The sequence below is a fragment of the Salvelinus fontinalis genome, chromosome 28 (assembly GCF_029448725.1).
Source record: "Salvelinus fontinalis isolate EN_2023a chromosome 28, ASM2944872v1, whole genome shotgun sequence".
Classification (NCBI taxonomy): Eukaryota; Metazoa; Chordata; class Actinopteri; order Salmoniformes; family Salmonidae; genus Salvelinus; species Salvelinus fontinalis.
Genome location: NC_074692.1, coordinates 5,284,175 through 5,350,690, shown reverse-complemented (window position 1 = coordinate 5,350,690; position 66,516 = coordinate 5,284,175). Strand labels below are relative to the sequence as shown.

At 42.1% G+C, this 66,516-nt stretch overlaps 1 protein-coding gene and 1 non-coding gene across 3 annotated transcripts; both read right to left on the bottom strand.

The window, feature by feature from the left end:
• Positions 1–6,157: 6,157 nt before the first annotated feature.
• LOC129825981 (noelin-like) lies at positions 6,158–19,711 on the bottom strand. 2 transcript variants are annotated; one of them, XM_055886194.1, is made up of 6 exons: positions 19,241–19,711; positions 15,213–15,362; positions 13,496–13,651; positions 12,238–12,457; positions 10,107–10,213; positions 6,158–9,116 (listed from the first exon to the last, which is right to left on the bottom strand). In XM_055886194.1, exons 1-6 carry the CDS (start codon positions 19,304–19,306, stop codon positions 8,439–8,441), a joined length of 1,377 nt encoding a protein of 458 aa, XP_055742169.1. In that variant the 5' UTR covers positions 19,307–19,711; the 3' UTR covers positions 6,158–8,438. The 2 variants fall into 2 exon arrangements, with proteins under 2 accessions (XP_055742169.1, XP_055742168.1); XM_055886193.1 differs by lacking the exon at positions 19,241–19,711 and adding an exon at positions 16,808–17,234.
• A 3,573-nt stretch (positions 19,712–23,284) lies between these two features.
• trnaa-ugc (transfer RNA alanine (anticodon UGC)) lies at positions 23,285–23,360 on the bottom strand. The gene has a single exon. It is a non-coding gene; the product is annotated as a tRNA-Ala (tRNA).
• Positions 23,361–66,516: the final 43,156 nt, after the last annotated feature.

Here is a 66,516-nt window from a genome sequence, read left to right as displayed (position 1 = left end):
GGAAGCGGGGATTGATTATGGTGGGGTGGGAACCACGCCCGGAGCCTAAGCCACCACCGTGGTCAGATGCCCACCCAGACCCTCCCCTGGACTTTTTGGTGATGCGTTCGGAGTACGCATCTTGAGGGGGGGGTTATGTCATGTTCCTGACCTGTTTTCTGTTTAGTTTTGTGTGTTAGTTGGTCAGGACGTGAGTTTGGGTGGGCATTCTATGTTGTCTGTTTCTATGTTGGTTTAGGGTTGCCTGGTATGGCTCTCAATTGGAGGCAGGTGTTTGGCGTTCCTCTAATTGAGAGTCATATTTAGGTAGGCGGTTCACAGTGTTTGTTTGTGGGTGGTTGTCTCCTGTGTCCGTGTCAATGTTTGCACCATACGGGACTGTATACGGTTTGTTCATTTCATGTAGTCTGTTCCTGTTCATTTCGTTCTTTACGTTGTATGTAAGTTCGTCATTCAGGACTGTCTACTTTCGTTTTGTTATTTTGTTAGTTTATAGTGAAGTTCGTGTTTTCGTCTTGTCTTTAATAAATCATTATGTCTTCACAATCCGCTGCGCCTTGGTTCAATCCCTGCTCCTCCTCATCTGATGAAGAGGAGGAGGATTATCGTTACAATATGCATGCACCACTTTTCCATTTTTAATTTTTGGTATTTTTTTTGAACAAGTATATTTTTTCATTTCACTTCACCAATTTTGACTATTTTGTGTATGTCCATTACATGAAATCCAAATAAAAATCTATTTAAATTACAGGTTGTAATGCAACAAAATAGGAAAAATGCCAATTTTGCAAGGCACTGCATGTCGTGTGGGGAAACTGCATTTTTACCCAATATATCCAACTTATCACCTCTAAAATGTAAATAAAACACTATGAAGAGTTTATATAGTGTCTCATGACATACCTATTTGAAGGTTTGTGTTGAATTTAAATTGGGTTTTTATGGTGGCGCTAAATTTATCTTCACAATGAAACTGCGGCTGTCAGGGTTTTCGAAAGTCATGATGGCTCGCAGTGATTACGCAATTTTTTTAAAGACCTGGCAACGCTCCATTACTTTCTTAAATCATGTAGAGATGGGCAGTATGAAGGTCTCGTAATTGATTTTGCTGGAAAGTGGAGAAATTGTGCATTTACAATGGTATTTATATTACAGTTGACCTGGAAGTATTACGTTTTTGGGGCGTTAAAATAAGGTCAAATGTACGGAACAGCGCACTGTGCTAAAGTGCATTAGCTATCGTTATTTGCCCCTTTTTCACTGCACTGTATTCTGAGTGAACATTGTGGCGAAAGACAGATAAGATTTTACGATTATATTGTAGTACCTAAACCTTTTCATTGTTTGAAACTTGGAAACTTTGTTGCTATTTTTCTGGCACATTAGCTCAGTGGAAATCCTGGTGGAAGGGCCTACCTTATATAAAAGTGTAAAAACACACTTGAATGGAATAGTGTGAAAATAATCTCAACCGGCAGTTTTTATAACAATATTTGATATTACTTAACCCCATATTTTAGCAGCATAGATAGGCAGAACATACGGTACAACACTTTGTTTGGATAGTCTACAGACTATCAGTAACATTTTAACTATCTACTAACCATAACCCTAGCCCTAACCTTAACCCTTTTCCTAACCCTAAACTTAACCCTAACCCTAGCCTTAACTCTAACTTTAACCCTAACCCTTATTCTAAACCTAATTCTAACTATAGCCTTAGCAAGCAGTTTCTCATCAACAGATAATGTGTTAAAAGTATGACCATATGTAGATTTTTTTTCTTCCTTTTGTACATTTTTCCTTTTTCATCCTATTACTCACCAGTGATACAGAGTGCCAACCAGCACATACCACAGGACTTGAGTCTCTGACATATGGCATTTGAAGTGCAGGGACCATCTGGGCCTTAGCCTTTATATGGCACACTGCCCTGCTCCTCGCCTAAGCGAGGCAAATACTGGATCTCATCCAGAATGTCATCCAAAAGCCCCACCAAATGAGAAAGCATGAGCAGACTTTGGCCAAATCAAAAATACTGCATCGCCTGTTTGTATCGCCTGTTTGTAATACTCAGTATTCATCATATTTGTATATTTTGGAGGGGACCACATTTTGCATCTGGACCAACTGGGTCCATTTGGTCGGTCCAAGCTTTAATTGTGTATTATGAGATGAGTTGAGCTCCTGAGTCAAACAGCTCAATTGTAGAGTCCTAAATTCCATCCTCTTCGGTCTAACCATTCTCGCGTTATCTACATACCACATTACCACTTTGATGTTGTTTGTGATACATTCCCCCCCCCCCCCCCCCCCCCCACACACACACATTAGAGAAAGATAAGCTCATCAAACATCTCACTTTCACTGAAAACTCTTTATTCTCCTTCATTTGTCTCACAGTGTAAATATTTGCAAGGTGCAGCACATTTATTGTCCTTGAGCTATTGTAATGTCATTACTAAGCTGGCTATTTACCTGATTAGAATATCCCTATATGCATTTTAATAAAGTATTTCCCCAAACTCCTGATAAAGATACAGGACAGATGTTTATCCAATGTTTCAGTGTCTAATTCATGTTTGTTTAATTAGTTCATTTCCATTCATGTTATGCTCTTGGGGGTTTCTAAATGGCCTCGTCAATGGAGAGGCAATGGGGAGGTGTAATGACTTACTGCTGTCTTGTTTCCTGTCGCTGTGCAGACGTGGCCTGCCAAAATGTTGCATAGTCATAAATAGAGCACAACTCCCTGTTGATATGGTCTATAATGTTGAAGATCAAACAGGACGTACACCTAAGGTATAACACGTCAGCTGTCACTTTTATTGAGCATCCTAATGCCACTGTAAAGGCCACTGTCATAAAGATTTTACTTTTACCATGCTTTTGTTGTTTACCTGCGTGACCAAAAGCCGGTGGTATTGATAAATGGCAGTGAATGACGCAATCGTGGCATAGTTTTGCTCTTAGTGTGGAGAAAAGATTGCATACTGTATATTGTAGGCAACAAACATAAATATGCATTGGGTTGTCTTATTTTAGAAAATGAATGATTTGTATGTGACTGCTAATTAAAGATGCATGCCAACATTTAGTGCAGCCAAATACCAACATTTGTTACTTCAGTGTCTGAAGTCCCATGTCACTTATTGCATGATGTTTCCACATACAAAGAGCAAAGAGTTTAAAAGAGAAACATTCTTCAGATGCCAACTCCATGTCTAGAATCCCAAGAGACGTGGTGGCCTACAGAGGTATATGTTCTCCATTGTCACGCACGACATTTGTCACATGTTGCTGCAGGAGCTTTCACGGCTATTAAGAAGATTAAGCGCCGGCTTCAGCAGCTCATACAGTACTTCTCCTACGAGAATCCTTAGCGTCTTGCCTGCGTCGGCATGTCTTTGGAGTCTTTGTGCTTTGACTCGCAAGACATCAACAGCGCAGCTCTTTACCGTACTGTACATCATCATTGGAACTTTCTTGAGATTTTCACTCCAAACCCTTATAGATATCATACGAGCACAGACATTGTCACATGTACAGTAAAAGCCTGAACAGGAGATTGCCTAGGCGTTTCATTCCTCACACTGTGTTGGAAATATAACATCAATGTGACACCCACAAAGTCTGCATAAGACACAATCCCCCCCTGTTTTGCATCACACACACACCCCAAGCAGTTATAATAATATGTTATGGTCTTTCAGGGAAGCCATGACATTGACTGTGAATTCCGTGGGAATTTGCTTGGAGCTCCATTGTTAGTGGCTAGAGGACTTACTTCTTGTTTTGTTCTTGTCTCTTGGAGCAGGTTTAGCCCCCCCCCCCCCCCCCCCTTCAAAGCCAGCACAGGGGGATTTGTGGACGAGGTAAAAATAGACAGAGCAGATGCTCTTTTTTTCTGGAAGCCATTATCAGTAGTATCTGAGGTGTGGCTCTGGAGACTGGCACAGAGATATGGTTTAACACTTTACCACATTGACAAAGAGCAAGGTGATAGCTGAAGGATGACTGAAGTGTTGGAGAAAGTACACACGAGGCAGAATATAGTTGAGAAATAAAAGCAGGAGAACATTTCAACTGAACTAGTGTGCATAACTTAAAATGGAATGTTTCAGATTACACATACAGTATATATCCATTTATAAGTTATACGTAAATTGTTATGAATTTAACATTTAGTATATTAGACTTTGAAATTCTGGGTAGATATTCACTCTGTATTACAGATTTATGGTTTGTGCTGACCTTCTTCTCTGGGTAACTCTTTCAAATACACCATATTGTAGAATAGAATAGGATATGTCATCTCCAAACAACAGTAACCCTTTACTTGAAGGGGATATACTGTACATCAGGCATTGATAACATCTTTGTATTGTATGTCATCTCTATTCACACATACGTAGTGTTGCAGGAGAACGTTCTTGCAATGCAGGACATTTAAAACTTGTGGTGTATTTTAAGTTAAAAAGGCTTCTGAAGTTTGTAATTTCCACTTTGAAATTTCAGACTTGATTTTCCCTTGCGAGAAATGTATCAGCCCCTACAAAAATGTGCATTAATTGTAATCCACATAATAGTTAACAGTTCCTGTCGCTGCAGGATTATTTTCCTGCTGTAGCAAACCGGCTCAAATTAAGATCCTACATCTGTCACATCTTTACTGATTATATGAACGCCTAATGTAGATGTTTATTTACACTGTGGACAATCTGACAATCGGACATGTCGACAGCAGAATCTATTTCAAATTGAATTCTAGAAATTCACAGATGCAAGACTTAATCCTGTTGACAAATATTTTACATTGGATTGGGATTGATTTGAAGCCTAGAGAAGGATGAATGGTTTTCTTTTGTATAATCACAAGTGACTGGACTACAGAATACAACGTTTTACGTTTCTGTCTCTGAATTGAAATACCTTTGTAGGCCTGCTGTGGTGATTGTGAATGCACCACCTGTGCTGATGGAATTACTCAGAACTAAATGACTAGAACACTGTCAATAGGACACTCACAAGGTGTAAGGATATCCCTTTAAAATCCATGTGTAACAGGGGGACCAAATGTTGGGTAGATTGTACCATATTAGGAAACAGTGATTGATGATTTGTTTCCATCTTAAATATTGGTTCATTGCGTTAAACTGTGCATACAACACCTTTACAGGCATAAAAGGGATGTGAGAGATATCTGAGAAAGTAATCCGTCAAAAAATCGACTGAGAATCGGATTGATTCTCTCTGTGGGGAAGCGTCAAATTCAAGTGCATCCCACACCACACTCTGCACTATGTTATTAAATCATAACTGCTACCACAGGATAGGATATGTAGTGGACACAAGCCAGAATATGAGGATGTGGTATAGTACAGTACTGTACAGTCCAGCAAATTTAGAATAGCCTGTTGGAGTTCAATCAGCATGCAGTAGCTAAAGAATGAGTACAATGATTATATTCAGAAGGATTATAGCATCACAGTATTCCTCCTAGAGAAAGAGATGATTGCACTGAATTCATGGAGCATCAGGAATAATACTGTACTAACCACAGTGGGCTGCCTCCGTCAAGATTAACATCTTACATCAGATTCTTCATTCCCATACGGTGTGCAACAACTTGGAGCTGGAGATTCTGGTATGTGATGTCTTCTTTTATAGGCCTTGTTGCTTCTGCATTGTTCATCATCATTATTGTCAGAGCGAAACCAATCATTTTCTCAGCGTTGGGAGAAGTGTAGAGAGCTAATTAAGTGTGTTGTGTTCGGTGGCTGAAGCTCAGTCAGTGATGTACGGCGCCGTATCCAGACCAGCTGTTCCGTGCTGCCAGAGGGAAGAGGTTATTACAGTGTACCTCTGTTGCCATGGAGAGGGAATGGTGGATCCAGATGAGCAACAATAGCGAAATGACTTTAATGTGCTTTCTTTCCTCTCCTTTCATGTTCTGGGTTGTACTGCGTTTTCGTGTCCTATGCTCCATTGACCAAACAGTTGCATACGTCGTTTGGATAATGCGATGAGATTTGAAGCACTTATTTCAAAATTTGTGAGACAAAAAAAATCTGCATTTTACAGATGCATTGCAGAAATGGGTTTGATTGAGGAAAGTCATCTTATTCAGAAGATTATTTTCTAGGACAAAGAGTCAATTGTAGAACAAAGCTCATGTTTATTAATATGAATGTTATTGCAGATACACATGCAAGCTCAACAGAACAAGATGTCACAATTTATCACTCTAAGAAACAGACAGTAGATTTGTGATGTCAAATAAAAAGAAATTGCCAATGGATACTTCACTGACTCATAGATACATTGTTTGCACATTCTCGTGATCGTTACAGTGTCGTTTTTTTTTTGCCTGACAAATATACGAGCTGGTCAAATTCTTTCGATACAATACAATCTACAAAGACAGGCTATCACAGCAAATATCAATACCAACAATAATAACATACTGTATATCAACCCCAATGACAATAAGAAAGTAAAAAGCCTGCCTCCTAGCAATGCTAAACTAGTCTCCTGTACAACAGCGTCATAATATTGCAAAATACATCCAGAGAAGGGAACCATTTCGGTTGGTAAAAATGCCCATGCAAAAAGAAGATAGAAAAGAGAAAATACACATCACAAAGAAACATTAACGAAACAGGATGCTTCCAACAGTCTTTGCCTTAACTGTCTGTAGTCGGTGTTCCCAGATATACGGTATTGTCATTGACTAGATTCTTTACACTGCTCCATTGGGCCTCATTTATCAATCATACTCAGACCCTACAATGTACGTACAGGTGATCCCATGCAAATTAGTGGTTGTGTTGTATTGGTTCCTGAGAGGACGTATTGCACAGGAAAGACAGAATACTTTGAGGTGTGTTATGAGGTGTCATTACACCTGTCCCAAATAGATATTTTGCTACCAACACATGGGGATACCAATACGGGTTAATATTGATATAAATAAGAAACATGGCTCTGCGTTACGATGATCACTACAGTCGTCTCCACCTTTAAAAATGCAGGAATCGAGTTCCATGGGAATGGCTGCTACATTTGACAATCTTTACTCTCTGATCCAGTAATTATAATTACTGAATTAATTCACTCTAGTACATACATGTATTGTTACATAGAGCTTTTCCAGATGTTTAGCGCACTTCAGAATGTAAAGGGGGGGGGGGGGGGGAACGTGACCACAGCCACCACCAATGAGTAGCACCCACCTGGGGAAAGTGGTCATGATTGTGTGTTGTGTCCCACAGTTTGGTTTAATATAGGTCGATAAACAAGGCTCAGGATTTCATATCCCTTCAGCTTCTAGAGTAATTCAATTCTATACTACGATACAGTTGGCTGCACTATTTCTCTGTGATGAAAGAAGTCAAGAGTGGGTAATTCCATAAAAACACAATCATTCTAAGTCATCTAAATAAAAAAAAAGGCATTACCTTTTCGGTACCTGTTCTTACAATCTGTTTCTATACCTTCTACACATTATATATATCATGATGTACTTTATATCTTGTTACTGAGTAACATACAGGATACGTCTCTACTTCCACAGTACTCTACCCTGCACCTTAGAGACTACAGCCCCTATGTACATACAGTCATTGAACACTGGTCACTTTAATAATGTTTACATACTGTTCAACCCACTTTATATGTATATACCGTATTCTAGTCATGGCTCATCCTATATAACTACTGCTGTACACACTTTTTCTAATCATATACTGCCCGTACTGTCTTTAGACACCATTATATGTATATATATTTATATTCCAATCTCTGACATTGCTCGTTCTAATGTTTCTTAATTTCTTAATGTATTTAAATGTTTCTGGATTATGTGTGTATTTATTTTTTTATTGCTAAGTATTACTACACTGTTGGCGTTACACAGCGTTTCCCAAACTCAAGTCCTCTGGACTCCAAGAGGTGCACGTTTAGTTTTTTTCCCTAACACCACACAGCTGATTCAAATGATCAAATCTGATGATTAGTTGATTATTCTAATCAGTTTTGTAGTGCTAGGACAAAAATCAAAATGTGTACCCCTTGGGGTCCCGAGGACCTAGTTTGTGAAACCCTGAGCTAGAAGCACTTATTATTTCGCTGCACCTGCGATTACGTCTGCAAATCTGCGTACATTTCCAATAAACTTTTGATTTGAGTTACATATCTCCCCTACTTTGAAAAATCTGTGGACCAGACCTGTGTTCAAATTCAGTTGATCTAGCCAAGGTTGATTGAGCTTGCCTGGTGCAATGGAACCAATATAACTGTTGCAAAACTACAAACCCCGTCCATCTTGCACTCCAAGCAGGCTAAAGCAAATGCAGAAAATATTTGAACGTTATCAAATAGTATTTGAACCTAGGTCTGCCGTAGAATGAGAAGGTCACAGCATGGCTAGCTATCTACTGCTCCTGCTCTGAGCGAATGACGTGGAACAAAGTGACATTGTACAGCACCTGGTGACCATTATTCCACGCGTACAGCGCTCTGTCTTTAGGGTTATAGTCCAGCATGGAGATGTGAGAGTACTTATTCTGGAACGGTATGTCAATGTACTCGTAGGTGGACGAGTTGGTGCTGAAGGCATAGTACACCTTGGTCCCACCGGAGTAGCCATTGGTGACATACAGCGTACCACAGATCATGAAGGCCTCTCCTGCGCTCCTCTTGGGGTGATTGGTGGTCCAGCTCTTGACGATCTGCAGGGTGTTGGGGTTCAGCTTGCTGATGACAATGTTCCCCGCGTTCTGATTGGTGGCATAGACGGCCCAGAGCCCGCCTTCGTCCACCATGAGGTCGATGTCCGAGTGGCCTCCCCAGGAGTAGTGGTACATGTTGTTGTAGCCGGCGTAGTCCAGCTGACGTGACTTGCTGATGACGGAGGTCTTGAAGTCAAACTTGATGATTGTGTGGCTCTGGAACTTGTTGAAGTAGATGGAGCCGTTGTAGACCACCTGACCCGTGCCCGACCACGGGTGGGGGAGGCGGTGAGACGTGAAGTTGTCGGAATTCATAAAGTCGTAGATGGACATGTACTCCCGCACAAATCGGTTGTTGTGGTAGCCGTCCATGTACCACACCTGGATAGGAATACAAGAGCATTAAAGATTTGTCAATCTCAGGTACAGTGTGTTATTGTCAAATGTTCTTCTAAAACCATCCTGTAATATCAAATCAGGGAGCGCTTGTGGTCTTTCTGCTCTAACCCTGAGATTAAATGAAGGATATCAAAGGTTTCCCAGAAAGACTTTCTCTACAAAGCCAGGGCTTCGATCCTCATCAATCATTGAGAGCCAGTGCGGATGACTCAATTTATCTCTGATCTCTCAGATTTGCAGTGTTGCAGTTCTTGACACAAACCGGTGGGCCTGGCAACTACTACCATACCCCATTCAAAAGCACTTAAATCTTTTGTCTTGCCCATTCACACTCTGAATGGCACACCATCCATGTCTCAGTTGTCTCAAGGCTTAAGACAATCCTCCTTTAACCTCTCCTCCCCTGCACTTACACTGATTGAAGTGGCTTTAACAAGTGACATCCTTAAGGGATCATAGCTTTCACCTGGATTCATGGGAAGAATGAATGTCAGTGGTATTCCATAACGAACACAAGAATAAAAGTTCTGCATGATAACGAGTGATATTTCAGTATGTGCAACACATTCCAAAATGTAAAAAAAAAACGTTCATCCAATCCTGGGATTCATCTCTTATCAGACATAAGGTATACATAATATCAGACACCACTTATCCCTAGAATGACTTATCTTACTGCAATGACAACCCAGAGATGTAAATACCTCCCATTGTTGTGGTGCCGGTGAGCTAATCCCAGACAGTGAGGCATGAAAACACATTACTGAAGTTCCAATGGGATCCATTTTGGTGAAACCTTGAGGAATTGGGTAATTCAAACTTGATATATGCTACATTGCTAGCTAACATCTGATATTTTATCTTTCCTGAGGTTCCTCACAATTGCATAATTAACAAAACATGTTTTCGCTGACTCTGTTTTATGTTTATACTGTATAATAAATATGATGGGTATTGCAGAAGCAGACCTACCCTAGTGTCATCCTCAGGTGCCAGGGGGTCAGTCATCCAGGATCCAAACCTTGATCCAGACGTCTTAATTGTGATTGGATCGCTGATTCCTGTCAGCTTCCCACATGCTGCAAGAGCCAAAGACACAATGAAGATACTGCATTTATCTCTGCACTATCAATGCTGTCTATAGGTTGGAAAACAGTGTGTGTGTGTGTGTGTGTCTGCATAGGTCAGTGACCTTGATGTACCAACTATACTTGATATAAAATTATGTTGAAAATTACATTTTCAATATGACTTGTTTATGATGACAAATCCAGCTTTAGTATTGCATCCTAGTGATCAGTTCAGTGATTTCTTCAGGTTTTGACATTCGTGTTTCAGCTGAAGGGCTCTCTAGCAAGAACTGTGTAGATACTGTATACATGTGTATGCCCGAATCTAGTCCTCCTGCAATCTATTTCTCTGCCTCAGAATCAACGTTGGCTCACTAACTTTGCGTTTTTGGTCTCTGTACAACAGTATCGTTTCAATAGCATAGATAAATGATAACTATGAATAATGGAAACATACTTTTCTGTTTTTACATAAATCACACACTCAATTCACACTCACACCTCCCCCTCACTTCACATCCAGAAAAAAGTAGCAGCCCCCATTCTTCTTAGATAGTGTTCCGTACTATGTAACTCTTGCTATCTCCCATTGCTATAGTACTTGGAAAGTTAAAGCTGAGCACTTGAAACCAAAATGGATAATCCTCTCATATTGGAGTGAGACATTCTTACATTTCTAGGAATTTGCCAGTACATTAGCTATTCTCCCTCCCTTACAGGGTCTATGTATTCCTATTGGTACACTCACCATCCTAACAGTCAATGCTACCAACAGTGCATGCAGCTGGCTTGATAATGGAATCATATAGTTGCGCGAAGGAAACTGACTTCAATGCATGTTGTCTTCCCTCGGTCTCATTCCTTACCAGTGTATTTCTTCTACATTTTACCTCCTAATGTTTTTTTAAACATGCATTTTGTACCATTCATTGATTTGTTCAGCCTTTCATCTACAGATGTAGGATCTTAATTTGATCACCCTGTCGCAGAATAACTTTCCGGCAAAAACATTGTTGTGTATTTGATGTTTACAAAGGCTTCTGAAGTTCGTAATTTCCAGTTTGTAGCAACCAAATTTCCACTTTGAAGTTTCAGACATGATATTCCCTTACCAAAAATGTATCAACCCCTACAAAAATGTAAATTAATTGTAATCCATATAATAATTAAAATGTCTTGTTGCTGCAGGATTATTTTCCCGCTCTAGCAAACTGTCTCAAATTAAGATCCTACATCTGTACTTTCAGCCTTTCACTTATTTCTGACATCAATCAAAGAAATATGGTGCCAGGTAGGCTTTGTATCTATATTCCTTCCTGTGAACAACCCATGCAACAAGGAGATTACTGAAATAAGTAATCTGTCAGTTGTTATATCCTGTCACTATTTTTTTAGATGACTTCCGCTACAATGGTGTGTAGCTTTTAGTCAAGAAGTGAACATAATCTCATTAGCTCATTTCTGGCACGCATAACATGATGTGCTCGTGATGTAATTTTGACTAAATAGGATTACATCAGCAAAAAGTAACTCAAATCACCCGTTAACAACTCTAAATCCTAACATGTTTAAATAGTGTCTAACTTGACATACTGTATGAGGACAATCTCTTTTTTCATCAACAATATCGTTAAGCATTGATGCATTGATTTGTGTGTATAAGGTAGTCGTTGTGAATTTGTTTGATTACTTGTTAGATATTACTGCACTGTCGGAACTAGAAGCACAAGCATTACACTACACTCGCATTAACATCTGCTAACCATGTGTATGTGACCAATAACATTTTATTTGCAGTAGGCATGTAAGTACATGTAGGAGTATGAATAGGAATAGGTGTAGTCAAGGCATCTTTAATTCCCTAACATGAGGGAATATCTGAGTATGTTAAAGCTGAAATACTGTAGGGGTAGAACATGTAGGTGTGGTGGATAGATAGAGATCTGCTGGTGTGAGAAGAATAACTACTGTAAATCTGATTGGCCCCTTGCACAAGGAAGCAAACGGGGTGTTTCGGTGTTATCTGAGCCTACCTAATTTTTGCATGCACGCACGAAGCCTCTCTTCAAGATTTGACACTCTGTTTTGCAGCTCCTCGTAGTCATAGGTTCCAATCTCCTCCTGGAGTTCATTTAGCACAGACGTCAGATTCTGGATTTCCTCTTTAAACTTCAATACCAATTTTGCATCAGCTTTGTACTCCTCCAACACTGGTATCAATGGTCTAAGTTCCTCCATTTTCGCTTTTATTGCCTGAAAGGTTAAAATAGGCTGGGTTCAGTGTTATGCGAGCAAATGGGTGTGCCACACCTGTCTTGCCCTACTCTGGCTGTCTCCCTGTGGTGAGTGCAGAGTGGACCTAACACAGTCAACAGTATGATGAGCGGATGTGACATCATCACGAACATAAGCAGCATGAAACAAGTCCTCGGTACACCAAAAACAAATTGGGAAAATATTTTATTTTCACCTTTTAAAATGCAACATCTTAGGGTTACATGCTTTCATGTCACATACAACGTTTCCGTTCGTTTTCTCCGTGGTAACCGAGTATGCATCTACTAAACTAAACGAGATATGGAATTAAATAAAAATGTCATGAAAATAATAAATAACTGAGCAAAATCTATTCATGGAATGCATCTACAGTAACATGCAGCAATGCAAAGAGCAGTGAAGGTCGGAGGGTGAAAAAGGTGCTATATTTCAAATAGAACGCATGGTGCAAATAGTCATTGGTCAAGTTCAGGGATAGAACACTGGGATTGAACTGCCTCTTCAGTCTCTGCAGCTTTATAATTTCCTAAAGTTAGCCCTGCAAGCAAAAAAAAAAATGAGATACTGTTGAGTGTCGAATAATCTAACTCACTAGCCTATCTAATATACACACACAAAACGTGCAAGGGTCATCACTCCCAGGGATGTTCATGACAGAACATAGCGTAAACATAGCATTGGTGAGGATAGATGGGGAGCATACACACACAAACACACACACAAACATAAACGTCATCAGAATAGTTGATGACATTTATTTTTATTTCCAGGGATGAGCATTTAAGTGTAAGGGTTTCATTTACACCAGAGGCTGTATGCATCACACTTCCCAGAGTAGTAGTGCTGATCTAGGATCAGTTTTAGGCCTTTATGAATAATATTATATAAACAGGAAGGACCTGGTCCTACATCAGCACTTCTACTCTGAGACGCTTGATAAATATGGACCCATAACTCCACTTAGAGGACATCTCTTTGTACAATGTTGTCTATGTAAGAGCAATGTTGACATACCTTATATTGCCTGGCAATGTTCTGCTTGTGGTTCTCCTCCACCTGTTTAAACTTGGTCTCCAGACCTTTCAGCTGGACCTCCATTCTCTCCACGTATTGCAGGTCTCTCTGGGTCCGTTGGTCCAGCACCTGGATAGACTGGGTCATATTCTGGACCTAACACATAGGAAACAATACAAAAAAATAAAGACAATAAAGACCTAAATACAGCCCCAAATATACTAGGAATCCTTGCTTTACCTGGGTTTGCATTTAGTGTTTTAGGGTCTTCCCAACAAAAAATGTTGGTGCATTGCACAATTAATTGTAGATATGCTATGGATGATTGACTGCAAAAAGTGTCACTGTTATCTCTAATGTGCCTAGCCAGACATTACAGCGATTCAAGTGCTCAAGAGCAACATACTGTTATGTGTACAAGCGAATCAGAAAGATCTACATCCGGGATAAGGATTGAGAGTATGCTAACATGGACTACCGGTTATTCCCCATCAAGGTGCCACATTTGTGCAACACCTGGCCTCCAAACCTATCTACTGTATAAGACAATGTCAGATCATACACGACCGTTCAAAAGTTTTTGGTCACTTGGAAAGGTCCTTGTTTTTGAAAGAAAAGCACATTTTTTGTCCATTAAAATAACACCAAAATTATCAGAAATACTGTGTAGGCATTGTTAATGTTGTAAATGACTATTGTAGCTGGAAACGGCAGATTTTTTAAGGAATATCTACATAGGCGTATAGAGGTCCATTATCAGCAACCATCACTCTGTGTTCCAACGGCATGTTGTGTTAGCTAATCCAAGTTTATCATTTTAAAAGGCTAATTGATCATTAGAAAACCCCTTTGCAATTATGTTAGCACAGCTGAAAACTGTTGTTCTGATTAAAAAAGCAATAAAACTGGCCTTCTTTACACTAGTTGAGTATCTGGAGCATCAGCATTTGTGGGTTCGATTACAGGCCCAAAATGGCCCGTTTCTCAAACTAGACACTCTAATGTACTTGACCTCTTGCTCAGTTGTGCACCGGGGCCTCCACTCCTCTTTATATTCTGGTTAGAGGGAGTTTGCGTTGTTCTGTGAAGGGAGTAGTACACAGCGTTGTATGAGATCTTCAGTTTCTTGGCAATTTCTCACATGGAATAGCCTTCATTTCTCAGAACAAGAATAGACTGATCAGTTTCAGAAGAAAGGTCTTTGTTTCTGGTCATTTAATAATAACAAACTTGGATTAGCTAACACAACGTGCCGTTGGAACGCAGGAGTGATGGTTGCTGATAATGGGCCTCGGTAGGCCTATGTAGGTATTCTATTAAAAAATCTTCTGTTTCCAGCTACAATAGTCATTTACAACATTAACAATGTCTACACAGTATTTCTGATCAAGTTGATGTTATTTTAATGGACAAAAAATGTGCTTTTCTTTCAAAAACAAGGACATTTCTAAGTGACCCCAAACTTTTGAACGGTAGTGTATGAAATGATGATGATGGGAAATTAATATCGGCAAAATCCTGCAGGGTGAACTGAATTGCTATTCTCAAGGAACCATACAAGTGAGTGACTCCTGTCCTCTGTCCATAGGCTGTTACTGCTGAAAAGAAGATGTCATGGTATTGGTGGTGCAACTGGTGAATGGTGTTTTGTTCTAGTGGAACTCTGATAACAGGAGGTAATGGGTACAGTAGTACGTCATGCTACATGGGTGGTTACTTTTTCTAGCAGCTGCCGGAGCTGTTTGGTCCTGGCGTCCCGCGAGCACATGGTCTGTTGAGGCGCCACCACGGTGCAGACACAGCGGCCCTCTGTGTCCTGGGCTGAGCTGTACACCTGCCATGACTCCTCAGGGTTGGCTGGCAGCACCTATGAGAGAGACACACAGACAGGGAGAGAGATGATAAGATAGACAGACAGACAGACAGACAAGGACGGGCCCAGACAGGGAGAGAGACAGAGATTCATGACAAAGGGTTATTCGTGTAATGATGGGATGTGACAGTGTTTCCATTTTCATGCCATACTGTACTGGCACTGACATTTTTTCTTCTTCATATTGTCCTTTCCAGCACCGTTTCAGCAGCTGTGGAGGATGGTTTACCAGGCCAGTACAGTCCAGCTCGGTTTGGCTTGGCTTGGCAAGGCTCACCTTAGCTCAGTAGTTTAAGATACGCCACATCACTAGTAGCACCACATCACTACTCACTACTCAAATCTAAAACACATTTGCTTACCAAACTAGGTAATTACATTTTGGGAGGTTTGGACAAAAATCATGATCTCTGCAGAGAATTTGTGCTAGTTTGAAGTGGAATCATTTCACCACAGGGATTTACATAACCTTGTTCCAAGCTGATGGAGTATGATTACGTAAAATGGCATCGGTAGTTTTGAACCTTTGCAGTATGCTCCACCCTAATCTTCAACAATCAAACTGTCCACATTCTGAAGACAAAGGGGCTGGCAAAGGGATATTACATCAAATTGAGGGAAACATCTTTGTACATCTACTCAAATAGCCTTTGCTAGATTGTGATAATATTAAGTCATAGTCTAGTACTTGTAATGTTTTAACATGATTTAATCTGTGCCGTTACATTTTCAACCCTCCAATAAAGTCATGAGGTAGAGTCATTCAATAAAACAGTCATTGCCTATTTAACAACACGCCTTCACAGTAATAATTTGATACAGAGGCTGGTTGAAATGTGGATTGGTTTAAGTTTAACCACTACATGAACCCAGAGCAATATAGATATGAATAGAAATAAATAATTCTCTAGATGTACCCTGGCAATTAGTGATACGCAGTGTACTATGCTAAGATCCATTATGTATATCATATGCCACATTAGCTGTTAGTATATATCATGTAGCCTAACGTTGCTCTTTATATTAAAATACATTAGTCACAGTTTTAGAAATTGTATTATTGTTCATCATTGGACCACATTACCACACTTATTTACAGTATATCAAGTTCATCCATTTAGCAAAGAATATGTGAAAGTTGTTGTATGGCATACGCTAAGGTTAACAAGAATAGTAACATAATTATTAACAGTTTATTATATGTACATGGATAGGCCTACTCGTTTGGCAATAGTCACTACATTAAAGTTTCCTCTCTTTTGATGCACACCCAACAGCAGCTTTTTTTTCTTTCAATTAACAACCAACATGATCAATAATAGACATACTAATATTTTTTTAAACTATTTTTATTCGTGCTATTGGCACAAATGTAAACGCGTAATTTGTCCTCAGTAGGGTACATGATTCTAATGGTTCCTGAATCAGCTGTCACTCACGCCTGTACTCCGGTCTGCTTTCCCTCCTGACGCTACCAAGAGCTTGGTGGTGTTGAGTCCCACCAAGGACGGTAATGTCTGCGACATCCAATTAGTGATCATAGCCATCGTGCTAAGCACCACTCCAATCTTAAGCAAAGGCACCGACATATCTGCGCTTTCTTCGTATGACCAAAATCTTCATTGTACACGTTCCAGTGGGGAAATAACTAGGCAAATAACATTGCCAGTCATTTGATGCAACGGCATGGCTGCAACAGCGGACAGTCTGGGTTTGAACATGTTTGGATGACAGGTGGAGGTTCTGCTCTCTTCAAAGGCGACTGTGATGATGGGCCAATGCGGTTGTTTTAAATTGTGAATCCGTTCTCCCGCAATCGCGCTCGAGTTTATAAAATGACGGAATTCAGTCGCCTCTCCCATTCGCTGGATACCCCCGCCCACCCAGCACGGATCGATAAACCGTCAGCTCAAGTCCGCGGTGCCACGCTTTCGAGCTTGCCACATCGAGACAGCATTATGCACCTTTCCACCTTCTATACCAAATACAAAAGAGTATCTTCATGTCAGGAAATACTACATGTAAATAACATGACTTCAGACTCTGAAGTCTATGTGTGATTTAATCAAGTTAAGCGTGAAACTCCACAAAAGCAATTGAGACAAAACGAGCCCAAACGAACCTTAACAAAACGCCATTCTCAGACCGAATGCCTTAATTGTGTAGGTTACTTAATAACAGTGGCTGGATGACTCTCTATGGCGAGAAGAACTGGATTAGTCCAACCACATTGAAACCCATCAGCATCAACTATAGACAAGCGCTATAGAAAGCAAGGTACAATCAAGTTTAATTTCCTCCAATAAAGATATGTAGGATATTGATATAGTCATTCACAGACAAAAACGACAAATCGTAATTTTGGAACATCTGATTAATCGTAGAGATTTCAAACAACATCAGACTTCACATCAGGCTTGTACAAAGTCCGTGGCGCAATAATGGCACATGCAGGCATAATATCTATCGCTGTCCATTGACTTGTTTTGCTTAACCAACCATGTGCAGGGATATCTAGGGACATTCCGCCACCTTGTCGTTACAAATGTTATTGCACGCCCATTTGTAAGATACTGTGTAGCCTAGTAGTGACATAGCCTGCCATACCAGCTTCAAGAATGTAAGTAAGAATGTCAATCTGTCATGACTATTTGAAAGCACCAAATGCCTGATTCAACTAATCCAGAGTTTGATGAACAGTTGACTAGTGTGTGATCAAGTATGTTAGTGCTGGGCTAGAACAAAAGCTTGAACACCCTGTTGGTGTCCAAGACTGTCGGAAAAGTAGGTGGCATTGTGGCAGCCAGGGGGAGGCGCTGTGTCACCATGGAGTGCAAAGCGTCTCTGAACAGAGAAACAATTATTTGAAAAGAAAATTGAGATTTTAAGAAGAACATGTTCATGCAGACCAGCATTACAAATGAATACCAGTTATTAATCATAGCTTTTAATCATAACAAAAATTCTCAGTTTTTAAAAAATTGTTTCCCATTTTAAATAGAAGTTTATTATTGCTGTGTTGAATGATTTTTGATTGCAGCTTTCTGCCTGTAGGATCAATGTAAAGAGATTAGGCTATTCATGTTACAATTTGGGGTAGAATCTGGTTCATGCAATACTTGTTAAGCTTTCTTATTTAGCCTTTCCATTGACATACTAAACCAATAGGCCTACAATTCGGACTAAATTAAACTGCAGTCACATGTTATCAGCGTGTTTAATAGATATTCTCAAAACAGTATTACTCGTCTATGTATGTAAAAGTGCCCTACTTCTGTCATTGTGAAATTAATAGTTTACTAATTTGATGTTTTTTTTGCTCGCTGTCTATAGTATCACTTCTCACTTCTCCAAAATAAGTCTGCAGACATGCGGATATGGATAGTCACACCAAGACCCCCACTCCGCAATGGGCTGAAAGTTGAAAAATATTTGCCCAAAGTCTCAGTTCAAAGTAGGCTCTCACTGCTAATGCCATGTGATTAACTTTCATTCAGTCGTTTTGCTCGCTGATTTCGACTTCGATGATCTCACACATACTTGGAATTAATATATAATTAGTTAGACGAATTGCATGTGAAACAACAATTTAAATATTCCAATGTAGTCTAGATTATTTAATTGATTGTTTAATTGTTGTTCTCGATCATCAGGATTAGATAGCATACAGTTTGTCTATAGAAATGCCTCGGTGGATGCGCATAAGCCATTATTAAAAATTTCGGGGGATGAAATCACTTTATTGTCTCTATATCATAATATATTTAAATCTCTAGGCCTACATCGTCTTTAAATAGGTAATCTGTAGGATAATTGGCAAATCATGGTTTGAGTATATTAAATGGGGAGTAAAATGGCGTTTATAAACCTACTTGGGTGAGTTCAGTGCCCATCAAGACGAGGAGGGTGAGACTCAGAAGCTTGCTTGTAGGCTGCATCTCTTGCCTCCGATAGCACCAGATCCAGTACTTTCACATGCAGATTGTCTTTTCCACTAAGGTCTTCTTCCTCTTATACGTGTCGTCTTGCAATCTTCGTTGCAGAGCTGAGCACTAAAATAAAGGTAAATAATAAATCTGGTGAGGTGCCGTCACTGCATGATGTTCAATGCATCTCAGTGCGTTGTGCTGAAGCGCCTCTTCCCTATGCCCTCCTTCTGTCAGCCACCTCGCATGCGAAACATGGATAGAAAAAACATAAAGCTTTCTCAAATCACAACTCCAACAGCCTTTAGTCAAAAGTTGGCTCCGCAAAACAAGCAGAGGGGTGCACGAGCTAAATCACGACAATGCGGGAAGGAGCTAGCCGTGGGGATGAAACCGGATGTGACAGGACCGGAGTGGGAAATTCAATAATTATTTGGTGGGTTTGGCCATTAAATGGAGATGGGGTGCCGGGGCTCATAGGAGAAGAGAGAAGAGAATGGCGCTGATGGTTCGTAACCTGTAGAACTAGCCGACATGACAAAAAATGATATAGAACAAATGAAAGTATTATTATCATGTAGTAGCCAACATAATGATGGGTTTTAGGATCTGCTGAGATATATATAGTAGTAGTTGTAGACCATAGCAGCATTCCAGTATTGGTGTTTGTTACAGAATACTTCTGAAAATAATTTAGCATGAAGTCAAGGCATCCATCTAAACTAGCATAGGCTACCCCCTTTATCTTGCTTACAGTGCTCAAGCTGTGAATACTCACCAAAAGTGGTGTCTTACATGCTTATCTCATATGAACTCTTTGTCATGTGATCATAGATTCCTAGATGTATGTCTCTAGATTCCTTTTTTTCCCAGTCCAGGTCTTTAGTTGACATTTCCTCAACTCCCACCTTCCTTGATCTTTTCAGAAATGTCAGAGGGAAACAAGAAAAAGAGGGAACGTATGGAAAGCGAGCTGCAGAAAAAATGGTGGGATAGCCAGAAATGGCATGAAGAAGAGGCAAGTCAAGAAAAGCAGTGTATGGATTTTTGCACCCACCAATTGACAGTAGGCCTACTGTAATGATATTGCATATTTATTTGAACTGTTAGCCCTTGTGGCTGGGACCGTGGATTGTCCCGGGCTTGTAGCTGTCTACATCCCTGCTGTTTGTTGCTTTTATTTAAATGTAAGCTGCCCAGAGCATGGGAACCAATGGCGGTCGGTGCCGTTTAAGATTAGTGAAGACAATTTTATTTTTGTGAGCATGGCCTTATTTCTATTACAGTATATTGGATGACTGTTATTCATATTACATTCACCCAGTTCAATGTAACATCAACAGGTTTAGGGTACTAAATCATACTCAAATTTTCCCTATACCCATCATGAGGTTGCTACAATCTAGCCTACGAATTAAAGTTTACAACATAGATGCGTGCACAGCTCGAGAGAAGTATTTGAGTAATCAAGGTAACAGACAGTGACACATTCAATAGCACCTTGCACACTCTTGCCTGCATCTACCTGATCTAGGGTGTAATCATTAGTCCAAACAGTTCCTATTGGACAAATTAAGGTATGTTTATCCTCGTTGCGTTCCATTTGCTTTCCATTTAATAAATGTTTTTCAACAGAATTAGTGGTATGAGTACACCCCTGATCACCCGCAAACACAGTTCCCTTTCATAGCAGCCACATATAAACAGCATGATCAATTTTCTCGTTGTATAATTCCTTCCCGCATCTCCTCTCACCTTTACCCTTCACTTTTGGGCTTCAGTGCACACCACAACAGCTGTCTGTGACCAGGCAAAAAAACCTTTCCAAGCCAAACCTTCATACCATAACTGCTAACTGCTACACACAGCCTACATAGTTGTCACCATATTAACTTACGTCATAGTCAACATTGCTACTAGAACTAACACATTAGTAAACCCGCTACAATCATGCAGTACACTGTACAGCAAGTAGTTTAGCAGTTACACTGGCGGGCCCTGTTGGCAATAAAACCAAAAGATTACCTTGACTTCGAAGAGTTCCAGTGTTGGATAGCCATCTAGCTAACATAGCACCCCTCTCTGTTTGAGCCAGGTGTTTGAGTAGGCTAAACGAGTCAACTGCATTAGCTAGCTAAGTAATTGAAAGTGAAAGTGAAAAAAATACAAAATATATCTAGCTGTCTCTATCACTCTCTCTGTCTCACTTCTCCTTCATTTTTGAAGACATTAATTTGTTCAAAACTGTTCAACTATTGTCTTTCTCTTTTAGTCAACTACTCACCACATTTTATGCACTGCAGTGCTATCTAGATGTCTCATATGCTTTCAGTACTACATTCATTCTGTGATCTTTTGATTGGGTGGACAACATGTCAGTTCATGCTGCAAGAGCCCTGATAGGTTGGAGGATGTCCTCCAGAAGTTGTCACTGTGTAAGTCTATGGAAGGGGGTGAGAACCATTTGCCTCTTATGGATAAAGCACTAAATAAACTTCAGTTAGTGCTAAACACGGCTGCTAGAATCTTGACTAGAACAAAAACAAATTGTCATATTAGTGCTAGCCTCTACACTAGCTTCCTGTTAAGGCTAGGGCTGATTTCAAGGTTTTACTTCTAATCTACAGTACAAAGTACTTTCTGGAGGACCGAATTTTAAAATCTTGTGGAATTAGAGTATGATAGCTAAGGAGATGGAGAAAACACCTGTCTCCGGATTACATCTTCAAACTAAGGGCAACCATGGCATCCGTGAGCGGGTGAAGCGTCCATCCATGAGGTATACGGGTAAGATAGTCTAGTTATCCACATTTTCAGATTTGACATGCTTCTAATTTTGACAGAAAGTTTTTTTCCTTTCAAGTTGTCACTGCGACAACTGTTGATAGACGTAGCTGGTAAATTCACTCTGGATATCTCCTCCAATTTCAGACCACTCTTGTTTGAGTGTTCAAGACAGCAGAATAACTGACAAATTTACCAACGCTCAACACCCATTGAATATGGGCCGGTGTCAGTAAACATTGTCAGAAAAGCGTAAACTGTTGCCAGCAGCAAAGTTGCAATCACTAATGCTCTGGATAACATAAAAACAGCCTAACCAGCTCTGCTAGGGCGAGTAAAATGGTCAGTGAACTGTTCCCTCATCTGTGTCTGTAAAAAGCTAGCAACTAGCCAATGTTAGCTTAGCTTGGGTGCTTGATTGCTGTTGTTAGGACAGAATGCTCAGATCAACCCTTAAAGAGATGGGTGGGGCTAAAGATAAGAAGGGGTGAACGATGTTGATTGGGTGTAGACAAAGAGGAGCTCTCCATTTTCTCAAAGGTGAGGTTACAAGTTTATCAACTTTCAAAGCAGAATTGCTGTCACGTTCCTGACCTGTTTTCCATTGTTTTTGTATGTGTTTAGTTGGTCAGGGCGTGAGTTGGGGTGGGCATTCTATGTTATGTGTTTCTATGTTGGGTTTAATGTGTTGCCTGATGTGGTTCTCAATTAGAGGCAGGTGTTTGACGTTTCCTCTGATTGAGAACCATATTTAGGTAGGCTGTTCTCACTGTTTGTTGGTGGGTGATTGTCTTCCGTGTTTGTGTTCGTCACCACACGGGACTGTTTCGTTTGTTAATCTGTTCCTGTTCGTGCGTTCTTCGTGTTATGTAAGTTCGTTTGTTCAGGTCTGTTGACTTCGTTTATTGTTTTGTAGTTTGTTCAAGTGCATTTTCGTTTTCGTTATTATTATTAAAATTCATTATGTCTACATACAACGCTGCATTTTGGTCCGACCCAGCCGTTACAATTGCTTTCCCATTGTTCTTCGAATGCAGTATTTGATATACAATTTTGTAGCTATGTGTCTCTGCTTTTATCTAATGTAAAAAACACAATTCCAAATTTGCCAAATAACATTTACATTTACATTTACATTTAAGCCATTTAGCAGACGCTCTTATCCAGAGCGACTTACAAGTACATACATTCATACTTTTTTTGTACTGGCCCCCCGTGGGAATCGAACCCACAACCCTGGCGTTGCAAGCGCCATGCTCTACCAACTGAGCCACACGGGGCCCGTGTCAAGGCAGTCGGTCACATTTGGTCCTGCCGTACATACCTACATGTATGCTACGGTCACAAGACGCAGGCCTCCTTATTGTCCCTAGAATTTATAAGCAAACAGCTGGAGGCAGGACTTTTTTATCCTATAGAGCTCCATTGTTATGGAATTCGCAGATTCGGTCTCGACCTTTAAATCTTTACTGAAGACTCATCTCTTCAGTAGGTCCTATGATTGAGTGTAGTCTGGCCCAGGGGTGCGAAGGTGAACGGCTCCCCTCTCTCTACTCAGGGCTGAGTCACTGGCTTACTAGCGCTCCTCCATGACGTCCCTAGGAAGGGTGCGTCACTTGAGTGGGTTGAGTCACTGTCGTGATCTTCCTGTCCGGTTTTGCACTACCTTGGGCTTGTGAGGTGGAGGAGATCTTTCTGGGCTATACTCAGCCTTGTCTCAGGGTAGTAAGTTGGTGGTCTGTTGATATCCCTCTAGTGGTGTGGGGGCTGTGCTCCGGCAAAGTGGGTGGGGTTGTATCCTGCCTGTGTCTGTGGGTATCGTCGAACGGGGCCACAGTGCCTACCCCCCCCGTCCCCCCCCCCCCCGTCCCGTCCCGTCCCGTCCCGTCTCAGTCTCCAATATCTATGCTGCAATAGTCTATATGCCGGGGGGCTAGGTCAGTCTGTTATATCTGGTGTAATTCTCCTGTCTTATCTGGTGTCCTGTGAATTTAAATATGCTCCCTTTAACTTCTTATGGCTGGGGGCAGTATTGAGTAGCTTGGATGAATAAGGTGCCCAGAGTAAACTGCCTGCTACTCAGGCCCAGTTGCTAATATATGCATATCATTAGTATATTTGGATAGAAAACACTCTGAAGTTTCTAAAACTGTTTGAATGATGTCTGTGAGTATAACATAACTCATATGGCAGGCAAAAACCTGAAAAAAATCCTACCAGGAAGTGGGAAATCTGAGGTTTGTAGTTTTTCAACTATCTAATATACAGTGGGATATTGGTCATATTGCACTTCCTAAGGCTTCCACTAGATGTCAACAGTCTTTAGAACCTTGTTTGATGCTTCTACTGTGAGGGAGGGGGGAATGAGGGCTCTTTGAGTCAGGGCTCTGGCAGAGTGCCATGAGCTGCGCGTTCACATGAGAGAGATAGCTTGCGTTCCATTGCATTTCTGAAGACAAAGGAATTCTCCGGTTGGAAGATTTATGTTAAAAACATCCTAAAGATTGATTCTATACTTCGTTTGACATGTTTCTACGAACTGTAATAGGACTTTTCGTCTGAACTTTTGCATGGACTTGCCCGCGTCGTGAGTTTGGATTGTGTACTGAAAGCGCGAACAAAAAGGAGGTATTTGGACATAAATGATGGACTTTATGGAACAAATCAAAAATGTATTGTGGAACTGGGATTCCTGGGAGTGCATTCTGATGAAGATCATCAAAGGTAAGTGAATATTTATAATGCTATTCTGACATCTGTTGACTCCACAACATGGCGGATATCTTCATGGCTTGTTTGGGCGCTGAGCGCTGTACTCAGATTATAGCATGGTGTGCTTTTTCTTCTGCAAAAGCTAATGGGGATCCAAATAAAAATTGTTCATGCAACAGCAGCATGATCAAATTAAGATACGGCATCTGTAATGATACTACTCCATAGTTGTAAAATATAAAGTATTTGTCATTTAGCAGAAACGTTGATCGAAAGCGACTTCCATTCATGCGTGTATACATTGTTACATATGGGCGGCCCCAGGAATCTAATCCAGAACCATGGCATTGCTAGTGCCATGCTCTACCAACTTAACCATACAGGACCATAGATGTGGAAAAAGAGACAATGTTTGTTATAGTGAATCCATTCAAAAAACACACTGATATCAACAAGAGTCTTTGAACACTGCCTTGAGTTTGTGCTGATTTGATGACTTAAACCCCAGTGCCATTAAATATGCCTTCTATGTGTTAAATGGGGTTTGAATGGATGATATCTACGAAAACAAGCAATGGCAAGACAGCTTGTAGAAGATTAAAGACTCCTGCCTCCGTGCACAATTACATGTCTGCTATGACTTCTATAATGAAAAAAAAAGACCAAGGATCTTTCAAATGCAAATGCCTCTCATAGCAAGACAAAGAAAATGATGAGGGTTTGTTCAGTAAAGGTGATATTTCTTTCTTCCTCTCCCGGCAATTTCCCATTTATGAATACCTTGTTAGGCTCCTATTAGAGTGCATAGTGTGGTTCAGATCTCACACTGGGACCGCTGCCATGTGTTCTCATCTCTCTGTCTGTCTGCCTGCCTGCCTGCCCAGACCCGTTTTAATTTAAATTGTATGGAACAAGCTGTGCCTTTTCCCAATGCCTAGACGGAGCCTCAAAGACAAAAGAGAATTAGCCTGTGGATGATGTGGCCCACTTTTTGACACTTTTTTCTCCATTTTGTTCTCTCAGTAATGCTAGAAGTATAGGGACACTACTGATTGTGCTCATATAGTGTTTCACTAACCCACGCTACTAGGAACCCTTGAGGCATTGATCATATTTGATCATTTGAAAACCTCTGGAGATGGTCATATAGAGTGACCTAGGCTCTCTGATCATTTGTTAATGATCTCTGAGTGATACGTACGGTGGCAATGTAGTGGTTCAGAGGAACCGATATTGATTTATGTTTGCCCTAGAAAAACAGAGGGAGTTGTCGAACACTTTAAATTACATACCTTTCTAGGCCATCTGCTGCTTAATATGAATTATATCTACTATCATAGATGTACTAACTTGTTTAATATAGTGTAATCTCTATCCCTCTCTCGCTCTCTCTCTCTCTCTGTTTCCTGTATTCCTGCAATGCAATAGTTTGAAATTACTGTTGCATAATTTCTCTCACTTACCATACTTTTTCCTTTGCTGTGTGAGTGTCAGAACAACAGAACGCTGTGTTGTTGTTTACACACCAAGCAGTAATTAACAGAATTGCTAAGTGTTGGTAGCTGGCGCCGAACCATACATTTGTTCTCTGATACGTTTCCGCTGAGTGAATTCAGGACAGCTTGGCCAGAGTCAGAACAGTGAGGTGTTCAGCACTGTCTTTGAAGTATGAGCATGCTCAAAACAGCCTCCCATAGGAACATCCAATACAATACCCCTCTGTGCTTGCACCTCCTATTTCACACACCCTTCCCAATGCCCTGCTTTGAACACCATTGTGACAGTTGTGATTTGTGTACATGCCTTTTTGATTCCGATTTGACCCATGAGATTGCCTGTGTACCAGCGTCATAAGACAACAATACATATTTACAGTACAGTCTGAACTGTATCTTATTTATATTCTACGCACGCACAATGTATCTTGGGGCAGATTTTTGTATCTGAAATAGCTCTCTCTCTCATTGGTCAATGTGTGTTGTTGTGAGAAGTTTCTTCCAAATAACAGCTCACATTTTGTTTTTCCACAAAGTGTGTAGCATGTGGATAATAGCCTTGCCATCTCAGATGAGGAACATCTATTAAAACTTCAGCTGAGCCATTTTAGAGGTTAATTAATGGGGATTGTGCTGCCTTGAAAGCAAAGTTTAACTATAGCTGTTATTGGCAGCGAGGTATGGCAATCTCTTTCTTATTGGTTGGTCTAATAACTAATTTACCACCTAGTGATCTCACCAGGCAGACCAAAATAGGGTGCAATTTCATGCAGGCTTTTCAAACAGCTCTTGCAGTAAAAAGTTATCATAATTTTCACAATTTGACAGTACTCTTCCAACCTTATAGTGCCAGTGTATTCGGAAAGTATTCAGACCCCTCAACGTTTTCCACATTTTGTTACGTTACATACTTATTCTAAAATTAATTAAGTAAAAATGTTTCCTCATCAATTTACACACAATACCCCATAATGCCAAAGCGAAAATAGGTTGTAAGAAATGTTTGAACATTTATTTATATTTTTAAACAGAAATACCTTATTTACATAAGTATTCAGACCCTTTGCTATGTGACTCGACATTGAGCTCAGGTGCATCCTGTTTTCATTGATAATCCTTGAGATGTTTCTACAACTTGATTGGGTCCACTGTCACGCCCTGGCCTTAGTATTTTTGTTTTCTTTATTATTTTTGTTAGGTCAGGGTGTGACATGGGGAATGTTTTTGTTTTGTTGGTTTTGGGTGTTGTTTATGGTAAAGGGGTTGTTGTATAGTATATGGGTTTGTGTGGAGTACATGTTTCTAGTGTTGTCTATGTATGTGTAGTTGTCTAGGAGAGTCTATGGTTACCTGAATGAGTTCCCAATTAGAGACAGCTGATTTCGGTTGTCTCTGATTGGGAGCCTTATTTAGGGTAGCCATAGGCTCTCATTGGTTGTGGGTAATTGTCTATGTAGAACGTTTGTAGCCTGTATGTATGTGCACAACGTTTGTAGCTTCACGGTCGTTTTGTTATTTTTGTTTCGTGTTTATTGTTTGTCATCTTTTAAAATAAAAGAAGATGGCTTATTTTCCAACTGCTGCATTTTGGTCCGTCAATCCGCCACACGATCGTGACATCCACCTGTAGTAAATTCAATTGATTAGACATTATTTGGAAAGGCACACACCTGTGCCTTTTCCTAAAGCAACACCTTATGCAACAAAGCCTCTCCCGTATTTGACCAAGATAGGTTGTGTATATGTATTGATTTGTAGGCTACGTGTATGTAGTTATTTCCTTGAGGTGTTCTTGTCTATTCATGTTCTGTATTATGTCATGTTTCAGGTTTTGTGTAGAACCCAGGAAGAGTAGCTGCTGCTTTTGAAAAAGCTAATGGGGATCCTAATAAAATGCCAAATACCAAATACAAGGTCCCACAGTTGACAGTGCATGTCAGAGCAAAAACCAAGCCATGAGGTCAAAGGAATTCTGTAGAGTCTGTCGAGCTCCGAGACAAGATTGTGTCAAGGCATGGATCTGGGGAAGGGTACCAAAACATTTCTGCAGCATTGAAGGTCCACAAGAACACAGTGGCCTCCATCATTCTTAAATGGAAGAAGTTTGGAACCACCAAGACTCTTCCTAGAGCTAGCTGCCCGGCCAAACTGAGCAATTGGGGGAGAAGGGCCTTGGTCAGGGAGGTGATCAAGAACCCGATGGTCACTCTGACAGAGTTCCAGGATTCCTCTGTGGCGATCGGAGAGCCTTCCAGAACGACAACCATCTCTGCAGCACTCCACCAATCAGCCTTTATGTTAGCGTGGCCAGACAGAAGCCACTCCTCAGTAAAAAGCACATGACAGCCCACGTGGAGTTTGCCAAAAAGGCACCTAAAGGGCTCTCAAACCATGAGAAACAAGATTCGCTAGTCTGATGAAACCAAGATTGAACTCTTTGGCCTGAATGCCAAGCGTCACATTTGGAGGAAACATGGCACCATCCCTATGGTGAAGCATGGTGGTGGCAACATCATGCTGTGGGCATGTTTTTCAGTCGCAGGGACTGGGGGACTAGTCAGGAGCGGGGGAAGATGAACAGAGCAAAGTACAGAGAGATCCTTGATGAAAACCTGCTCCAGAGCGCTCAGGACCTCAGACAGGGGAGAAGGTTCACCTTCCAACAGGTCAACGACTCTAAGCACACAGCCAAGGCAATGCAGGAGTGGTTTTGGGACAAGTCTGAATGTCCTTGAGTGGCCCAGCCAGAGCCCGGACTTGAACCCCATTGAACATCTCTGGGGAGACCTGAAAATAGCTTTGCAGCAACGCTCCCTATTCAACTTGACAGAACTTGAGAGGATCCGCAGAGAAGAATGGGAGAAACTCCCCAAATACAGGTGTGCCAAGCTTGTAGCATCATACCCAAGAAGACTCAAAGGCTGTAATTGCTGCCTAGTCTGAATAGTTATGTAAATGTGATATTTCCTTTGAAAATTTGTAATACATTTGCAAAAATCTGTTATTATGGGGTAATGGGGAAAAAACGATTTCATCCATTTTAGAATAAGGCTGTAACGTAACACACTGTGTTAAGTGGTTAAGTTAAGTAGTCTGAATACTTTCCGAATGCACTGTGCACTGAACAAAAATGTAACCTCAACATGAAAACTGTGGGTCACATTTTTCATGAGCTGAAATAAAAGATACCAGAAAAGTTCCATAATCAGAAAAATCTTATTTCTCTAAAATGTTGTGCACAAATGTTTACATCCCAGTTAATGAGGATTTCTCTTTTGCCAAGATCATCCATCCACCTGACAGTTGTGGCATATCAAGAAGGTGCACCTTCTACTGGGGACAATAAATTGCCACTCTAAAATGTGCAGTTTTGTTAGACAACACAATGCCACAGATGTGTCAAGTTTTGGCATGCTGACTGCAGGACTGTCCACAAGAGCTGTAGAAAGATAATTGCATGTTCATTTCTCGACCATAAGTCGCCACCAACATCGTTTTCAAGAATTTGGCAGTACGTCCGACTGGCCTCACAACCGCAGACCACATGTATGGCGTTGTGTGGGCGAGCGGTTTGCTGACGTCAACATTGTGAACTGAGTGCCCCATGGTGGTGGCGGGGTTATGGTATGGGCAGGCATAAGCTAAGGACAACAAACACAATTGTATTTTATTGATTGCAAATTGAATACACAGGGATACCGTGACGAGATCCTGAGGCCAATTGCCGTGCCATTCATCCGCCGCCATCACATCATGTTTCAGCATGATAATGCACGGGCCCCGTGTCACAAGGATCTGTACACAATTCCTGGAAGCTGAAAATGTCCCAGTTCATTCATGGTCTGCATACTCACCAGACATGTTACCTATTGAGCAGGTTTGGAATGCTCTGGATCAACGTGTATGACAGCATGTTCTAGTTCCCGCCAATATCCAACTTCTCACAGCCATTGAAGAGGAGTGGGACAACATTCCACAGGCCACAATCAACATCCTGATCAACTCTATGCTAAGGAGATGTGTTGTGCTGCGTGATGAAAATGGTGGTCATACCAGATACTGACTGGTTTTCTGATCCACGCCCCTAGCTTTTTTTAAGGTATTCCCAGTCATGTGAAATCCACAGATTAGGGCCTGATGAATTTATTTCATTGTCTGATTTCCTTATATGTACTGTAACTCAGTAAAATATATATATTTTTTGTTCAATATATATAAAACCCAGAAAAATCACATTTTTGACTCCACTGGGCCTTTAAATTTGATAAATTATAAAGCATGTTCGTGTTTCAAAGCTTGGCAGTTTTCACATCTTGGTAATATATCATTCTGCCATGCTGTGGCTTCCCAGCTGTTATAGCCTCGTTTGGCCCAGGGCAGATCCTTTTTGACCGGCTGCCTGTCATCCCATCGCTTTCTGATATCTCTAGCTGACTGATTTTGAGGATGTAGTGATGATGTTTCCAGATGAGCTGATGAGCTGTGTTCTGACCCATACTGAGTATAACTGGCAGAAACACCCGGGGATACGTTCAGACAGACTCAGTGAACAAGTCCAGCGATTCCTTGGAGTTCTTCTAATCTAGCTCCACATCCTGCCAAACAACAGAGTGAGCAGAGTGAGCACTGACTAGAGTAATGGTTCATTTGAGTTCTGCTACAGTATTGCACTATTTTTAGCATGATGGTACTACTTTACGAAGTAGAATAAATTGGTTTTGTTTTATTTCACAAAATCCCCAAAAGGAATGAAATTGAATGATGAAAATTGTATAGGTTGTTGAACGAGAACAGAGATAATTTAAAACATTTAACAGCCTGCAAGGACTTTCCTGGACTTCATAGGGTTAAATATAAGTTGAATTATTCACACTATCGGTCTAGATGACGTGTAGTTTAGGGGAAACGATGGCAATTTAAATCAACGATGCGTCCTACCGGCTGAGCTCACCACTCCTTTCTAGACGATTTGCCGTTTCACTAAATGTAATGGCCAGTACATTATCCAACCGAGAGACTGGAATCAGGAGACATTTGAATAGTTTCCTGAACTATAGCTGTGTCCGGGGGCAGACTGGGACCAAAATCATCCCTGACATTTCTAACACACATGCCCATTTTCTTCCATGAGGCCCCCACACCAGCCAATTATTTTCCTTGAGGCCACCATTATTAACCAGATAATGATAATTTGGGGAAAAGATCCTAAGTTAGACATGCCCACTAGGCTAATAATTGACCAGCACATCTGGCATTTGACTGAAATGCCAGATGTTCAGTCCGCATCTGGCTGTGTCCCCATTTCAAAATAATCTTGTTCTAACCTAGCCCAATAATGGACTAAAGGAGCCTAACGTTAATCCTTATAGTCCAAGGAGCTTACATGTTCTGTTTAAAGGGGAATTTGTTCTAACCATGAATCGATTCTCAATTGCTGTACGGTTCTAGATACATAAATACCTCTACTTTTATATGGCATTAAAATAATTTCACAAGTGCAAAATACACACTTACTGTACACTATTTTAACAGGTTTTAACACAGTTGCAGCCGACAGTATTTTTGTGACAACAATTTGTGGCATCTGTCTTCCGTTTACACACAGGTGCTTGGAGATGCAGATAGCGAATTAGCACAGACAGTCAACTCAGTTTTCTGTCTGTTTTCCGTTAACAAGCGCTGTAACATCAAAATATGGCTTTGTGGGAACCCTAACCCTATAAAAGGTGTGTAGAAATGTTACCTTTTTTGTGTGAAAATGATTTCTCACTGCTATGAAATATACGTTCCTTATGTTTCCAAAAGCGCATCGCTAGCGCTAATTTTTAGAGCTAGCATCGGGGCTCTTATCAAAACTCTCCTGTTCAGAAGATTCTATCGTCAATAGGCGCTGAAGCAGTCAGCGTCTATCCATTGGGTAGTTCTAATCATGCAATGGCCACGTTTTTAATGAACACTTGAATAGATGCAGCATTTTCTCATTCCGAAAAGACACCATTTGCTTTTGTGGAGCCTTGTTAACATCTCCACCCAGAAGTGATGAGCTGCACAATGAATCAAGCAACGGCGTCCATTGAAAAAATGGGAAGTAGAGGGAACCAAGATGCTTTAATCAACACAGCATGACATGCTATTAATTATAGTCTGGCCTTTGGCTTGGCGAGCCTGCTCTTTGAACCTGAGGTGCAAATAAACCCATTTCTTTGTTGACAGTGCAGCGCTCCACACAGATATATAAATCAGGAAAGCTTATCATTTATTCAATGGCTTCTGCTGTCTTTTACTGAATACATTTTCTCTCCGTGATCTGTAGGCCTACTGTCTGCTGGCTTGGGGGGGGGGGGGGGGGGTTGAAGAGTAATATAATAAGGGATCTTAATACCTCAGGACTATTGCTCAGGACTCAAACATCTGTATTGAGTTTTGTTTCAAATGCGTACATTGGCCGGACAGTAATCTCCCGTGGACAGATTCTGCGGAAAGGGTTCTACGTGGAACCCAAAAAGGTTCTACCTGGAACCAAAAAAGGTTCCCCTATGGGGACAGCCGAACGAACCCTTTTAAGTTCTAGATAGCACCTTTTTTTTTCTGAGAGTGCACCATATTGCTTATACCTTACAGATCTGCAAACACGGAAGGGTAAGAGACAAGGGAAAGGGATAGGGTGCGATTTATCACTGGTGTGAGTGCAGGAAGAGGTGGGGCTAGTCAGAGGAAGTTGTGGTGTGATGTGCAACCTTCATGTCCTCCATGTCCACCTATATGGTATTAAGTAAGACCTCACTCAGGAGACCATCTGTCTGACTCACCAGCTATCGGACATTTGGGAACAAACATACCTGGCACCCACCCGGGTGCTTACCCACACATACACAGCATGTTCAGTCACAAATAGCATCATCCTGGCCAAGTCCCTCAAAGAGCAACCTTTTGATGTATTCCCATAAGCACTGCCTCTGGATTACACTACATTATTTAGCCTCAAGCCTGTGTTGTGGAATATTGTTATTTTACGCACTCTCTGAAACATATCATAACCATTACCAACTCCTCTTGTGTTGTGTAGACTGTAGACTGAGAAAGGGTAGTTGGGTTTCCTCCGAGAACGATCCAGGGAGTGTGATCAAACAGTTCCTCTGCACGCAGGTGGTGGTAGTAGTGGATAGATTGGGAGTGTTCCCCATCTGTCATTGGTCAGACTGCCAATGAGGAGTGTATAAGCCTCGGACTCATGACGAGGTGACATAGTCATGTATGGCTACCATTCGTTTGGTGTGTGTGTGTGTGTGTGTGTGTGTGTGTGTGTGTGTGTGTGTGTGTGTGTGTGTGTGTGTGTGTGTGTGTGTGTGTGTGTGTGTGTGTGCCTGTGTAGAGGGAGGAGCAAGATGATGTTCAGATGAGCTCACTGAAAAAGCACAGTGAAGCAATATTGCAGTAACAGTACTAAATCCATAATGTTTTCCTACTCTAACCCCTGTTGACAACATGGCTCCTTAAACAAGGTTCCACACTGTAGGGTCTACATTTGATAACAGCCAGAGTAGACGTGTGCTCAAGGTCGACTGAAACGTAATTCAGTCTTCTTCAAGTGTGGCTCACAGTGAGATCCAGTCTGATTATTACTGTACAGCTACTCCAGCATGCTCTGCTGTAGATTGAGCTGTCACTGTTCTCGGTGTTAATGCTTCCCACTCATTTATTATAAAATACAGCAGGGTTTCCAGACAAGCCAACTGCCAGGGTTCATTAATATTTACCTGCAAGACCTTCGACTTAATAAATAAGAAATATGAGTAGGCCATATTGCCTCCTGCTAACACTTAGGGGTATTTATAGTGTACCGCCATGGCACGTATGGCAGGGTTATTTTCAAAGATGGGGAAAAAATGTGATTAAATATTAATTTAGATCTCGATGGTTGTCACGTATTCTCCCTCTCCGGCCTCTAGGTCATCAGGCTGCTGATTATCCCGCACACCTGTCACCATCGTCAAGCGCACCAGCGTGCGCCGACCTGGACTCCATCACCTCCTTGATTATCTTCCCTATATCTGTCTCTCCCCTTGGTTCTTTCCTCAGGTGTTATTGACTCTGTTTCATGTCGGTGCGTTGTTTGTGTTTCGTGTTAATTGTTATTTTTATTAAAACACTCACTCCCTGTACTTGCTTCCCGACTCTCGTCGCACTCGTTACACTGGCATGATCATCCCAATGGGGGATTGATTCCATAGGTGAGCAATGAAAGTGTTTTTTTAGTTTTTTAACTATCCAAGTCCAGTGTCTAGTGTTAGGAGGCTGTAGTGTGTCGTGGGGGTGTTGGGTAGTGTGTGTGTGTGTGTGGGGGGGGGGGGGGGGGGGGGGGGGTTGGGTTGTGAAATTAATTTACTGTTTCACATTAAAGAACACAAGTCTGTAAACAAACACTGTATAACCTAAAAACATGGTTAAAACTACACTCATAGAAAGGTGCTATCTAGAACCTAAAGGGTTCTTCAGCTGTCCCCATAGGAGAACCCTTTGAAATATTTTTGGTTCGAGGTAGAACCCTTTTCAGTTTCATGTAGAACCCTTTCCACGTAGTGTTCTACAACAAACCAAAAAGGGTTCCACCTGGAACCAAAGGGTTCTCATATGGGGACAGCTGAAGAATCCTTAGAGGGAAAAAAAGTGTATAATTGTGTTATCATGGATGGTCAGTCTTTACTTACATCCATAGTGTAGTGAATATATTTGATAGTGGTTGCTTTTCTCCAGCCCCAACCTACATTTTTTTTACAGAAACTGTGGTGTGGAAAACTTTGTTAATGTTTCAATTAAGGATTGCAGCTTTAAACTCCTTTAGAGTAATAGTGATAAGATGCTATCCACTAGTGAGTTACTTTTGTGCCATTAAAATCAAGCAAAAACATTATTGCACACCAAAATAATATTATTAAAATCAAAACAAACCCAAAAGTATTGATAGCAAGACAAAATACTGCAATTCTATTTATGCCAGTTATTTACTTTTAACGCAATTTTAAAAAACGTCACGCTTTCCTGCAATTTTCCCTATCTTTGGTTGTTAATCTGGTCTTTATTTTCAATGCATCCCACTGCTGGTTTTCCTTTGAAGCTGATCCTGGTTCTCCCAACCAAATGTAGCTGGAAGTGGTGAAAATAAACGTGTGAAGAAATGTCACGAGGGAATACATTTTTTTTCACGAGGGAGAAGCACTTGAGAAATTCATGTGAAATATCATACATGTCTGAACCACGTGTCTGACCAAGGTGAAAATGTCACGTAAACCCCCCCCCCCCCCCCAGCATAAACGTGATTCCTTTCATTTCAAGGGTGCTACTCATCTATTTCATTCCCTCACCTGCAGCAGGTGAAATATGTATCTACCATTAGAACAGTGCAAGTGCCTAAGCTTTGGAGGTATCATTTATATGTTTTTGCACCTTAGTAAAGTCCTTGTTAATCAGACGCATGAACTATATCACAGAATGTGTCTGGTCGTCCCAGAAGTCACCACAAATAAGACTATTTCGATTTTGTAGGGGATTTAGCTGCGTATTGACTCCCCTCCCCCTTCATTGCTAACTAGGGATTACAGCTGTCTTGTTTGAATTAATAGGCAGAACGCTGTCTTCCCGGGCCCTCGACTTAACAGCTAATTGAATTTCTAACAAGGTCGTAGGGATGGCAGATTGCTAACCCTTTTCACTGAAGAAAATTCGTTTTTTTTTCTCTCTCTGAAGGATTTGGGCTAGAGAGGGAGACAGCGACTCTGCCGTGGTAATTGGGTGTGAAAATACAAAATGTGGATGTTCAACTGTGATCAGCGTAAGGACAGAGTCTGTTCCTTTCACACAATTAGAATGTCATCAATAAGGACTGCAAATCCTGTCGGTGGGTAAACAAAGCAATCAAAATGCCTTCTGATTTAGCTGGGTCGTGTTCATCAGTGGACGGGATTGAGAATGTTTTGTGACAAAAGGAAAATGAGCATTCATCATTGCAAATTGGTCCAGATAGTCTCTCCCCTTTTCAGTCTGTTTTCTTCCATTTAGTGACTCAAATTCCACCATGACCACTTGGCCAAAACAGATAAAAGAGCACGGTACTGGCAGATCATGTTCTGTATACAAATGGATACTATGATTCCTTTTTTTCTATTTATAGTCCTCGCCATTTTTCTTGGAGCTCCACCCGTCAACATGTCAGTGGATGGTTTATGAGTCCTTTACCATCTTTTGTCTTCTAGCCACTGTAACACCACCTGTTAGTTCAATCATTCAATTTTCAAGTATGTACAAGTACAAGTATGTGAGTGTACCCGAGAAGCCGGTGTTTGGAGGATATATTGTCACAGGTGTTAGGCACGAGACGAATTCGAGGGCCAGGAAACCGTGCCAATATATCCTCCAAACACCGTCTTCGAGGGCATTATCACTTTCATACCACGGGTGACCGACATTTTCAAATAATGATTTGACATATATAAAAAAAATCATACTATTTCATCCTTCCAAGATATATTCCCGACACAAATCGAGAGTTGCTACCCCTACCCAAGCCGGCTGGTCGTTCATTCTATCGGTTCAGTTGTCAGAAACGTGACCCAGTTCATTCTTTTTGTTCTGTATCTATGGACAGTCGTTCGTTGTAAATGTTCCATTGCCATACTGGCTGGCAACGTTCTTATCCCTTGCTTGCTAGCTAGCAAACTACAGCTAATTTACAGTCACGTAAAACACTGTAGACAGAAAAACAACAGTAGCTGCTGTTATAGCATTTGTTTAATCTGTTTCTAGAGACATTTATTTGGATACATCCTTAACAATGAGCTAATGACGTGCAATTTCAAAAATGTGCTCACTTGTCAGGACACTGTTGTTCAGAGGAGCTAGCCAACACAATCCCTTCAAACTGAAGCTGGAAAGATTGCAAACTAGCTGCACTTCGTTTCGTTTAACCTTTTTTCCATTGACATTTCTTTGACTATATCCACAAAAATGCCAGCTGATTCATGATTTTGACTGGCTGAGAAACGTTGCCTGCCGGTCTGTCTCGTGCAGACTCGTTCATTACTATGGGACAGCTGGAGATCGAATTTGAATATTGAAACCATGTTGCAAATGTCGGCGAGACAGACAAGGTTGAAACAAATATCCGCCAATGAAAACAAAATGTTAGTCTAAAAGAAATGCGAGATGTCTAGATGCTTTTTATAGTGGAGATCAAGTTTATAAATTGCTTGGCTGGGCTGATGAATAAAATAAATAGGCATTTTAACGTCAGATTTATCCGGTGGTAACTTTTGGAATAGACACTGTCTGGAATGCGGTTATAACCAATCAGCATTCAAGATTAGACCCACCCGTTGTGTACATTTTCACAACTCAAAGCACATAAATCAAAACAGATCATCAAAATGGCTCGTATTTCAAAACGCAACACCTGTTCACTGCATCAAATCACTCAATTTGGATAAATATTCAAAGTATCTGCTTTTCAAAATGCAACATTTACCTTTATGATTTTCTTGAAATTTGTTAATACAATTGTCGCTTAAACTACTCAAAAGAGAAATACTGAACCAAAATGTGGTATCTAGTTATTGTATATAGTTTGATAACTGCTGAACACTACATTTCTATATGTTTGCCACAATTACTGTAATCTGACATATTGGAAGGTAAAACCAAATCATATATGGATGAGGCTTTAAATACTATATCATTCTCCATCAGCCAGTGTGGTTCAATAGGACAAAGTGGAAAGTGTCTTTGTGCTACCATTTGGAATTTTAGTGCAGTGTACAATGCACTGTGACATAACTGGGTTGTATATACAGTTGAAGTCGGAAGTTTAGATACACTTAGGTTGGAGTTATTAAAACTCGTTTTACAACCACTCCACAAATGTCTTGTTAACAAACTATAGTTTTGGCAAGTCAGTTAGGACATCTACTTTGCATGACACAAGTAATTTTTCCAACAATTGTTTACAGACAGTGAATTATAAGTGAAATAATCTATCACAATTCCAGTGGGGCAGAAGTTGACATGCACTTAGTTGACTGTGCCTTTAAACAGCTTGGAAAATTCCAGAAAATGTCATGGCTTTAGAAGCTTCTGATAGACTAATTGACATAATTTTGAGTCAATTGGAGGTGTACCTGTGGATGTATTTCAAGGCTTACCTTCAAACTCAGTGCCTCTTTGCTTGACATTATGGGAAAATCAAAAGAAATCAGCCAAGACCTCAGGAAAAAAATTGGTTCATCCTTGGGAGCAATTTCCAAATGCCTGAAGGTACCACGTTCATCTTCACCATGGGAACACACAGCCGTCATACCACTCAGGAAGAAGACGCGTTCTGTCTCCTAGAGATGAACGTACTTTGGTGCAAAAAGTGCAACTCAATCCCAGAACAACAGCAAAGGACCTTGTGAAGATGCTAGAGGAAACAGGTACAAAGTATCTATATCCACAGTAAAAACGAGTCCAATATCGACATAACCTGAAAGTCCACTCAGCAAGGAAGAAGCCACTGCTCCAAAACCGCCATAAAAAAGATAGACTACGGTTTGCAACTGCACATGGGGACAAAGATTGTACTTTTTGGAGAAATGTCCTCTGGTCTGATGAAACAAAAATAGAACTGTTTGGCCATAATGACCATCATTATGTTTGGAGGAAAAAGGGGATCGCTTGCAAGCCGAAGAACACCATCCCAACCGTGAAGCACGGGGGTGGCAGCATCATGTTGTGGGGGTGCTTTGCTGCAGGAGGGACTGGTGGACTTCACAAAATAGATGGCATCATGAGGGAAGATAATTATGTGGATATATTGAAGCAACATCTCAAGACATCAGTCAGGAAGTTAAAGCTTGGTCGCAAATGGGTCTTCCAAATGGACAATGACCCCAAGCATACTTCCAAAGTTATGGCAAACTGGCTTAAGGACAACAAAGTCAAGGTATTGGAGTGGCCATCGCAAAGCCCTGACCTCAATCCCATATATATTTTGTGGGCAGAACTGAAAAATTGTGTGCGAGCAAGGAGGCCTACAAACCTGACTCAGTTACACCAGCTCTGTCAGGAGGAATGGGCCAAAATTCACCCAACTTATTGTGGGAAGCTTGTGAAAGGCTAACTGAAAAATTTGACCCAAGTTAAACTCTTTAAAGGCAATGCTACCAAATACTAATTGAGTGTATGTAAACTTCTGACCCACTGGGAATGTGATGAAAGAAATAAAAGCTGACATAAATCATTCTCTACTATTATTCTGACATTTCACATTCTTAAAATAAAGTGGTGATCCTAATTGACCTAAGACAGGGAATTTCTACAAGGATTAAATGTCAGGAATTGTGAAAAACTGAGTTTAAATGTAGTTGGCTTAGGTGTATGTAAACGTCCTACTTTAACTAAGAATTTCACTCATCTGGATTTCATTGAAACTAAGTTGATGCATTTTAAGCAGAGAGACGGGCTGTAATATATACGTTGGGAGTCGGAAAACAAGTGCAGGCGGTGAGTTTAATAATAAATGGAACATCAAACAATAATAAACACGGGTAGCTTATAGACATGAAACAATACTGACTGGGGAAATAAACCTACTGGAGTGCCAGATACAGGGGAGGTAATGGAGTCCAGGTGTGTCTCACGTGCAGGTGCACGTAATGATTAATGGCAGGTGTACGAAGAAACCAGCTGACGTAGGAGAAGTGGACGTGCGGGTGAAACCTTGTTGGAGCACCTCTTGGATTTAATCCGCAATTGCCTGGGTCTCAGCCACAGAACGAGGGTAGATGCGTCTGCTTGGCGGCTCAGACCCTGCCAGCAGGTTGATGGCACAGTCCCAGGGGCGATGAGAAGGAAGACAGGTAGTGCAGGTCTTAGAGAATAACTCCCGCAGGTCCTGGTATACCCCCGGGATGTTGGGCTGAAGGGGAACATTAGGACTCAACCGATGTGAATCCACAGGGGATCGGGAAGCAGGTCTTCCGGAATTCAGATGATCAGTCTGATTCTCATCCTCAACCATGAGATGGTGGGGTTATGGCGTTGAAGCCAAGGGAGGCCGAGGATGATCATGTGACATGGTGCACTGGCAATGAAGGGGTTGTTCTCCTCGTGAATGGACTCCACGGTGAGGGTGAGTGGTTGGCTGATGGTTCCAGATTCTTATGGCTGACTAGCGATGGCTTGAACCGGGAAAGGAGAGGAGAGAGGGTATGAGATAAGAGAGACAAGGGTCTGGTCAAAGTTCCCCGCGGCACCGGAATCCACTAACGCTGTGCACACAGAATGAGGGACATTCAACTAGTGTGATGGACACCAAAAAGTGATGAAGATGGAATACTCACTCCTGCCCCAGGAGGTGGAAGATCACCTGACCGTCCCTCTGCTCTTGTGGATCCCAGATTGGGAAGTGCTGGACACCGCTGGAGCCCTCCTTGACCACAATACAGACAGAGCCCCAGCTGTCTTTGTTTGCGTCGAATCCGCTGCGGGGAGGCGTATGACCCCTACCTCCATGGTTCATTCTCTGAACGAGCGTTCACTGAGGAAGGGAGAGAAGCGATGAGTGTTGACACTCCCAAAGTAAGCTATCCATACGGATGGCCATCGCAATGAGTGCGTCCAAGGAGAGGTCTTCGTCTCGACAGGCCAGTTCCATCTGGACCTCCTCGCGCAGACCTCTCCTGAATAGTGTTCGAAGCGCCGGCTCATTCCATCCACTGCATGCTGCTACTGTCCTGACAGTGAGCACGTATTCGGTAGCCGTCTGGTCCGCCTGCCGTAATTGAAGTAAGCGCTCAAATCCCTCTCTGCCTTCCGGGGGATGATCAAAAATGAACTTGAACAGAGCCATGAACCCCTCATATGAATCTAGGTCCTCTCCCCGATGGCCATGGCCCATTCCAACGCCCACCTAGTCAGCAGAGGAATAACCAGGGAAACCTTTGACCTCTTGGTGGTGTGGGCTCCCATCTGGTGTGTAAAGGGAGCACTGAAGTAGGAAGCCACCGTCATATTTATCCAGGAGGGACAACCGGGAATCGCGGACCTGAGCGGGTTGCTGAATGGGCTGTTGTGCTGGGTTGACTGCTTATAGAGTATCCTCCGCTAGTTGATGACAACGCCTCCCGGGCATGTTCGAGACGTTGCACACTGCGAAGAGCCTCCTCCATAGCCGTCCCCAGTTGTGCCAGCTGGTCATGGTGTTGATGTACAAGGTATCCCTGCTTGTTGACCGTCTGGGAGATATTCTGTTTTTCCTGTTGCTTCCATTACTGGAGTCAGTATTTTGTAATGTATACGCTGGGAGTCGGAAAGCAAGTGCAGGTGGTGCGTTTAATAATAAACGTAACATCAAACAATACTGACTGGGGAAAGAACCTAAGGGAGTGCCAGATATAGGGGAGGTAATAAGTGAGGTAATGGAGGTTAGGTGTGTCTGATGATGTGCAGGTGCGTGTAATGATTGATGCCAGGTGTGCGTAACGATGGATCCCAGGACCTGTGGTTAGTATGCCTGCGACGTCGAACGCCGCAGGGGAGGAGCGGGAGTAGACGTGACACAATTCAAATAGAAAAAGGTGATAGTATACAATATTGCATGGGCAGAAATGGCATACAATTATACATTTGCCAACTGCTTTTTAATAACCCTATTTCTGATGATTTGTCCTACGTATGTACTGTATAAGGATAACAAAACTGTAAGAATGACATATTTCTCAAAATGCTCACAACCTGCCATTGGATACAAATAAACTCCCGGACATTTCTGGGGGGAATGGCCCTAGCCCTCACCCTCCGATCCAACAGGTCCCGGATGTGCTGAATGGGATTGAGATCCGGGCTCTTCGCTGGCCATGGCAGAACACTGACATTCCTGTCTTGCAGGAAATCACGCACAGAACGAGCAGTATGGCTGGTGGCATTGTCATGCTGGAGGGTCATGTCAGGATAAGCCTGCAGGAAGGGTACCGCATGAGGGAGGAGAATGTCTTCCCTCTAATGCACAGTGTTGAGATTGCCTGCAATGACAACAAGCTTAGTCCGATGATGCTGTGACACACCGCCCCAGACAACGACGGACCCTCCATCTCCAAATCGATCCCGCTCCAGAGTACAGGCCTCGATGTAACGCTCATTCCTTCGACGATAAATGTGAATCCGACCATCACCCCTGGTGAGACAAAACCGTGACTTGTCAGTGAAGAGCACTTTTTGAAGTCCTGTCTGGTCCAGCGACGGTGGGTTTGTGCCCATTGTTGCCAGTGATGTCTGGTGAGGACCTGTCTTACAACAGGCCTACAAGCCCTCAGTCCAGCCTCTCTCAGCCTATTGTGGACAGTCTGAGCACTGATGGAGGGATTATGCGTTCCTGGTGTACCTCGGGCAGTTGTTGTTGCCATCCTGTACCTGTCCCGCAGGTGTGATGTTCGGATGTACCGATCCTGTGCAGGTGTTGTTACACGTGGTCTGCCACTGCGAGGACGATCAGCTGTCCATCCTGTCTCCCTGTATCGCTGTCTTAGGCGTCTCACAATACGGACATTGCAATTTATTGCCCTGGCCAGATCTGCATGCCTAAGGCACGTTCACGCAGATGAGCAGGGACCTTGGGCATCTTTCTTTTGGTGTTTTTCAGAGTCAGTAGAAAGGCCTCTTTAGTGTCTTAAGTTTTCATAACTGTTACCTTAATTGCCTACCGTCTGTAAGCTGTTAGTGTCTTAATGACAGGTGCATGTTCATTAATTGTTTATGGTTCATTAAACAAGCATGGGAAACAGTGTTTAAACCCTCTACAATGAAGATCTGTGAAGATATTTAGATTTTTACGAATTGTCTTTGAAAGACAGGGTCCTGAAAAAGGGACGTTTCTTTTTTTGCAGAGTTTATATATATATATATATATATATATATATATACATTTTTTAAATGCATAATATAGTGAAATACTGTATAGAAAATTATATTTTCCATGTACTATTCTTTATATTCAGCAGTTCAAAAAGAACCATTTTGAAACGTGTATCTTGTATTTTTTTACTATTCGATTAAATGGAAGTTAAAATGACTAAATGGTGAGCCTATCATTATCTGATAAATTAGTGACGAAACTAAATGTTCACATGGTATTTCAAGGAAAATGTTAATTTTGCATGAATGACTCAGGCGTGAAAGATGTGTGAACCTCCAGTGAATGCACAATCAAAGGTTCTGAACTTAAGATAGGGGACATTACAAGTGTTTAGAGGTTTGTACTTAGAATTTTGAAAATATACCACTTACATCTGAAAAATGTGCCAAAGTGGTTGAAAACAGCAGTAATGAGACAGAAAACATCTGCGCCTCCACCTATTTCCTTCTCTTGAGTAAACCCCTAAAGGCCTCTGCTACACTTATTTGATTAATGAATAATGGTGTGTTGACTGATTCATATTGATGAATCAATAGTCCAACTGAGCAGAATAGCCTGTTGAATCACAAATCACATCAGCGTGTCAAATAAATATATATTTTTTTGCCACTGACCATAACACATTGATTTTAGTCAAGTTTATGAAAATGTAATGCTAGATAACTTGATTCCTTGGTTGGCTATTGATGTGTGCAGTAGGGTATAACTGATTACTGCAGGAAAAGTAGCATATCTGTTTCACTTGCTTGAGAAACATTGCAGAGCACCTCATGAATTTTAAAACAAACTCATTCTGTTGCCCTATCCGAGCTGACACAATCAACAGCTCATTGAGCAGCTGCTCCTCTGGATGCTATAGACTTACGCTTTGCGATGGACTTTTGTGTGGATCAATATTTCAGAGGAAAAAACAAATATGGCAGCAAGAGCCAGAATATAAATAATAGCCCTTGTGTTACAGATGGTGAACACACACTTCTGACATCCAACTGGGCTCCATGCCAGAGATAAGGAGCATTAACATGCATGGCTGACTCCAACAGAACGACTGGGACCGAGGAGAGGAGGACAACAGAGTAGAGGAGTGGAGAGCTGTATGAGGAGACAAGAGGAAAGGAGAGTCGATGAGATCTGAAGGAGAGGAGGTGAGAGGAGGAGAGGAAAAGGAGGATAGAGGTGTGTGGAGAGGGGAAAGAGGGGAGGAGAGATGTAAGAGAGAGAAGAGGAGTTCTGTAGGAGAGTAGAGGGGAAGAGAGAGATGTAAGAGAGCAGAGGAGAGGAGTTCTGTAGGAGAGTAGAGGGGAGGAGAGAGCTTCAGGAGAAGGAGTGCCTCAGAGTATAAGTGTTGATCTAACATATTTGCAAAAGTGTTGATCTAGTTTATTTGCAAAATCCTTAAAATTGTGCATTCCAAAAATTGGTACAATGTACTATGTAACAATGCATACGGTACCTACACTGTAATTCCGTATGCTGCACTTGCCTCCCTACAACATAACTATAATTAAAAACTCCTATTGTGAAGTCGGTCCATTATTTTGAAAACCACCTCTTACAAGAGTCTAACTAATGAATATCACAATTTGTGTGATGGAATAGGCCTATTGCACCATAGGCTGCAGGCAAATGAAGGCACAACAGAGACAATCTGGAAAATGTGCAGGTTTGTACGCAGATGATTTGACCTTTGAGTCATCACTTTGCCAAACACAGAAGTGACGAAGTGTGGCGGGTTTCAACGTGGTCTCAGAGCATTTCGTATGATTCTGTATGTAAATCCGAGTCACTCCATTTAGTACAATGTGTTAAGTTTTGTATGGTATGTATTAATTTCTGGATCTCCATCATCCATTTCGTATGAAATGTTATGAATTACAATTCATATGATACAGTATGTTACGAATTTCAATTCGTACAATATGTTAGGAATGATCAAAAAGTACATCATGTTATGAATTTACAAAATGTATGATATGTTACCAATTCCAATTTGTTGTTAGCTAAGTGGCTAGGTGACTAATGCCAACATTAGTTAGTGGAAGGGTTAGCTAAAAGGGTTAAGGTTAGGATTGAGAGAAGGGTTAGCTAACATGCTATGTATTCTGAACAAAAATGTGAATGTTCATTTATCTAACATAAGCCGCCTACAGCATCATTTGAAAGTACATCCAACCGGCCTCACCATCACAGATCATGTGTAACAACACCAGCCCAGAACCTCCACATCTGGCTTCTTCACATGTGGGATGGTCTGAGACCAGCCACGCTGTGGACAGCTGATGAAACTGAGAAGTTTTTCTGTCTGTAATAAAGCCATTTTGTGGGGAAAAAACGAATTATGATTCACTTGCCCTGGCTCTCCAGTGGGTGGGCCTATGCCCTCCTAGGCCCACCCATGGCTGCGCACTGCCCAGTCAAGTGAAATCCATAGTTTGCGCCTAATTTATTTCAATTGACTGAATTCCTTAGATGAACTGTATTTCAGTAAAATCGTTGAAATTGTTGAATGTTACGGGCCGACCCCCTTTTGAAGGTCCTCGGATCAATACAAATTGTAATTTGTAATACATCTTGCACAAATTCATACATACCTTACGAAAAGTAAAATATCATTCTAAATGGAGTGTCTCGGATTTACATACAGGATCATACGAAATGCTCTGAGACCACGTTGAAACCCGCCACATCACTGGCAAAGTGATGACTCAAAGGTCAAATCATCTGCGTACAAACCTGCACATTTTCCAGATTGCCTCTGTTGTGCATTCATTTGCCTGCAGCCTATGGTGCAATAGGCCTATTCCATCACACAAATTGTGATATGCATTAGTTAGACTCTTGTAAGAGGTGGTTTTCAAAATAATGGACCGACTTCACAATATGAGATTCTAATACCTACAGTGGGGAGAACAAGTGTTTGATACACTGCCGATTTTGCAGGTTTTCCTACTTACAAAGCATGTAGAGGTCTCAATTTTTTTTATCATTTATCACTTCAACTGCGAGAGACGGAATCTAAAACAAAAATCCAGAAAATCACATTGTATGATTTTTAAGTAATTCATTTGCATTTTATTGCATGACATAAGTATTTGATGACCTACCAACCAGTAGGAATTCCGACTCTCACAGACCTGTTAGTTTTTCTTTAAGAAGCCCTCCTGTTCTCCACCTGTATTAACTGCACCTGTTTGAACTCGTTACCTGTATAAAAGACACCTGTCCACACACTCAATCAAACAGACTCCAACCTCTCCACAATGGCCAAGACCAGAGAGCTGTGTAAGGACATCAGGGATACAATTGTAGACCTGCACAAGGCTGGGATGGGCTACAGGACAATAGGCAAGCAGCTTGGTGAGAAGGCAACAATTGTTGGCGCAATTATTAGAAAATGGAAGAAGTTCAAGATGACGGTCAATCACCCTCGGTCTGGGGCTCCATGCAAGATCTCACCTCGTGGGGCATCAATGATCATGAGGAAGGTGAGGGATCAGCCCAGAACTACACGGCAGGACCTGGTCAATGACCTGAAGAGAGCTGGGACCACAGTCTCAAAGAAAATCATTAATAACACACTACGCCGTCATGGATTAAAATCCTGCAGCGCACGCAAGGTCCCCCTGCTCAAGCCAGCACATGTCCAGGCCCGTCGGAAGTTTGCCAATGACCATCTGGATGATCCAGAGGAGGATTGGGAGAAGGTCATGTGGTCTGACGAGACAAAAATAGAGCTTTTTGGTCTAAACTCCACTCGCCGTGTTTGAAGGAAGAAGGATGAGTACAACCCCAAGGACACCGTCCCAACCGTGAAGCATGAAGGTGGAAACATCATTCTTTGGGGATGCTTTTCTGCAAAGGGGACAGGACGACGGCACCGTATTGAGGGGAGGATGGATGGGGCCATGTATCGCGAGATCTTGGCCAACAACCTCCTTCCCTCGGTAAGAGCATTGAAGATGGGTCGTGGCTGGGTCTTCCAGCATGACAACGACCCGAAACACACAGCCAGGGAAACTAAGGAGTGGCTCCGTAAGAAGCATCTCAAGGTCCTGGAGTGGCCTAGCCAGTCTCCAGACCTGAACCCAATAGAAAATCTTTGGAGGGAGCTGAAAGTCCGTATTGCCCAGCGACAGCCCCGAAACCTGAAGGATCTGGAGAAGGTCTGCATGGAGGAGTGGGACAAAATCACTGCTGCAGTGTTTGCAACCTGGTCAAGAACTACAGGAAACGTATGATCTCTGTAATTGCAAACAAAGGTTTCTGTACCAAATATTAAGTTCTGCTTTTCTGATGTATCAAATACTTATGTCATGCAATAAAATGCAAATGAATTACTTAAAAATCATACAATGTAATTTTTCTGGATTTTTGTTTTATATTCCGTCTTTCACAGTTGAAGTGTACCTATGATAAAAATTACAGATCTCTACATGCTTTGTAAGTAGGAAAACCTGCAAAATCGGCAGTGTATCCAATACTTGATCTCCACACTGTATGCATTTATATTGTAGGGAGGCAAGTGCAGCATACGGAATTACAGTGTAGGTACCGTATACATTGTTACATAGTACATTGTACCACTTTTTGGAATGCACAATTTTATTAAGGATTTTGCAAATAAACTAGAGCAACACTTAAGTAACCTTCTGTCTTATGAAACATATCATAACGTAACATATCATACTAATTTGAGTGTTCCAGATTTACGTTTACTATGTTACGTCTAGTTTCTGAGATCAATCTGGGGGTATAATAACAGTTTTAATGAAACCAACTAATGAGCAGGTCATTCATAGCTTTCCACCATCAACACACTACACAGAAAGGTCAGTGCAATAAAATCTGGAGACTATTTGTTGTCCACAGTGTGGATTGTATAAAATCAATCTTCTCCCATCGATTGCCCGTTGCTAGTCAATGAAAATACTGCAGCCACAAACATCTTGTCGAACAGCCACACTCACAGAATTTTAACATGTCATGTCTGACCTCTTCTGGACAGTTGATGGTACTGCATCCCTTTCTTCTGTATCATTTCACCACAGAAAGCCCTGGGAAAGGTATTTGCCTGTATGCGCAAATCGTTGGAACGGTCCTCTTACTGCATATCCATTGAGTGTTTGTTATTTCCTTTTCTTTCTTTTCATTATTTGTTTTTACAGCAAGAGAGCGATACAGTGTGGGCTTTTTACACAATGTTTTTAGTTTTTTTTTCTGAATAGGCATAAGCAGAATCAGAGAGCTTATTGTCTTTGAATTGTGGTTTGTGATGTTTTCAAACGGGATGACTCAGTGATTCTGCTCTCCGATGGATCTGCTTTCCAGAGTTAGAACAAGTCAGGAAAACTAGGCCAACAACTTGTACAGAACCACTCCCAGCAGGCAGTGTCAGACATTCTCCTTCCTGACAGCACTAGAACAAGGCTCATGACAAAAACCTGACGCAGCGTGTCCTAAAGTTTCACGGCTGTTCAACTTAAAAATGTTCACCTGTGTTGGAAAAATACTCAAAAGTATTTTCAACTTATGAGTGAGTAGATTCTTTCACTATGGGTCTCTCCTTTCCTTGTCCCTGCCAGTATCCCTCCCACTATCCCTGTCTCCGTCTCTGTCCTTACCCCTTGTCCCTGCCACTGTCTCTGTACTTACCTTGTCCATGTCCCTGTTCCCTATCTTTGTATCTGTCTCTATCCCGGCCTCCTCGATATCACACCAAACTGGCACAACAAGCATCAGTCTCAGTTGGGTGCTGAAGCAGTCTGTCCTTCATATCCACACAGGTGCACTGTACTTCTGTTTCGCAGATAGAGCTCCGTCAGAATGACAGAAGACTTGCTATTTTATTGTTTTTGTGGTCATGGCAAAAGAACAGAATGGATCCCTTAAGGATGCTACCGTTATATTGGATTCTTCCACAGCTGTATGTTCGTACCGCAAAGCCAATTATATGTATATGTAAGGTGATTTTAATGGATTTGAAGTCCCTTCTCTGTTTGCAATAATAATGATAATTATAATTAGATTATATTGAGATGCTTTAATATGCTGTGATGATTTGAGATGCTGTCTTGAATCCATCACATTGTAATTGTATAATTTTTTTTAAAATAATGTACTTTGTACGCCTCACTGGACTACAGTGATTCCTCCTTTAAAAGTTGCGAGCTTACACCGCGGGACTTAGGTACCCAGCATCACAGCTTCATTGCTCTAGACCACCACAAAGGGGAGTTAGAGCACTCATTATGCATTTGGGTCCCAATGTTTTTATTTGACCAATCATATCGAGTGGTTCCAATGGCGCCGGAAGAAATGGCAGCAGTTTTACGGGTGCCCAACCAATTATGCTATTATGTGGTTTTCTTTGCTTATTTTGTACATAATGTTTCTGCAAACGTATCTTATGGCAAAAAAAGAGCTTCTGGATATCAGGACAGCAATCACTCACTTTGGATTAGACTAAGATTTTTCTTCAAAAAGCAAGACGCACAGGACATTCTCCAAACACCTGACATGGCCAACATCCCCGTTATTTGCAAGAGGAAGCGACGCAGATACAGAGGACAAAGAGCCGGATGCCCGGTCAGGACCCGAAAAAGGCGAATGGGAAAGCTGCCGTTACCGTCAATACTACTCGCCAACAGGCAATCATTGGACAATAAACTAGACGAGGTACGATCATGAATATCCTACCAACGGGACATCAAAAACTGTAATATCTAAGTTTCACGGAATCGTGGCTGAAAGACGGCATGGATATTCAGATGAGATGATAAGATGAGGGGCCTGTGCATATTTGTAAACAACAGCTGGTGCACGAAATCTAAGTAAGTCTCTAGATTTTGCTCACCTGAAGTAGAGTATATTGTGATAAATTGCAGGCCACACTACTTGCCTAGAGAGCTTTCAGCTATACTTTTCGTGGCTGTTTATTTACCACCACAGACAGATGCTGGCACTAAGACTGCACTCAGTCAGCTGAACAAGGAAATAAGGAAACAGGAAACCACTCACCCAGAGGTGGCGCTCCTAGTGGCCGGAGACTTTAATGCAGGATAACTTAAATCAGTTCTACCAAATTTCCATCAACATGTTAAACCTGCAACCAGGGGGAGAAAAATTCTAGATCACCTGTACTCCACACACAGAGATGCGTACAAAGCTCTCCCTCACCCTCCATTTGGTAAATCCGACCACCACTCTATCCTCCTGATTCCTGCTTACAAGCAAAAAGTAAAGCAGGAAGCACCAGTGACTGTCTATCAAAAAGTGGTCAGATGAAGCAGATGCTAAACTACAGGACTGTTTAGCTATCACAGACTGGAACATGTTCCGGGATTCTTCTGATGGCATTGAGGAGTACACCACATCAGTCACTGGCTTTATCAATAAGTGCATTGAGGATGTCGTCCCCACAGCGACTGTATGTACATACCCCAACCAGAAGCCATGGATTACAGGCAACATTCGCACTGAGCTAAAGGGTAAAGCTGCCGCTTTCAAGGTGCAGGACTCTAACCCGGACGCTTACAAGAAATCCTGCTATGCCTTGCGACGAACCTTCAAACAGACAAAACATCAATACAGGACAAAGATTGAATCATACCACACCGACTCTGATGCTCGTCTTATGTGGCAGGGCTTGCAAACTATTACAAACTACAAGGGGAAGCACAGCCGTGAGCTGCCCAGTGACACGAGCCTACCAGACGAGCTAAATCACTTCTATGCCCGCTTCGAGGCAAACAACACTTAGGCATACATGAAAGCATCAGCTGTTCCGGATGACTGTGTAATCACGCAGACGCTCTCCAGACGGATTGCCAGGACGTGTGCTCCGGGCATATGCTGACCAACTGGCAGGTATCTTAACTGACATTTTCAACATGTCCCTGATTGAGTCTGTAATACCAACATGTTTCAAGCAGACCACCATAGTCGCTGTGCCCAAGAACACAAAGGCAACCTGTCTAAATGACTACAGACCCGTAGCACTCACGTCCGTAGCAATGAAGTGCTTTGAAAAGTTGGTAATTGCACACATCAACACCATTATCCCAGAAACCCTAGACCCACTCCAATTTGCATACCGCCCAGACAGATACATAGATGATGCTATCTCTATTGCACTCCACACTGCCCTTTCCCACCTGGACAAAGGAACACTTATGTGAGAATGCTATTCATCGACTACAGCTCAGCGTTCAACACCATAGTACCCTCAAAGCTCATCACTAAGCTAAGGACCCTGGCAGTAAACACCTCCTTCTGCAACTGGATCCTAGACTTTCAGATGGACTGCCCCCAGGTGGTAAGGGTAGGTAACAACATATCCGCCATGCTGATCCTCAATACGGGGGACCCTCAGAGGTGTGTACTCATACTCCTCCTGTACTCCCTGTTCCCTCATGACTGCATGGCCAGGCAGGACTCCAAAACCATAATTAAGTTCGCTGATGACACAACAGTGTTATGCCTGATCACCGACAATGACGAGACAGCCAATAGGGTCAGAGACCTGGACATATTGTGCCAGGACAACAACCTCTCCCTCAAGGTGATCAAGACAAAGGAGATTATTGTGGACTACAGGAAAGGAGGACCAAGCACGCCACCATTCTCATCGACGGGGCTGTAGTGGAGCAGGTTGAGAGTTTCAAGTTCCTTGGTGTCCACATCACCAACCAACTAACATGGTCCAAGCACACCAAGACAGTCGTGAAGAGGGCACGATAAAAAAAAAAATTGTCAGGAGAATGAAAAGATTTGGCAATGGTCCTCATATCCTCAATAGGTTCTACAGCTGCACCATCGAGAGCACCCTGACTGGTTGTATCACTGCCTGGTAAGGCAACTGCTCAGCCTCCGACCGCAAGGCACTGCAAAGGGTAGTGCGTACGGCCCAGTACATCACTGGGGCCAAGCTTCATGCCATCCAGGACCTCTATTCCAGGCGTTGTCAGAGAAATTAGAAATGTCAGAGAAAATTGTCAAAGACTCCAGCCACCCTATTCATAGACTGTTCCCTCTGCAACCGCACGGAAAGCGGTACCGGAGCAACAAGTCTAGGTCCAAGAGCCTTCAAAACAGCTTCTACCCCCAAGCCGTAAAACTCCTGAACATCTAATCAAATGGCTACCGAGACTATTTGTATTGCCCCCCCCCCCCCCCCCCGCCTTCTTTTACGCTGCTGCTACTCTCTGTTTATTATCTATTCATAGTCACTTTAATAACTCTACCTACATGTACATATTACCTCAATTAACTTGACTAACTGGTGCCCCCGCACTTTGACTCTGTACCGGTATCCCTTGTATATAGTCTTGCTAATGTTATTTTACTGCTGCTATTTTTTATTTATTTTATTTTTTTATTTTTTTATTTCACCTTTATTTAACCAGGTAGGCAAATTGAGTAACAAGTATTTAATTACTTGTTACTTTTATTTCTAATTATTATAATTTTTTCTTAAAACTTCATTGTTGGCTTGTAAGTAAGCATTTCACCCGTTGTATTCGGCGCATGGAACAAGTAAAATTTCATTTTATTTGAGAAGCAGCACCGCTCTGACAACAAAGCTCGGTGCTTATCCTCCTGAGACTCAGCATTTCATTTTTGTCTTCCCTAGTGGACATGAGTTCTTGGTCCGTATCTCCGACGCCATACACGCCACTGTATTAAGTACTGTTGTCCCTTTGAGAGGATATTCTGGGCTTTTCAATGATATCACATGTGTGGTGGTGTGAACTTGATAACTTTATCTTCCTGGCTCTTTAAAAGATGTGTCTGCAAAATTAGCACATTTAATGAAACTTTGAATAGGTGTGTGTAATTATTAAATATACTTTTATGAGTTTGACATTCAAATGATTTCTAATAAGTGAATATCTCAGGACTAGTTTAGTGAGTTGCCAGGACTGTGTAATCACTTTTTTCACATTAAATAAGAGCTAAATTAGAGCTTATCAAGAAACGTCCTCTGTAATGGATACCTGGATGCCACAACTGTTTTTCAGCTACTGTACCCATTGACGACTGTAATGTAAATGTTGTTATACTTACCTCCTAATGACCACTACAGAGGACAATTTTACACTTAGGATATAATATTAATGATATATTAGAGAAAGACCCCACTGAATGATTCAGACCATGAAGAATCATATTTGTCTTTGTAAAATGTATTTCATCACATAATCATTTGAAATATCAGCACCAAAGCACATGTTTACCCATTCTGCGCAGAGGGGGGTGGACACCCCACTCTCCACCAGAGTATAACGGGAGAGGAGTGCCTCTCTCTCACTCCACACAGCTCACAGTTCTGTCTGACCACTGACAAGACATCACCCATTACTCCACACACCGGGCTAATGCCTGGATTTGGACTGTACTGTTTTTTAACTCTCCTATTTTCACATGGTAAGTACACGAGAAAGTGTATAGAGAGAAAGCGAGACAGAACGTGTGTGCGTGTCTATATGAGAGCATGTGTTGCTGTGTGTGTGTGTGTGTGTGTGTGTGTGTGTGTGTGTGTGTGTGTGTGTGTGTGGGCATGTGTATATGAGAGTGTAGGAGGGAAAAGGGATACCTAGTCAGCTGTACAACTGAATGCCATCAACTGAAATGAGTCTTCCGCATTTAACCCAACCCCTCTGAATCAGAGAGGTGCGGGGGGCTGCCTTAACCGACATCCACATATTCGGTGCCAAGGGAACAGTGGGTTAACTGCCTTGCTCAGAGCAACAGATTTTTACCTTGTCAGCTTGGGTATTCGATATAGCAACCTTTCGGTTACTGGCCCAACGCTCTAACCACTAGGCTACCTGCCACCCATGTGTTGCAGGTGTGTCAGTGAGCAACAATGCTGCATTGATCTTACATGGCAAAGTGTCTATGACTGAACATGGAAAATCATACATTTTTCAAGAATACTACAGTTGGTAGTTGTGAATACAGTATTTTAAACATATCTACACTACATGGCCAAGAGTATGTGAACACCTGCTCGTCGTACATCTAATTCTAAAATATGGGTATTTATATGGAGTTGGTACCTTCTTTGCTGCTATAACAGCCTCCACTCTTCTGGGAAGGCTTTCCAATGTTGGGACATTGCTGCGGGGACTTGCTTCCATTCAGCCACAAGAGCATTAGTGAGGTCGGGCACTGATGTTGGGCAACTAGGCCTGACTCACAGTTGTGGGGTTGAGGTCAGGGCTCTGTTCAGGCCAGTCAAGTTCTTCCACACCGATCTCAACAAACCATTTCTGTATGGACCTTGCTTTGTGCAAAGGGGCATAGTCATGCTGAAACAGAAAAGGGCCTTCCCCAAACTGTTGCCACAAAGTGGGGAGCACATAATTGTCTAAAATGTAGTTTATGCTGTAGTGTTAAGATTTCCCTTCACTGGAACTAAGGGGCCTAGCCTGAACCATGAAAAACAGCCCCAGAACATTATTCTTCCTCCACCACACTTTACAGTTGGCACTATGCATTGGGGCAGGTAGCATCCGCCAATCCCAGATTCGTCCGTCGGACTGCCAGATGGTGAAACATGATTCATCACTCCAGTTTCCACTGCTCCAAAGTCCAATGGCGGCGGGCTTTACACCACTCCAGCCGACGCTTGGCATTGCGCATGGTGATCTTAGGCTTGTGTGCGGCTGCTCGGCCATGGAAACCCATTTCATGATGAAGCTCCTGATGAACAGTTATTGTACTGACATTGCTTCCAGAGGCAGTTTGGAACTCGGTAGTGAGTGTTGGAACGCGCTTCAGCACTAGGCAGTCCCATTCTGTGAGCTTGTGTGGACTATCACTTTGCGCCTGAGCCATTATTGCTCTTCGACGTTTCCACTTCACAATAACAACACTTACGGTTGACTGGAGAAGCTCTAGCAGGGCAGAAATTTGACAAATTGACTTGTTGGAAAGGTGACATCCTATGACGGTGCCACGTTGAAAGCCACTGAGCGCTTCAGTACGGGCCATTCTGCTGCCAATGATTGTCTATGGAGATTGCATGCCTGATTTTTTTTACACTTGTCAGTAACAGGTGTGGCTGAAATAGCCTAATCCACTAATTTGAAGGGGTGTCCACATATTTTTGGCCCTGTAATATGTATCCTATTTTTATTTTCAGCGATTTCTCACAGCCATCCTCAGGCTTGCTGAGTTCAAAAACCTTCCACTGAACTTTAAACTGTATGTCATTTGTAACATTTTGGTCCAGCCTTAATGTCAATGATATTCTAGTGTGGTGCTTATGTAAACTGTGCCACTGACTCAAATGTAACCTTTAAAAATGGCACCAGGGCAATGTACAGTGGCAAAGTGTTGTTCTAATGTTGTCCTAATGTTCCCCGTGTGTTGTGGAAGGTGAGGCGCTGCAGTGCTATGGCTGTAACATCCTCCAGGGGCAGAGGTACGTGGACGTGGGCTGCTCCAGCCCCAAGGTCATCACTTGCTCCCACTCACACAAAGGCTTCAAGCACCGCTTCTGCATTAAGACAGAGAGCAGTGAGTCCAGTCCTCCTCACCCTCACTTTCACCCTCACCCTTGCATGCTTTACCCCACGGTCACTCCTTACCTAAGCAACTCGTTACGTGAGTGCCAGACCTGGGTTGAAATAGTAGAAGAATGTCTATTTTCTCAAAGTTATTCTCTTACCTAGTGTATGCAAACACATTCTGTAACTGTCCCGTCAATGTCAACGACAATAATAGAGACAGTGATAACCTGATTGCAGTGACAAAGAAAGACCCCAATCTGATTGAGATTGCTCCAGGAAGATCTGGGGTCATGGATAAGTAAGGGGCTGTGATATGATGAGTCATGTGCTGTGTTAGGCAGGGGGAATTTCTGGTAAGATCAGAGTCCCTGGTCTAATCCTGCACAGTCACTCTCATCCCTGTCAAGGCAGCTTCTCACTCATAACATGCTTACAGCATCCCTCCCATCTATCTCTCCTCCTCAGGCCCCCCAGTCCTCAGCTCAGTGTGTCTCACCCATGCTTGTCTCAAATACCTGTCTTTTTCAAATGTATCTCTCACTGTCTATGCATCTTTATTATCTGTGTGTGTGTGCTTCCAACCCCTGCAGGTGCCATGGGAATCATTCTGACCAGCGGTTGCGCCACGTCTCAGCACTGCCAACAGGAGCTACCCGGGGTGTGGATCCACTGCTGTGTTTCAGACCTTTGCAACAGCACCCCCCACTGGCGCAGAACGTCCTTACACTGGCTGTGCTCTTTGGCTACCCTGTTGTTCACACTGTGGCTGCAAGTGTGAGAGAGAATTTTTGAGCAAAGAAACACTGACTAACCCCCACTTTCAGCCCTACTGGCCAATCCTGTGGTTGTGTCCTTGACCAAAGTCATTGGAGGAGGTTGCTCAATCAGAGGCATGCACCTGCATGGATACGTAGTGGATGAGAATACAATCTTTATGCATTGGCTAGCCTGGGAATATTGTTATTTTCATTTTCCATGTGCATCATATTCTTTACGAGGCCACAATGAGATTATGAAGGTAGTTGGTCCAAGAAGCGTTTATGTTGCTTATATATTGGTGCCAATAACGTTGTGAGTGTTGATACAGTATATTTCAATAGGGTCATATGTTGGGGTTGTGGGGGGAGACAGAGTGGAACAGAGATTGGGTGATGTTTTGGAGAATAAATGGCTAAATAGGCGTTTCTCTCGGCACAAAATACATGCTTTCTTAAATGGCATTGTTCATTTTCATTTACCTATTTGGTCAGATTAAATCAAATCAAGCTTTATTTATACAGCACATTTCAGACATAGAATGCAACGCAATGCGCTTTACAGGAAAAATCTAAATAAAAAATGATAATGAAAGCTGAAATATTTACTACACAAACATAAGTTACAAAACAAAAGAATGACAAACTGAACTAAAAATATGTGTTTTAAGATCTTTTAAATATGTCCACAATTTTGCCGCCCCTCAGGTTCTCCGGCAGGCTTTTCCAGAGGCCGAGGGATAGTCAAAAGGCCAGTGCCTACAAAGGGACCTATTGGGTACCTAACTTAAAACCATGTCTGACATGTACTGGGGTGCACAATCGTGAATTGATTTGAAAACCTTGAAAACCGGTGTGATGTGTGCTCTCCGTCTGGTCTTGGTCAGTACCCACGCTGCAGCGTTCTGTATTCTTCGACAGTCTAATAATTTATCTGTGGAGCTAAACTCCTTTGGTGACACAGGAATCCTCTGGTCAGTCAGTCAGCAAGGCCTTTGGGGTCCTACTCTGTATGTCCAGTAGAGGGCAACACCTTCACCCCCAAGTAGGTTACAGCCATAGGATACTCTCTTTACTCCCATGTTAAATTGCCTACTTCTCGCATGAACTCGACAATGGCTGTATTTTTTTTTACAAATTCTATAAACATTTTAGATATGCTTGGTTGGTCATTTTTAACATACTTCTATGTCGTCTTAATCAACAAACTACGTACCTGAAAACACTTTCATACTCGTACATTTTTTGTATGAACAGATAGAATGGAATGTACATCACGATTATCAGCCAAAGAGTCGATTCCAACGGACTTACTTCAATTAGCTAACTAACCCTGCTTTAAAGATGCCGTAAAACCTGTTGCATACCATTTTGTTTGAATAATACTAGGAGAAAAGATCAACAAATTAAGTTTCATCAACTGCCCATGGACCAGTTTAGACGAACCTTATTGTTTCAGGCACAGGGGAGGTTGGTGGGACCGTAATTGGGGAGGATGGGCTTGTGGTAATGCCTGGAGCGGAATCATTGGAATGGTATTAAATACATCAAACATATAGTTTCCATGTGTTTGATGCCATTCTAGGTGCTCCGTTTCAGCCATTATATATAATGAGCCGTCCTCCCCTAAGCAGCCTCCACTGGTTTCTGGCTATTACGCTGCGATGATGATGGAAAGCTGTGGGCTCCACTTCCTCGATACATTTATGTGTGTTCAAGCACCTTATCATCGGTAAGTCGCTTTGCATAAATCTGGCTAGTTAGCTTGTAGAATGGACTAGTAAGCTGTATCTGTCCAAATAACAGCTATAACAGAGGGCTTGCAGTTGACGTACAATGCCTCCTGGCGGCCATGTTGGAAGACCACCACATTAATTATTTCAACAACAACAGCCGAGTGCCTACCCCAAACTACATGATAACAGTCCCTAAAATGAATTTATTCATCACCACGGCCTTTGATAAACATTTGATAAACATTATTACAGTTTATATGACTGGAGACATTAGCAGAATCCTTTTTAATACGATGGTGGCCTAGGCCACTGACACTGATCAATAAAAACGACCTTGTCTTGAATGCAACCATGTAATCTAGGCCAAAAAGGAGTCCTGGCTAAAAGTGATCCAGCTTTATCAAATTAACATAAAGTATTTTATTTTGCATTTGAGCTAAACCCAACTCTTTCCCTAACCTTAACCTAATTCTCCTAACGTGCTGCGTAACCGTACGTGTACATTAGTACGCAGTAATTTGCCTTATGGCACCCAGAGTGGCTTGCTTGTGGGTGTGCTGGCAGCATATAACAGCAAGTTTGACTGTGCATCAAGAATTCAGCATAGCAAGTTTGTATGAAGGTCTGGTTATTAAATGGGTAAATAGTTTAATCCATTCTCCATTTCATGAATATATTCACAGGAAAATATTAATATGGTCTAAACTGCTCTGGTGACAAAAGAACTTTGCTGCCCTGTTTCCAATCGTTTACATGGCTGGGAGAACCTATTCAAGTAAGTAAATACATTTCGAAAATGTTAAAAAAACTATGTATTATTAGCGAACTAGCTACAGTGCTGTAAGGTTCTGCTTTTCTTTTCTTAGTCAACCTTGTGTTATTTTTCTTTGTGCTCTTTAACGTAGCTCTGTCTTTAATTTTTGTTCATTGATTTCACCTGTGTTCATTTTGACTCTACTAAGCCTTTTCCTAGCTCGTTTGTGAGAACCAGTTATAGCCTTCAGTCCTAGTTTTGATTCACCTGCCTGTTTGCCTACCTATGTATGGCCATTGCCTGCCTTTGACCACGATTCCTGCCTTCTGCAAAGGCAAAATAAACACCTGCCGCGCTCTGAGCCTGAATCTACACCTTTTTCTCCCTGAGTATTCATTACAAGTGCAAGCTAACTCAAATGACCTGCTAATGTAGCTAGCTAGCTATCTAGCCAACTGTACATACTTTATAGCTAGCTAGCTAAGTTAATTAAATATGAACAGCTACCTAACTTCATATTAGCCAGCTATCTAAATGTATTTGTCATTGTAAAAAAAAAACTCCAAATGCATTTGTAGGTAGCTAACTAACAGCCATGAAAGGATAGCAGCCCCAACTGTCAAAGTGAGAGAGTAGGCTATTCTGAATAGGGCAGGTACTTTGTGTAGTTCCAGTCCCTAGAAGTGAGGACAGAGATGATAGTAACATAATATTCATTGCTGTCTAATTTGAGTATAATGATGTCTGTTTCTTGTGTTATTTTCTGTCCTCAGATACAGAGAGCTGTGAAAGCCTGTCTGCAGATGAAGAGGTCCCAATGAAGAGCAGTGGTTCTCAGTCCTGGTCCTAGAGAGCAGGACCATGATCTTTGTTTTTGCCTTAGCAATACACAGCTGATTCAAATGATCCTCATCATCAAGCTTCAAGTGGTATTTATGTATTAATTTGTGACGCTATCCTTGATATGATCCTGCTGTTGTCACATGCTACACATGCATGTGTGTGCACATGAATCTATCTATCCAAAGTTAACGTCATTTGTTATAAGAGATATTATGTTTTAGTAATCCAGAATGACCTGGTGATGTAAAAGTCTAATAATGACATTATCTTCCTTATTCCTACAGATACTTTGCAACTGGAGATGCCTTCAAAACGATTGCCAACAGTTACCGTGTAGAGCACTGTACGGTTGGGTGACCAGGGACATCTGGGACTGCCTCGTGGGGGTAATTCAAGCATGTGTGAATGCTACCTGTGTTCTGCACAACTTCATGAGGATGGACATGAGGACCAGGAGGTGACCTGCAGCTTGCTGCCGTGTGCCAGCGGAGAGGTCTGCTGCTCTGCAGGATGTTGCAAGGGTGGGGGCCAACAACGCAGCATGGGAGGCAATCCGTTTGTGGGAGATCTATACCTCCTACTTCTTCGAAGAGGGTGCTGTTCCCTGGCAACACCATAGACTACACTATGCACAACCAAAGGCTTGTTTAAGAGCTACCCACATTGCAATAGGAGTATTCTTCCATGTACTTAGCTCTGACAACTGCAGTTATTCATTTCCCAGTTTCGACTTCTCAGGTGAAGGTGCTGTGTAGGTAAGGGTGATGTCTGTACAAAAACAAAACAGGCTCTTTTAATAGTCACCCATATTGAAAAAAATATAAAACAATTAGACACCCTATAACCCACACCTACACACTCGTGTGTCAATCTGATTGATGGATTGTGCTGTGCACTAAGCAGGCTCAGGTGTATAACTGTGGCTCCATCCACATTCAAAGAATAGGCAAGAGGAACAACCATGGAGAATAGTAAGACACTTCCTTATTTCTATGTATATAACTACGCTATATACATAATATACATATACAGCTATATACGCTACATACATTTTCTTTAATGAGTCCGACGAAAAGGAAATACTGCTTTCTCAATGACCAGGCCCAAATCTCCATCATTCATGTGAAGAAAAGACAGAGAAAACGTGTGTGGAGGTCCGGGTGCCTTGTGAGAATTCGTAGGCGAGTGTGTAAAGCACCACTACCATCAGTGTTACGTTTCAGGAGACCAGGGTAAAGCATCAGTAATGATTACTGACTGCGCCGCCCCGGTGTCTCGTAAGATTTTAATTGGCTTTTGATCAGCTTGTTCTCCAGTTAATGAAACACAACCGGCAGAAATAAACAGAGCATAAACAGGATCCGGTTTCTCAAATGCTGAATCAATACCTCGGACCAACGGACGAGCCAAAGACTTGACTAAACCCAAACTTTTCCTTTTTGGGGAAGGTGACTGGGACTGTTTCGGTTTATTTTTCAAAACTGGGCTGTCCGCAATCACGTGATCCTTTTGGTGACAGTAAAAACATTCACGGATCTCATGAAAAGGCTTGTCAGAGGAAAAGCGACCTGAATGAGGCACTGATGACGTAATCAGTCTACCTTCAAAATGAGGTGCACCAAAGACAGTCTTGTGTGTCAAAGCGTACTCATCTGCCAACACTGCTGCCTGGGCCAATGTCACCACTTTCTGTTCATTTAAATGAACTACAATTCTATCAGGGAGGTTGCTTTTAAAATCCTCCAACAGCATCAACTCCCGAATATCAGCAAAGGTGTTAGCTTTGCTGGCTGAACACCATCGATTAAACAGAGACACTTTGTCCCTAGCAAACTCAACAAAAGTACGGTGAGAGGGTTTCTTGTGGTTCCTGAAGCGCTGTCTATAAGCTTCAGGCACCAACTCATAAGCCCGCAACACGGTAGTTTTAACTGTTTCGTAGTGTAAACTGTCTTCCAGCGAGAGAGCAGCTACTACTTCCTGGGCTTTCCCAGACAATTTACATTGTAACAGGAGCGGCCAAACCTCGAGTGGCCAATGTAGCGCAGCGGCCACACGCTCAAACGCAGAGAAATAGGAATCAACTTCCGACTCTCGGAATGGAGGGACTAAAGCTATATTTTTACTTACATCAAAGTGGGCTTGATGATGAGCAGCTTTTGGAGTCGTATTGGAGCCAGCTTCTATCTCCAGTTGTCGGATCCTCACCTCCTTGTCGGCTTCTATTTTCCTAATTTCAAGGTCAAAATGCATTTGTCTCTCTTTATCTTTTTGCTCCATTTCTAACCGGGCCAGCCTCACCTTTAGCCTAGCGGTCCCGTCTGAAGGACCTGAAGCAGAAGATAAAGGATCAAATCGAGGCAATGTAAAGGGGGTACGAGCAACCCCTTCCTCCGCCCTGTCCTCCGACTTGGCATCAGAAGGTCTACCCGTCTCCTCTCCTTGCAATGAGAGAATTCTTTCTCTCACTAAACCCTCCCTCACTAGCACCAAAAGCTCAGCCTTTAGGGCTTTCTCAGGGATAACAAATCCATAATGGTCAGCTATAGCTATAAGGTCTACTTTTCGAAACCTCACCAAACAATCAATAGAGGGCGCTTCAATGAACTTGGAGATGGCTGAGGCAGCCATCTTGTACACAACAATCTACTGAAAACACAAACTAAACAAGTCATCCAAACTCACAACCTACCATCACACCTCAATCACTAACCACAGAGAACTCAGTGCAGCAGGGTCCGGTGGGTTTAATGGAATCCCGGACGAGCCCCCATTATGTTACGCACGCCTCTGAGTAGAGGGAACGTAACTCCCTGCTACAACTCAACTCTCTGAGGTGCAAGAGGTATGGACTGTAGGTGCGAGTAAGGATGACACAAAAGCAGAATTTACCGTTTACTAGGATTTATTTTCTTACACGGTAATATGGGGAAAAGGGGCTGGACGGAACCAAAGCAAAGAAAGTAAATATCAAAGTTCCCCCTCTCCTATCTAACCTGCCTACCCACTTAACTTACCTAACTTAGCACCACTTGGTGCCCTAACCAAAATACAGGGGGTGGTCCGCCCAGGTCTTACCTAGTGTGCCTAGACAATAAATATACTACGGGTTAATGTATGCCCGCGGGCCTCTTGCCTAAGCACTCCCAAAGTGCCTTCTCCTTCCCCCCCTGGGAACAAATGAAACAGAGTAATTATTAATGATTTCACAAACACTCACAAACACAGGACATAGAAAAACTGCTACCAACAACAACAGTACATACCACACTTTCTGATACACAACCCACACTATATCACAATCTAATTTTTCTCTCTCTCAATCTCCAAATCTCTACTCCTTATCTCATCTCTCTCCTCTCTCTCTCTCCTGGGCAGCACACTGGCTTTTATCTTCAGGTGGCAATGGTGATTAGAGTCAGCTGCTTCTTGACGAGGGGGCGGGGTCAGCTCCAATCACCAATTAGCCTGGGGTTGACCAATCAGCTGGTTGGGGAGTACTTCAGGAAGCCATCTCCTGAAACACACACTCAAATACAAAACAGAACACAGAAACTGGGGAACGTAACAATCAGTACTATTGGCCAATGTATCATCATTGGAAAATAAACTGGATTATCTACGATTAAGACTATCCTATTAACGGGACGTTATAAACTATAATATCTTATGTTTCACTGAATCGTGGCTGAATGATGACAAGGATAATAAAGAGCTGGCTGGGTTTTCCATGCATCAGCAGGACAGAGCAGCTCTGTCTGGTAAGACGAGGGGTGGGGTTGTGTGTCTATTTGTTAATAACAGCTGGTGCGCTGTTAGTCTCGAGGTATTGCTCACCTGAGGTAGAGTACCTCATGATAAGCTGTAGACCACAGTATCTACCAAGAGAGTTCTCATCTATATTATTTGCAGCCGTCTACTTACCACCACAAACCGATGCTGGCACTAAGACCGCACTCAACCAGCTGTATAAGGCCATGAGCAAACAAGAAAATGCTCATCCAGAAGCGGTGCTCCTAGTGGCCGGGGATTTTAATGCAGGGAAACAAATCCGTTTTACCAAATTTCTACCAGCATGTCAAATGTGCAACCACAGGAAAAAAAACTCTAGACCACCTTTACTCCACACACAGAGATGTATACAATGTTCTCCCTCGCACTCCATTTGGCAAATCTGACCATAACTTTATCCTTCTGATTCCTGCTTACAGGCAAAAACTAAAGCATGAATTACCAATGACTCGCTCAATACAGAAGTGATCAGATGATGTGGATGCTACGCTACAGGACTGTTTTGCTAGCACAGACTGGAATATGTTCCGGAATTCATCCAATGGCATTGAGGAGTATACCACCTAAGTCACCAGCTTCATCAATAAGTGCATCGACGACGTCGTTCCCACAGTGACTGTACGTACATATCCCAACCAGAAGCCATGGATTACAGGCATTTTACACACAGAGCTAAAGGCTGGAGCTGACACTTTCAAGGAGCGGGACGCTAATAAGGACATTTCTAAGACATCCTGCTATATCCTCAGACGAACTATCAAACAGGCAAAACGTCAATAAAGGACTAAGATTGAATCCTACCACACTGGCTCTACCATACATCGCATATGGCAGGGCTTGCAAACTATTATGGACTAGAAAAAGAAACCCAGCCGCGAGCTGCCCAGTGACGCGAGCCTACCAGATGAGATAAATGCCTTTTATTCTCAATTCGAGGCAAGCAGCACTGAAGCATACATGAGAGCACCAGCTGTTTCAGACGACTGTGTGATCATGTTCTCCGTAGCCAATGTGAGCAAGACCTTTAAACAGATCAACATTCACAAAGCCGCGGGGCCAGACGGATTACCAGGACGTGTACTCAAAGAAAGTGCAGACCAACTAACAAGTGTCTTCACTGACATTTTCAACCTCTCCCTGACCGAGTCTGTAATACCTACATGTTTCAAGCAGACCACCATAGTCCCTGTGCCCAAGAAAGCAAAGTTTACATGCCTAAATGATTACCGCCCCATAGCACTCACGTTGGCCATTATTGGAGATGAATACCCCCTTGTGGCCGGTGTGGTGGCTACGGGAGGAGGACATTTTATTTGAGAGAGGAAGTCGGGCCTACGAGGAGGAGTCTCGGTTAGGCAGCGGAGCAGTATAGTTCTTCGACAGCACTTGCTCGCAATTACTCACATGATGTCTTGAATTTACTGCACACAATACCCTTTATTTATTGCACTTTTAAGTTATTATAATTACAGGCATTATAAGAAACATTTTCATTTTCCCATATTAGAAAGTCTGTAAGTTTTTGAAGGAAAATCCCAGTGCATTTATGGAAGATGAACTGACACCTGTAACATCACCAGGGCCTTAGACTTACCATCAACATTACCAGAGTCCATTTTGGCCTTGTCAACTAAGCCATAGTAACCATGACAACCTAACCACTGTCATGCAAAGACAGAATGAGATATCTGACCTGCTCATAGTACAATAAGTACACTTACAGCTAGGGAGATACCAACATTTGAGGGTAATCCTTTGGATTACAAGTCCTTCATGCAGGCATTTGAGCATGGCATAGAGGCCAAGACAAGTAGCAGGGAGGACAGGCACTACTACCTCGAGCAATTCACTTCCGGTCAGCCTAGGGATCTGGTCAGAAGCTGTCTTCATATGGATGTGCGAAGGGGCTTTACTGAGGCTATGAGATTGCTGCAGGAGCACATGAGCAGAGACTGCAAGAAAATAATGACCTGCCTAAGCTGTAATGGAAGGCACCCCACCATTCTACATATGGAAAAAGGAAAAAGGAAAAGAGAAAGGTTAATGGAAAAAGTCATCAGAATGCACTCCCAGGAATCCCAGTTCCACAATAAATATTTGATTTGTTCCATAAAGTCCATCATTTATGTCCAAATTCCTCCTTGATGTTCTAGCGTTCAGTACAATTTCCAAACTCACGACGCGTGGGCAAGTCCAGCGGAAAGTACGGATGAAAAGTTAAAAAAGTTATATTACAGTCCGTAAAAACATGACAAACGAAGTATTGAATCAATCTTTAGGATGTTTTTAATTCTTCAATAATGTTCCAACCGGAGAATTCCTTTGTTTTCAGAAGTGTGATGGAAGGAACAGAGCTCGCTCTCACATGAACGCGCATGGTCAGCGCATGTTCAGGTCATGGTAGACCTTACTCAATCCCCTCTCATCCGGCCCCACTTCACAGTAGAAGCATCAGACAAGGGTCTAAAGACTTTTGACATCTAGTGGAAGCCTTAGGAAGTGCAACATGACCCATATTCCACTGCATCATCAATAGGGAATGAGTTGAAAATCGACCAACCTCAGATTTCCAACTTTTTTCTCAGGTTTTTGCCTGACACATGAGTTCTGTTATACTCACAGACATCATTCAAACAGTTTTAGAGTGTTTTCTATCCAAATCTGCTAAAAATATGCATATTCTAGCTTTTATGGCTTTGTAGCAGGCCGTTTACTCTGGGCATGCTTTTCATCCGGACGTGAAAATACTGCCCCCTACCCCAAAGAAGTTAACTTCTTATGGCTGCAGGGGCAGTACTGAGTAGCTTGGATGAAAGGTGCCCAGAGTAAATGGCCTGCTCCTCAGTCCCAGTTACTAATATATGCATATTATTATTAGTATTGGATAGAAAAC

What these genes read in the sequence shown, in the direction of transcription:
- LOC129825981 (XM_055886193.1), bottom strand. Translation starts at nt 16,957, where the DNA reads ATGTCGGTGCCTTTGCTTAAGATTGGAGTGGTGCTTAGCACGATGGCT. An exon ending in AAGCAGACCGGAGTACAGGC is followed by an intron (nt 15,363 to 16,807) that starts GTGAGTGACAGC and finishes TCTCTCTCATAG; the next exon opens with GTGCTGCCAGCCAACCCTGA. An exon ending in CACCTGAGGATGACACTAGG is followed by an intron (nt 9,117 to 10,106) that starts GTAGGTCTGCTT and finishes ATTCCTATCCAG; the next exon opens with GTGTGGTACATGGACGGCTA.